Raw genomic sequence first — 72089 nt, forward strand, 5'->3', positions numbered from 1 at the left:
CTCCAAACGGTTCACTTGACATGACTATGCATCATCTCTTCCTTCCCAGTGATGCAAAAGAAACCTGATCGATTTCCCTTGCATAAGGTGTAACAATTCCACAGAAGGAACCGAGAACAGTCAAAGAAAAACAGCTCATTCTGTTCAATTTCTTTCTCCGCCTACAAAACCCAGCTAGATTTGAAGAATTAAAAAGACGTTATAGCTGGATAAAAGATAATCTGACCTCTTATATGCTAAAAAGGAACATATTGTTCTGATAAAACATTTAACATGGTGCAAGGAAACTCAGGCAGATGTTATTTTAAGTTACCCAAACTGATTTATTGACAATTTAAATGTGACATATTTACAGCACTGTCTCTAAAATAATTTAACAATTTTCATAGATTTATAAAAGTACTGATAAATAGGAGACCCTGACAATTACCAACCACAAATATTTCCCTATGCTACCGAACTACAACAGTAGTTCTTTTCTTTTTTTCTTTTTTCTTTTTCTTCCTCTTTTTGTAAGTCCCATAATGGAGCTGCTTTACCTCCACCCAATGTGTAAAATTGCCAATACCAAAATATAATAAAATGAACATGCAGTGTGAAAGCTGTACCAGAGCAAGTGATTTCAGATGTTAGACTACAGTAAAAATATTTCAATGCAGTGTCTTCCACACAGAATGTACTTGTGAAAAAATAAGCTTTTAAAGAGCTATTGTTTTATCTTTATAGAAGTTAAACCTACAATACTAGTACAGACATTTACAGAAACTTCCAATTCTGTGGTAGTTTTCACATATACCTAAAGAGTCAAACAAAACCAGTAATTTACAAACACCGCTGCCTTCAGACAGTGGTTAGTTAGCTTATGGATAAAAAAAAAAGAAGGTGCTGATATAATTTAAGGTTTTGAAATTAGATTATATTTCATTCTTATAGGACACAAATTATTCTACCCTTGGATCAACGAATTATTGTGGTAAAACCATCCATATCTCTCAAGCAGGAAGTCAGTTTGGAAGTTGGAGAGAAGATGGACTCGGGTGATATGTATCTTAGGTTCCAGTATCACGAAGCTGGACAATCTGAATCACAGTAAGCAGCAGCATGAGATATTTGCGGGGTTTTGATTAAAGCAAACGTTTTTCAAAACCGATGAAAAGTACACACTCAATCTAATCCAATGCTTGAAATGTAAAGGTTCTTCTCATTCGCATCACTGACACCCCATAACAGTGTACACAAATATTCATCTTCTTTAAAAACACATATTGCACAGCTAGTAGGTGCAATACCAGAACACTGGTATCCCCAGCACAAGTCTTCTATTTTAAAAAGCTGTTTCCAACTATGCCATTCAGGACAACTCTAAGCCAACGTTCAAAACCATCAAGAACGGTTTGTGTACATACCTAAGCCAAAAGTGTTTCCACAATGAGAGAAAGAACACAGGCACTTCAGATTATTAGTGCACAAAGAGTTACAGGCCACAATTGCAAGACCACGAACAGTTCAGTACCAATAAGGACAAAACTAGGTGAGGAGATCTTCCACGGATCAAATCTAGACACGAGAACTGTTCACAAAGCACTGATAAGAAAACCATTCTCAAAACAGTCAAACGATACATTTAGACACTGAAGGAAAATAATTGCTGCAAAGCCTAATGTAACACAGTATCAACCCTACTTGGTTCAAAAGATCTGAAGCCCAAATTCAAAAATCCAAATTTCTCTTCTCCCCCCTCCAAAACACCATTGCATGCAGTCCATTAAAATCCAAATGTGCAAAAAGTTACAGGAGTGCATCAAAAATAGGCTGACTATTCAAAATATTATTTTAGTGGAAATTTTACAGCACCATAATTAGAATTCCAAGGGAGTTCAGAATTCTTGTTCTGGTTAGCGAATCTGTTGACACTGTGGATCCTAAAGAACAGAAGAAATATTTTGTGCATTTCCTGGTATCGGAAAGTCAGAGAGAGAAACAATTCTCACTATGCCTAATACCTTCCTGTAGTTCAAAATGAAATTAAATAATCACGTTTGTTGGCAGTAAGTTCGCCACAATACAGCACTAGTTGCTATATTGTGGAGGAATTTAGAAAGTTTACCAAGTTTGCCAGATTAGGAATTAAAAGTTGCTGGTACCTTGATTACCTGCAGAACTACTTATTTGGTTTTGTTTTGGTTTTTTTTTTTTTTCATTTTAATTTGTGCAGTTTGGCCCCTCCCTAGTAAGTGATTTACTATCAGGCTTTGAGAAAACGCCTAAGGTCCATTTCTGACCCTCAGCTGAAAGGCAATATACAAACACATTATATATACACACGTGTGTACAGCGACACACACGTACATATATATCCATATAAAAATCAGTGTTCCGGTTTTTTGTTCTCATTTCCTGTAATTTTCTTTGGTTAAAAGTCCGAGCAAGGAAATTAGAGGACCGAACAAATGGATCATTCTCCAAACACTTCCACCACTACACATCACTAACTGGAAGGCTTGCATCATCCAGATCCACGAGGCCAGGATCCTGTTCCTGAGTGCCATTTTTACTTTGGGGTTCCGAGAGGCCCCGTTCAGTCACTTTGGAAGCTGATTCTCTTGGAGCGACAACCTGGATCTTGAAGCTCCCTGGCTTGGCCTTGGTAAAAGATTCGTGAAATCCTCGCTTCTCCAAGGCAGGGTATTTGGCGTGAGGGTTTGGGACCAGAGGGCTGCCGTGAGCGGCTGTGGAATGTGAGGTGGCTGGGGCTGGGAGGGCAGAACGGAGAGCATGGTTGGGTTCGGTAGAAGACTCGGGATGCTCCTGGAAAAGAAGAGCACGCGTCAGATGAAGTCAGCGACGTCACATTGGAAAGAGACACAGTTTCAGATTTCACTCTCGGGGGAAAAAAAAAAAAAACCAGACAGAAAACACACAAAGCGAAGCATCAGCCACAGCAGCAGGAGGCAGGTGCTTTCTCACGGCAGCGTATCATTAAATGTGAGCTTACAGCAGTATGTGACAGCAACAGCAGCTTCTTCATTTGAAGAAATTAAATGTCTCAAATCAAGCTCAGCAGCTCTTTAGACTTTATAATATAGCCCAGCAAATTGAGGCTTCTCATTTTACTAAGATGTTAAGGAACCTTTTGAAGGGACACACTTTAAAGGCCATTGAAAGTGACACCTTTCCAAGAGAAAAATGTATTCAAACGTTCATATAGATCAGGCACTCATATCCTAAATCCTGAAGTAATGCACATGTTACTGTTCCCTCTTCTCGGGGAACCACTCTCCCCAATTTGTTCCAGGGACCAAACGAAAAATAGTAACTATTTTATGCTATCAAGACTGTGTAATGATTTTTAAAGTTAATGGACCTAGAGAAGAAGCTGATCTTTAAGCTATCCTTTTTAATTGTCAAGCTATTTTCTTGTGTTTATTACCAACTGCCATTCTGTTGACCTTTACATAACCCTATTAGACTGACACTGTGAAAATAATCTTCCACCATTTACTTACTGATAGACACAACTTCCCAGACTACCTAGGAATGATTTAGATGTCTAAAGCACAGGCACAGAGTGCCATTTTAGACGTCCTAGCAAATCCTGCCTGACCTACAGCTGCATCTGCAGAACAAACCACTCCTCAGATTCTGCATCGTTACCTATGGGTTCTGTAAGGACGTCTCCAGTGCCTCGGGATATCTAAACCAGCACTGGATCCAGTGTTAAATGGTATGATCAAAATGACATGAGTACTTCCCCCTGCATGCACTAGGAAGGAGCTCAGCTGCTGCCACTTCTGCCCTCAGCAGTATTAGTACATGAACTAAAGGAGTCTGCGAACCCACAAATCACAGCGCATCTCAAGCACCTTTATTAGCCCAAAAAACCCACCACAGATGTGTGTCCAAGATGCAAATAGACATCCCAAATGAAATACTTTTTTTTTAATAGCAGTTTTCCAAGTTCCTTTTAGAATGCTCTGACATGAATTCATAAATTTAATCATCATGGATCCTGCCAAGTACTATGGTGTGGTTTTATAAATTAACTAATATCACTGTGTGAAGGAGCTGAGGAACTTTTTTTGGACTTCGGTTGTGTTCAATTTCAGTGAAGTATTTCACATTATTTACATCGCCTTATTTCATACCTGACTTGATATTCCGCTTCAAGAAAAACATTTGCTTTAGGAGAACATACGATTCAGTGATTTACACGCTGTTCTTAATAACAACTTTAGTTCAACAAATAGGACAAAAGTAAGGGGTATTAGGATAAGTTCTCTGTAATAAACTCTTTGCTAAATTGAACTGAAGGACACTCAGATCTTACTACCCACACAGACTTTTAATTTCACAGTTAAGAGGCTATGCTGCCGCATCACTCCCGAGGTGCACCGCTTTGAGCAGCGCACTGATGACACGTTATAACGCTTCTACGGTTGAACTAAGAATTTCATGCAGAGACTTAAGCCATGCAAATCAGGCTACAACGTTATCCCTCCAATCTCGAGTTACGACGTGCATTTTCTGTGTGCACGCATCTGTATTAGTTTGTGGGTAGCTGAAATTTAATTTTGCCTTTTGCGCAGTTTCAAAAAAAATGTAAAGTAAAATGGAAATATGAACTCTCATGCAAATTAGTTTGAATACTTTCCTATTACAGTTGACATCACATAACTTATGTTTAAATACATAGTGTGCTTTGAAGTATAAGTACATGTTTTTGCCATTTTTAATTTCCAATTATTTTAAAAGTAAGAAAAAACAGTGCAAACCTGTAAGTGAATGATATAATTTATGCGTTAGTTTTCAGTAATGGTAATGACAACAGGTAGCATTATTTTTAGTTTTTTTATAGTGCAAATTAGTCTCTAGTCCCAGCCCTCTGTTAAGAAGGCAAGTTTACATGAGAGCCCACATACGTGCTGCATTCACCAGTTCTTGATGTATACCTCTGTATACAAGGATTCGACAGCCTTCTGGCCTGCCGCATCTGGAACACAGTGCAAAGCTAAGATTAGAGTAACCTATACTTGGGGAAAGAAGAGAAGAGAGGGAAAAAGAAAGAAGTGATGCAGACAGTAATAGCTAGGTTGCTCAGTTAGCCCCACAAAAATAAAGAGCATATACAAAGAAAAGTTATCTGCATATTTTCATTCCCCCAAAAAGAAAGAAAATTTACGATAGGAAGTTTTATTTAAAAGCACGAAGCAGCTCCCAGCTCCAGAAAATAATTGAGAGCTCAGACTGAATCAACAGAAACACAGTATCAATGCAAATGTGTAGACAACAGCCAAATTTAAATGATTAGATGCCAGATTATGGGGGTAATGATATATTCAGCTTATTACAAAACATCCCGTAGCCAGAAAGTGAAAACCACAGCTTGCAACACCTGAACTGTAAGGTATTCCAGTTGTTAAATCCGGACATACTTGGAGACGCTGTGACACTGCAGTAACCTTCACTTTTCACAAGTTAATGTACTTTGTTCATCTTTCTTCGTACTGAACATCTTACACAGTTTAAACGCAAGCATGTATGAAATGTTGGCAACCACAAGGCTTCACAAACATTAAGATTTGTCACAGCGCCTCAGTTCGGTAATGCTAGATGGTGTTCACGCTATGTTTTCAAGAGCAAAAGCTAATTCATGCGAGCAGAGATCTCCTGGAGAAGTTAGGTTAAATTTGAATCTGTATCTGCATATACAATAACCTGTCAACCACAGAGAATGACGATTTAGTAGTGAGAACTGTTAAAACCAAATGAGGATATCGTCATTTGACTGCAAAATGGAGCAATTCGCAGAAACACCTCACAGGAATCAGAAAGTTTCAATTTTACTTCCAAACTAGTAGTAGCAGTAGCAACAAAGATCACACTGAACTCTGAATTCTTCTAGGTTAACACTTGCATTATCTATGTGCTCAGGGAAACACAACACACAAAGTTACACAGATGTAAGACTAAGATAAGAGCTCAATCAGAAAATACAAAATATTTTATGCCCGTCTGTATGAAGGTTCATGCAAAGATGCTACAGGACAGGATAGAGGACAGGCGAAAGTGAAAACCAACTAGAACTTCACGTGCACAAGCAAACATCAATTAATCACATTTTCTCTGAAGGTCAGAGTAACATACGGAAGCAGCCGATCTTCCAGGTCCCCGCTGTGCTACAATGGCCCCAGAAATCGCTTTTATCCAACTGTGCATGTCTTCCGGGCTGTCCGCCTGGACGAAACAACACCAATTGTATTTAACACCATCAGCTCTCAACTTCCCCAGTGTCCTGAGCATCTGCATTCAAGTGACAGCCTCACCCTGCTTTAGTAACCTGTTAAAGCCCGACGGACTCCTACTTAACCCAGACGTTTCTTTAAATCCTACCCTGAATTTACTATTATATGTATATAGTCATATAAAATAGTAAGAAGGAAATAAGTATTTTTATACTATCTGCATACTCTAGACTCAAATTTTTACATTCAGCAAAGAAAAAAAATAATCAAAGCACCCGCAGAAATTCCCACAGGAGATCTGCTGACCCCTCTTAGCAGCCATCAGCCAGTGACAAAACTTCTGTACTTTTCAGTCACTGTTGCACTTCACTGCTATGAGGTATTTCCTGAAGAGTTACAGTCAAGTCAGGAATCAGCTGTACCTTTCCTTAGAACAACAATCCAACAAAGATACAAACGGATGAACAGTGAATACCAAGGGTGTGTATATCGGATAAAGACAGATAAAAAGCTAAAGCTGTCTCCTCATTAGGTTGCAGCATCGTTAAACTAGCACATCCACCCAGCAAGGAACATTTGCAACATGTCAATTATGGTCAGCTACAGGACAGCTCATAGCTCAGCACCTGGGCCCCACTGCCTGTGTTAGACTGTACGGGCCCTTCTGATCCTACAAGAGAAACTCGAAATTATTTCCAGTACTGTAAGCACCACATGCCCACAGAGCTAGGAAAAGCAAGTATTTGTGATTTGTATCATATCCAGACATTTAGAAGGTGACATGGTAAGGCTGCAGGGAATAAAGTGCATATGGATACGTATTACCACATCGATACTGAAATGCAAATGCTGCTGTGCTTTAGTAGATATTTTAAGGTGGCAACTAACTTGAACCCAAGTACTCAATTACTATACATAAAAATCCAGTACTTCAAAATAAAAGATTTAAAATATTGAGTTGATCCTACAGAATTTGAAGACCCAAATACCAACAAAATCACATTAGGATTTATTGTTAATGCTTTCCTACACTACCAATAGAACAGTTGCTGTTATGTGGAATATTTCTTACATGCATCTTGCTGAAACAGGATGAAGACCACATTCCCTCTGAAACTCATGGCACAGTTAAACACAACTTAAAAAACAAAACAGCAGTGGTGCTTTGCTTTGACTATGGCAGTCTCCCTGTTTTGTCCAAGTTTAAAAAAGAAATTACCTGTACATAAAAGGTTCGAGAAGTTGTTACAATTTCAAAGAGATTGTCTCTCATCATTATATCACTGCAAATGAAACAAAAAATACCTCAATAGCAAGTACAACTGTATTTTAAAAAGACTGCAGGATGTGCAGAGAACCAGAGCATTTGTCATCTTGAGACCCTTTCATTTCTTTATCACTCTACTGTTGGTTTTTTGGTAAATATCAAGTAGAAAAAGAAAACCAGTATCTCTTACTCATTTTAGACCTAAGACTCCTTAGTTTATCAGTGTCATGTGTGTGCTACTATATGTATTTAATTGGAACATTCTAAACCATATCATGTTGAGTTAAAAATATTTATTGTTCTAGTCAAATTTCTGTAAAATTTCACATTTATATGGTTATGTCTTTGCAAAGGTTTAATCCTAAGCATCAGCCTGCTAAAAAACCCAAACCTACTACAAAGGCAATTAATTCCTTACTATATTGCCATTTGGTGGGAGGGAAACAGCAGGAGGAAGAGTGTTCTCATCTAAATTCAGACATTTAACATCAGGTAGTGTCCTCTAAAGGCTTAGAGGTTATATAAGCAGAATCGAGACTCCCAAAATTGCTGCCTCAAGTCAGCACCCATGCATCTCTGACTCACGACTGCATGATACTCCTTTGTTCCACCCTTGCGCAATGCATTTGTACTCTACTGAATGTTAGAAGTTTGAAACACAGAGTAACGAAGAACCTTCAAAACCAGTGTTATGCACAAAACTACTTGCTGTACTGCAAGCAAAGTGTCACACACGCGTACATCGACCTAAGTTATTGAAAAGTTCTCCATTGTTTCCAGCGAGCAGCCTCTCCATGACAAAGCAGCGCGCTACATCGCACGGAGCCACATCAGCACTTCTCTCCTCACCTTTGTTTGCATTCCTGAACTTTATGGACCTCCTTAAGTGGTATAACCCTGAGAGGTTCCTTTTCCTGAAAAAGGGAAAAAAGAAAAAGGCAAAAATCTTTCAGTCGAGTATATCTAACAACTGGAACACAGTGAAAAAGGCGGTGGTCAGAACAGTTGACAGCAGCAAACGACACTTTCAAGGCACTTATGCAAAAAGCCACGTCGACCAAAATTTAATTTACTTTTGTAATATTAAACCAACCATGGCACTTGCAATGAAGAGGAGGTGAAATCAAGAAGTATTAAAAACCCCCCAAAACATTCATTCCCCTTACCATAACGGAGACAACCACCCTGTCCCCTTCCCCTACACTAGATCAGAAAATCCAATCTGGCCTCAAGCAGCTTATTTCAATAAAACTGTGATTATATTAATTTGCTATGAAATGCTACAATACGAGATGCTTTGTTAATTGTACTGCGTGACATGGCTTTAAATAAGACTAACCGTCTCCTATACTCAATACAATTAAAAATAACACAAACAAGTGATTTGTCCCAAAACCTGTAAGACAGCAAGTATTCTTAAAGCATATGAAAATTCTGTTACCATGTGACAATTCTGTCAAAGTCTCACACAACAGGAAAAAAGTGAGAATACTCAAACAGAAATACTTTCACTTTTGCCATGACAACATCATGTCATACATACTATTATTTTCCCACGGTTGTTGCAGTAAAACAACCAACCAACAACTTATTTTACCTCTTAATGTGTTTTCTTTAAGCAATGGACACTTCAGCTGGCTTCAGCTTACAGACAACCCAAAAGCTGTCAGCTCTGGAATGACTAGTTTCTCTACAATGTCTATTACATACACTTAAGAGATTTATGTTCTTACAGCAAACAGCCAACCTCACCCAAATATAACCATCCTCAAATGTCAGTTTTCATTAGATCACTTGTCCCTGAAGCAGATCAAATGTAGAGAGTTTAAACTCAACATTTTCAATTATTTTGCACCTCTTTACCCTTCCCTACTCTTCCTAGGTACACTCATCCACTCCAACAAAGTTTTCAAAGTAATACATCAAGTGTGAACTGCAAGATCATGCCTGGAACACAGACACCCATTGTGAGGAAGACCTCAGCTCAGAAGTTATAATTTTCCGAGTCTGATATTGCCTGTATTCCACCTGAAGACTGACACAGGCTCTTCCTCAAACTGAAAGAGTCAATCATTAAGCAGGGAAGGGAAAGACACCAAACGACCACAACAAAAAATTCCCCAGAATCTATACATTTTTCAATTTAAAAAACCCCCCCACACAACATTTTTGACATTTTTGAGAGCAGAGAACTCGTATTTCCACAAATGCAAAACAACAGCACCTCAAGATATCCAGCAAGAGTAATCTGAAGTACTGGTGAGAGGCTGGCTGTCAGGAAAGAGCCATACTTGACTGAAGACTGCAGCTATTGGGAATTGAAGTCTAATAGAAAGAAGTTTTCCAGAACTAGAAGTCTGATGCTACGCTAGCTGAATACAACCTCCATGCCGTAACCTTCTTAACCACAACAGGATGACAAACAATCACTATTGAACTTTTTTTCCTATCTTTGTATCGCTCTCCTTAGGAACAGGAGATTATTAGGGAAACAGACGCCATACATCACTGAAAGAAGCCATTCACCACTTGAAATCTTCAGAACAGGGCACTTTATCTCCTACAAACACAAAAAAGGGTAAATAAAAGTCTCATGGACGTATGGTTACGTTGTTGCAGGTTTCTTCTTGGCTGTGCCCTGGAAAGTTTTGCTGTTTCCAGTACTGATTAACTGTCTCTCCAACATGTATGTTTCAGACAAGGCAGATCCTAATTGCTAAAAAACTATATGGAACATGATTTAGGTTTCCTAATAATGGAATTCTTTGATTAACCACTATAGTCCAATAAAAGGAAATTATGTTCTCTATCTATTCAGGATGTATTTCTCTGAAAAGAAGAGGGATGACTCTCTAAAAATGGAAACCCCCCTAATTTCAGTAAAAATTGTGAAGCAGGATCTGCCCTGTTGTCTGACAGCTGGTCAGTGCAGTACCTTCCCCAAACTGCAGCAAGGAGATATTAGTCTGAAGAACAGAGGACACTACAAGATTTTATATTGTCCAAAACAGTTAAACTGGAAAGGAGTATGATGAAACACTGAAACCGTAAGCATTTCTACCAGCCTTCTAGTATACTCACACTACAATTCTTCATTGAGTTAGAAGTTGCTTGTGAGTAATCTGCACTCAGATACTTTTTTTAATAAAAATAGTGGGGTTTATAGGCAATGAGTCAGAATTGTGTTATGCTGACAGCTTAACAAAGACAACGATGCAAGATCAAACTCCTACTGTTGTATACTCCCTCATTAAAAGTAAAGCAAAAGTTCTCTTCAGAAACAGCCTGAAATTTGGGTTCTTAGCGTTTTACATCTTACAGTTGGCCTGTAAGCTCAATTTTCCTTGATTTATAATACTCTACAACTCAGACTTCATTCCTTAGGAACAGATTTTTCTAGTGTTTAGTAAGTGTGAGATTCCTTTCTGGGGAAAACAGACTGTCTCCAGTACCAGCTACTTCATGTTTAAATGAAGCCTGAAGGCACTTAACATTTGGTCAGAACTGGTCAAAAGGTTCAAGAGCCATGAGTGGGGAAGAAAGATCATGAAACCAAAACAAACTCTGTGAGCATTGCATCTGGGCTGCCCTGGTCAAAGAAGTGTGTGGGAAAAGATCCCATCACTTGTGGGATAAACACCCCATAATCCTAACTTTAAATTAAGAATGGCAAGATTGCAGTTTTGCCTCTCCACACAGTGATCAGCTGTTTCAAGAACACAATTAATTATACAGTGACATAAGAGACTAATACAAAAATCGTGGTGATCGTAGAATATACCCTATTACTGTTCTTCAGTGCCCTCCAGACAGGTTCCCAAACGGAAGACTGAAATCAGAGTTAACAGCCACCCCATTAATTTTTTGTTCTTTCCAATCATGAAAAGTTATTACAGTACAGAGCTAAGAGCTGCAGGAGAAACATAGCACATTTTTCAAATACAAGCGTGTTTCTTTAGATTTTCTTGGAACTATCACTGGAAAATAACACACATTTAGAAACTTACCAGTTCAGACTTGAAATATCCTATTGTGTTTTCATCTAACTGGAAGTATCTTCTCTTCCAGTTCTTCATCTGTTAAAGGAAAAGAAATATATAAATATTTTATAAATAAAAATACAAATAAATTTACATGTTATGTATTTTTCATATATTTATCTATTTAAATATAGCTATAATTCTAGTTTATATTTACAATAGATATTATGTGATTCTCATTTATTTATAAGTAATAATCTATAACCTTTATAAATAAATACATGTCATTGTAAAAATTGTGTTGTGTGCCTTTTTTTTTATACACAGTGCATGTTATATACATATATGTATGTAGTGCTCCCAGAGAAATTCTGCAAGGATCTGCCCAATTAATTTCTCCCGCCACTCCCAACTGCAAATACTAAAAGTTCTGGTAGCTACTGTTTTCTATAAGAGTGTTTCAACAACAATCTCCCCTGAAACTGTAGCAACTCAGTAGCACAAACACCCTGCAAGAAATGCTAAAAGACAATACACTAAAGATTTCTAGTTTATTTTTAACTGAAAAAAAGGGAATGTTACAAAAAGAAACTTCATAATCCAAGATAAAAATGAGCCTGAGGATCATGAAGCACGCACATCTTGCTTCATCTGAACAACCTGTTCCTGCTTTTAGCAAGGCACCACGTGAATAGCTCCAGTTGTGTTAACAAGTTGTACAATTCCTCCTCCAAACTGAAAAACTAGCTTTTTCTAAAGATTTCAGTGATTTAAAAAGCATGCAGACATTGAACTTCGGCCTTAACTTAAATGCTTCTAATAAGCAAAATAAGGATCTCCACATAACGGTAGAACAGGAGAATTCCTAGTTGCATGCGCTAACCGTGACGTCAAGGTCTCTCTGCACACAACTTTTCCTCTCCAAAAACATCTCCAACATCATAACACTGAAGAAAGCAATGAAAAGACGTAATACAGACATAAATTACATGCTACTGGAGGACAAGTTTTATCTTTAGACGCCCCAATGTTGTCAGCAGTGCTAAAGTTACTGGTAATTATGTCTTTAAACCACCTACTTGTTCCCACCTTAGGACCTTTGCTCTTGAATAATGAAACACACTGATCTCAAACACTTACCACTGCTCCTTGTTTTACACAGTAGCCAGCTTTGATAATAGCATTATCTGGGGTATGCTTAGCAGTAAAATAAGGAAGGTGACTTTGTGACCGTTTCAAGTAATTCCTGTCAACCCCTTCACCGCACTCACTGATTTCTTCTTTCTAGAAAGACGCAGGAAAGTTCAGAATAGTCTCATTTTTTCTAAAGGTCAAAGAATAACTACACTAGTTATAGTAGGAATAATTGTATCGTCCCACGCTCACAAATCCCATTTCCAATTTGCTTGAAAGGATAAAATACTTCAACTGATTTCTAGAGACAAGTAATGGGACTCTTCCAAGGGCTCTGGTTCAGCACTTGCAAGCTCCAGTTAGAAACTAAACTAAGAAAGCGCTGAGTGTTCTCACACAATATTGACAGATACTCAGTGAAGGATGTTACAGACCTAAACCCAAGATATGTGCATGTATTTAGTGTGAACAAGTAACATGTCTTTAAGGGCAAAACACTAGAGGTGGCTACAGCAAAGAAACAGCTGTTTCTAGAACCATGAAGACACATCAGAATTCACCAGCTTTTTCAATGTAGTTCAGGTGTATACATGTCATTTACATTATATTAATCCAATCTGTAACTATTTTCAGCTCAGGGAACTTCCAGAAACAGATACACATCTGTATCTTTAACACTGCATAGATTCTTCTCCCATGAGCTTGTCCAATCTCTCAAACTCAGGAAAGTTTCTTGCATCCATGCCATCTTTTGACAAGGAGTACCTTATTTTTTATTACTCACTGGAAGAACTCCTTCCCTTTGTTTCACCTGGTTACACCAGTAGCTTTGTTTAAAAGCCCATAGCTCTCACACAGGAAAAGACAGTTTACACCATCCGCTCCCGCCAGTCCTGATTTTGTAGAGCTCTTACGTCCTCCTTCAGTTATTTCTTTTGCACTACTCGATTGTTCCTCATATGGAGATCATTCCACATGAACCAACCACCCTTGAAATCTTTCTCTGAACCTTTCCAGTTCTAGTTTTTAAGATGAGAACAAAACTGGACACAGTAATCAAGGTCTGGTCAGAGACAGGATGTATACAGCAACAAAGACATTTTCTGTTTTGCCTTTTTTTTTTTCTGGTAACTCCTAATAATCATGGGGTTTTTCCTCCACTGTTACTGAACACGAACATGATATTTCCATAGTGTGACAGTAACTCTTACTTCTCACTCAAGTGGAAACGATTATTTCACAATCTAGTACTTTCTATAAAAAACAGGATTGTTTTTCTCAGAACCCCGTACATCATGTTTATTTTCACTCGCTGTCTTCTTTGTCCACACATGCCATTTCATAAGGCCCTTCTGCAACAGTTTAATCTGCCACCATCCTTACTACCTCGAATAACACAGTGTATATATAATCAGATGACTTAATCACTTCCTTTTTTGCCCACTTTTCCTGGCAGTTAAAGACAGACTTGTGGCATTAACACCAACGATTCATTTCAGACACCCACAAAAAGGCGTTTTCAGCATATTAACTGATATCTGTGGGCAAAAAAAAAAAAAAATCAATACTCAATTCCTTAGCCTTGTACAATTCTCTATAATGTTGTATAAACCCAGTCAGTATCAATAAAAGGTGTGGATCAAAGTAGGAGTCCTCTGAGCAAGGTGAGAAGCCGACAGCTGCGCTGTGATACACGACCTATTCTCACCTGTCAAACAACAAAGCTTCCTTATTATTATCAAATACCACCACTCTGGTTTTCAGGGTATTACCTGGGTAGGTGTAATGATAGGAACACCGCCAACAATTTCTGTCCTGTAAGAGACTTGCTTCTTTCCACCTGGGCTTTCAGCTTGACGATTTGCATTATCCACGTGACACAGAGGATCAGACTGCTTTGGTACCTGGAAGAAGAATATGGTAATTAACCCAAGTTTTCTGAAGACCAAAAAAAAGCCCTAATCATTACTCAATAATTTTTGTCTTCAGCAGGATTTAACAAATGTTGTAAAAGGCTAGAAATGGCTTACATGAAAGTTTGTTGCAATGGCTATGCTTTAGGCCTCAGAAGAATTGGTGCCAATAAAGACATTTCACCAGGTTTCTTGAATTCTAAAAATCAATTCCCAGCTTTGCCCTAAGTGCTACACTTGACCTTCAAGAAGAACTCCTAATTTGTAGAACTGGTTCTTTATTTTTCACTTGCTTTCACTTCTAGCAATAAGTGCTTTAGACTGGAGACGCCCCAGTGCCTGCAGAGCTTGTGCAGTAAGGCCATAAACTATCAAACAGGACGCCTGACCATATGACATTTGCACTCACATTCCAATACCTGGCACAAAGACTGTGCGTACTGCCTCCATTAACCCTATATCTATGGCTAAATTCTGTCCAAAATGACCCTAACCACCTATTTCTAACTATCATTAACTGTTAGTTCCACATTTGAGAGAACTATCTAAACCAATCAAAACACCCCAGAAATTGAACTTCCCCAGTAAGTGTTTTGAACTGTTTACTCAAATTTCTGAGTTTGTGCAAGAAATAAACATTTGTAACCTAAGAAGTGCACTAACTGGCTACCTAAGACACTATAAAATCTCCTTTCACCCCTAATATTAATATAGTAAATTTGAAGAGACTTCCACAAGAAGAGATCAAGAGTCTCACACCATCAACCTACTGGATACTGACACAGGACATCCAAATTCCTTCAGAAAGAAGGGTCACAAATTCTCTTTACACAGTGCATTACCACGCAAGACTGGCACAAGCAGAACTTGAAACTGAACTGATCCAGACAGAAACAAAGCTACTTTATAGCCTGCTGCGATTCTAGTTCCTATGCCCAAGACTACTTGTTCTACAAAAAAAACCCAGCCTGCAAAGAAGTACAAACAGTGCCGAGAGCACAAGTGTCAGCCCAGGACAGCTTCCTCCCGGCCAGGTGACAGTGGCACTCAGCAGCTCGCTCAGCTGTGGCGTCCGGCTCGTCCTCTCACTTCCACCGTCCCCTCAGCCTCGCACAACGCCCAGCTTCGCACAGGCACAGGGCGATTCCGTTCACAGCCGCGTCTGGCGCTGAAGGATAAGGCGCTCTCCAGGGCACACGGATCACAGGCCTCAGCCTTGCCAGAGAAGGGGCTTGTAGCTACAGCTTTATGGGTAAGTGCTTCGGCCGCCACAAACTCCTACTGAAAAACGTTACAGACCAAACCCACCACCGCTTTCTCATACGAATGCGTTTTCAATCAGTACTCAAACAGGTACACAATGTGCTAGACTGCAAAGGCTCATAGTCATTTTGACATTATTAGCACTCAGAGTACTAAAAAACGCAATGAAATTGGAAGAGTACCATCCACAGCAAGTAATGCTCATATGAAAATTAATAATTGAATGATCTTAATTATTTTATTAAGTAATTGGCCATACTAAATACCCTCTGAACAGATTAACAGTTCAAAGGCTTGTTCCTTCAAAGACAAAAATATAATGATTTCACCAGCCATTTAGATACCGGAATTAAAGATATGACAAACAGCTTTCAGACTGAATTCTGATTTGGTGCAATTAATTCTTTATTCACTCTTTCTTGAAATGGAAACAATTCAAGCCTGGTTGTGGTGTGTCCTCCTTATGAAAAACCCAAGTGAGAAGGCTTCATTTTTCTATTTTTTTATTTATTATTCGTAGTAACATTTTTATAACTCCAAAGGAAGGGACACATCCAAACAATGCACACAGCTCACAGAAACATTCCTAGATAACCTAAAAATGACAATGTTACTGACAACACAAATATGCACATCTATGCTCAGAACCCCTTCTGTGTATGGGTATGCTCAGTTCGTGTCATCAGTTCCCTGAATCTGGAGGGAAAACAAAACCATAACTTCTGCTGCCTGAAAAGACTGAGGTAATACAGGGTTTTTCTATCATGCAATAACAAGCTGTCCTAGTACAAATCAGAAAAGTAACTTAACACTTACCAGGAGAACGCACTAATGTTTCTTTGAATGGATGTTACTTGAAATCAGGAGGGAGCCTTTGGAACATGGCACGTGTTTGCTCATTAGTTTAGTGATACTTTAAGAAATACAGACTTTTGACACCAGGCAAATGTACGTGTAGCTTTTCACTGCTTGCAAGTGTCTTCTGGATAGTTCAATTTTAAATGTGTATGGCTAATTTTAAATTATTAGAAATGACCACATGCCTTAATGAAAAAGATAATCATATTTTTGTCCAATTTCCAAAGCAAAGAGTCAAATGTACTCAAGTTTAGGGGGAGTTCTGTGCAGTTTCTCCATGTCTTGGAAAGCCAAGCCAAGAGTTGTTTGTAGAGATAAGACGACTAATATAGCATAAAAACGGGAGGCAAAGGTTACATTTAAGCACCTTGAGACAGTCACCATTTGAAAGCATTGCTAAATATCAACGCAGCCACTTACTGTGATTTTGGTAGCTTTGTTCAGAACATTTACCCATTCAACTAGGTCCTGCTGATCATTGGCTTGTAGAAAGTATTTTCTCATCCCTGCATTCATAACTGTTAAAAACCATTATGAAAAGTTAACAACACTGAAATTAAAGAGCAAACTTAACACCATCATAAAAAGATTTGATTTCAGATGGAAAATCCAGCTGAATTATTTAAGCTCTCACGATACATACATCCATTTGACAGGCTTGCTTTATTCTAAAACCCCCTTTTTTTCTTTTTAAGCTCTCCACTTAAACAGCATCATATAGAATTTGTTAAATTGTTTTTATTACCTAGAAAAAAGCCTTGAATTTTATCAGAAATTTCTACAGCTCCATTTCCCTTTTCTCAATTTCCCGAAGCAACCAAGTTTTATACTTGGGGACTTCTACAATTTCTTGTTTTAATCATCTGACCAGTATCTGTCATCCTTTGCAACACACTCGTTAATGTGACTATGATCACTGATTTTATTTTATTTTTCCAATTTGTGGAAAAAAAATCGATTTTGATTATTAAGTATATCATGCTCAGAACCAAAGAACTTTAAAATAGCCAGAACATAAAACGTTGTTTTACTTCAGTGACTTGGCAGAGAAAGCTTATTTTTAGTAAGTTTAGATATCTACCTGGCAACACCCAGCGTACCTTTATCCAAAAAGGACAAACCTATTTCTGTGTAACAGTAAAAAAAAAAAAATCACAGCTGGTTTTCTACAAATTTTACGAAATCAGAATTATCTTGAAATTAGTTTTAAGCTGAACAGTGGCTAAAACCTTCCGAGAACTTCGAAGCATTGAAGCTAAAGTCCGAACAGATTTCACTGCTCTACCCACAACATAACAGCACTTCAGGTCATCGCTAGCAACAAACACACGCCAGAAACAACTACTCTTTACTCTTCTATCATCTTTCTCCCCAAAGCGGATGGTTTAATGCAAACATTATGAGATGCAAATATAAATTCAAAATATAGAACTGTACAATGAGTTGACTAAAACAACTGGTATTTAAAAAGACGACAATAAATGTAAATTTTTCCTCTAAAAAGTACCAAAAATGCTTTAGTAAATCAGAAATATTAAAGACTTTCAGCCAGCATCTTGGATCACTAAGGCTTTTTGGAGCTGACCTACTGACAAGTGCAACTTCACAACCGGTGAAGACAAACACCTCTACAGATGCATGTGCAGAGGAATCTGTAGATGGCACTGAACTGACACACTAGGCACTCGTCTAGAGTCCCTGAAGCCCTGCACACAGGCGTGATCTACCAAGTGGCTCATGAGCTCCAACACAGAGACTGCACAATTCCGGTGGAGTTGCACGTGGCAGAGGACACCTTAACTGTCACAAAACCTTCAGGCATTTTCGGTCCCTTCAGCTGAGCCAACACTCTTACAGGAACGCAGCCATAAAGAACGGTTATCCATAAACAGAACAGAGGCCAATTCCAGTCTCTACACATACTTTTGTGAATGCCAATTACTTGTCAAAAATATCTGGAATTATGGTAAATTCTGGACAAATTACTTATAACAAAAATCTAAAAAAGACCACGAGGGGCTTTTATGATTATCTAAAGCTTTTCTTAACTTTAAACAAGTTTAAGTACCAATAAACCTAGAAGGTACCCCAAGCAAATTCTTTTTCTTCAGTGCAACAATAGAGGCCGAAACTTAACCTAAAAGCATTGACTCACCATATTTTTAGATCGGTAATATGGATTAAAATAGTTAAATTACTTGTCTTCATAGCTGACAGGCATGCCATGTTTCTGAAAACACCCATCATTTTTTATTAATGCCTCAAAAATTTCAAACATCTGAAAAACAGCTCTCACCTACTCCTCATTAAGCTGCAATATGAAAAGCCACAAAAACACCTTATAAAGAAGCCAACATTTCCTTCACAATAAAGAAGAAACACTCAATATAATTTGTTTTTAAAGAGTACCCTACCAGCTGTATCTAGTAACACAATTGCAGAACACTTATCTTTGTTCCAAATTTCTGAGGAATGTACTTGACACACATGCCACATACAAGAACTTACCAAAACAGAATTCTGCCTTTGGCCTTAGCTTAGTTGCATCGCTAACCTAGTAAGGAAATTAAGATTATAAATATCACTGTGCACACAAAATATACATCAGATACCACCATTTTTTTTTTTTCCTCTTTCAAGTGGCTAAATTTGAAGACCAGCAGCAAGCTTGTTAGGAATAAAGATATACAGATGCAACAAAAAATACTATACAAAATTCAGTTCAAGATGTGCAACCTATAATTAGGACAGATTAAACCATATGTTCCTATTCCTTAAGTTTAAGTATTCATTACCAGATAAATGTCGAAACCTGAAGACATAACACTTCTACTTGCATTTTGAAGTTCTATGACTCAACTGAACTAAAAATTCAAGGACATTTCATCCCGTCAAGGGCATCAGTTGTATTTTGGTTCGTTAACAAAAAGAATAATAGCCACTTTTCTTCAGGAGTCTACAACATCGCAGGGCTGGGGAAGGAAAGAAGCGGGTGCCCTGTTTTGAGAGGCGTTGACATTTTTACATTACAGAGCACTTCCATCACGGGTGGGGGAGAAAGCAAAGCAGTCTCCCACATCAACACCTTTTTTTTTGGCCACACATCCTATGCAACTAGAAGAACTACGGCAAGTTAGAGAGAGCATCCGCACAGGAGGCACACTTGAGCTGCCTTCAAAGGAACACACACACAGGTGCAAAGGCACAGGTGACCACCCCTGCTTCCACTAAAAGTGAGACACAAGATTTCAGATTTCTCAAGATGACAGCTGTCAGGTTTGGGACAAAGTAAGCACAGGAGGAGGAAACCAAGAAGGACATGAGCAGGTCTGCAGACATTTCTGTACTCGTGATATAACCGTATCTTTTACAAGAATAAAGAGCACAAAACCAAGGAAGGTGAGAAGATGCAGTATGACAACAAGAAAAGCAAAGGAAGGATGAGAAACGAGCAGAAAGACAAGAGAAGGTAAATTATTTTTCTCCACTTACTTGTTAATGCAGTATCTGCTACAAATTTAACCACAGAGTTTCTTGGTTCACAGTTTTCTTTCAGACATATTTGGAAGTGAGCGTATACAAAGTGTAATGGCCTACGTATTTTCTAGAAATTTTTCTGTTCTAGCTGCTAAAGATCATTATTACTTGCAAACTATCACACCCAAAGACTTATCTTCCACTAGGTAAGTGGCCTGTCTTTTCTCCAAGACTAATTGGAATTCAAATACTCCTAAAGAACTGAAACATACAGTTCAAAAATATTAATTCTATGCAGCACAAAGACCTGCCATTTGAAATCACAAAACAAATCTAAACAACACAGTAATTAATCTGTTCTTATTTCAACTTGACACTATTGAAGTGTTTGTAACACTTCTCCAAAACTCAGGAGTAGCACACAAGCAACAAGCTTCCCCTGTGCTACCTAAGAGGCATTTAAAACTGTCTAAAGTTGAGGCCTTCAGAAGAGGCTCTTGGTAGTTATCACCAAAAACTTAGCAATGTCTTAAACATGATCTTACCTTTGAAATATAGGTAAGTTTAATGACTCCAACGGGTGGAGATCCAGAGGGAAGATTCTGAAACAAATCACGTTACAAAGTGAAAATAGTTTATTCCCCTAACACAGTCAGTGTTCACACATAGAAAGCAATTCCATAAACAAACAGAAAATCCTACCTGTTTTTATAGACAATACACAATGTACGCTCGAAACAGGACCTAAACTACTTGTTTATTATACACACATCTGCTAATCAACTAAAACCAGAAAGACTCCTAGTAACAATACAAATAGTAATTGTTTCAGAGGCGTACACATTTTACTAGAGGAAAAAGGATTCTTGTGGGTCTGCATCCAGGAAATCCGGAAAGAATACTTTTTCCTTAACAGATGTTGGCGTCTTATGTATTTCGAGCAGGGCAGGCGGAAGGGACAAGAAGTGACATGCATTTATTATGTCAGATACTTCAAAGGCCATCTAACATACGTTCCAAAACAGACTGAAAAATCATAGTCTTATCATTTAATGTTAAAGTTATTGCAGGGAAAGACCATGATACTTCCTAATCTTGCAGTTAAGCCTACGTATATTTGCAATCCGAAAAGGAGCTGCCTGTGGTTTTTGCATCCTTGCTTAACATGCTGGTCTTAACGCTCACATTGCTACTCACAACCAGCTAGTAGCCTAGAAATAACAGCACTTAAAGATCTGAGCATCACAAAACATGGTTAACTTATTAACTGTTTCTGACGAAAGTCTTTCTAATTTTATTCCTCCAAATAGAGCATCGTTTTCCATACACTCTTCTCCATTACAATTTTTACTTTAAAACTATGTTTTATGTTTATGCCCTTTATGTTACAGCATCACTCTTCCCACTACAGGCCTCCCTGGAAACCACAAGAATGGTACTGCATCTGCTCGATGATCCTTTCCCCAGCTGAAGTGCTCTTCATTGCTCTGTGGTGCCCCATGAACTTCTGCGTCACAAAGAGGAGCCTAATGCTACCCCCAGAGTCAGGCAGACAGACAAATAATTTGTTTATACTCCATTCCTATGTCAAAGGTAAGAAGTAGGTTAAGTTCAGTGTTCCCAGCCTATAGTGAAATTTAAAAAAAGTCTTCCCATTCCGCCCAAATAAATTTAAGTTTTACTTTATCAGAATGGTTTTGATCCCAGCATACACCAGTTCCATAATCTTTATATTAGGACAATAATGTGTGATTAATGGTGGATGTAAAAACATCGTTTCTTTGAACAGATGAACTGATTTTCACAGATACAGCTAGAGCACTTCAATCAGCAAAAAAGGGCCCAGTGAAGTTCTGCACACACCATAGACTCATCCTGTATGAAGAGTTTCACCACTTCAAGGATTAAGAATGGTCACCACATAGTGGCTCTGTAAAATCTCTGTTGTTCTTCAAACTAAAGCAGTGGAAGTAAATCAAGAAGCTTCAGCTTGCCTCTTGCAAGGCACCTTTTCATTTGTACACAAATGCTAACACTAAAAAAAACCCCAAACAAGGAAAGCTTAAACTAAAAACCCTAGGAGGTGTGCATTGCAAACATCATTAGTCTCAAAACTTCCGAAGAATTGCAATTTGTACAGCATTTCATGGTTTTGCCCACGTGCCCTGGTTATATCATGGAGAAACTGAGAAAAAGAATTGCTTTGTATCAGTCATTGAGATCAAACATTTGGAGTCTCTCTTATTTCCAGAAATTTCTTTTCTCTCCTCAGGAAGAACTGCTAAATGCTTCAGTCCCAGGTCACATGCATCGAGCTGCACATTGTTTAATGTTATTTTCTTCCGTCGGTTCCTCTGAACAGTAGATTTTCTACTGCATTTTAACTCCAGTCTTCCTGGCAGAACGGTACATGAAGATTCTTCTGGCAAGCAGTTGTCAGCTGACCTAGATCCTACGCTTTCACTGTCTCTGTACCCAAATCCTGAGCAATGATCTGTTCTCTCCTATGCTAGAGAACACACTGATGCGTGTACGTTGTAAAAGCAGCTTTTATAGAAAAGATGCTCTCCATGACGGATACAAGCTTTCCTCATTCCTATCCCATTCATGCTGTACTGGAATTGCCAGCATCGTTACAAATTACCTCGACAGAATCAGTCATTGAGAAGCACAGCAATACGAAACAGCTAACTGACCCATGCAATGCAAGGAAAACCACGTACTTCCACACGGGGTTAAAGGTGAATTAAAAGACCTGAAACAATGAAACCAGTACGTGATTCGGCTCATCTGGTTATATTATAGAGCACTACCTGGTGCCTGCCAGAACCTGCAACGCACGTTCAAGACACTTGACAGGAAACAATAAATAGAGCACACCATGATTCAGAACGAAGAACTGATTTACATGTGGTATCAAATTCAGATTCCTGTCTCATCCTCAAGTCTGCCAATACTTAGATTCCATATATCGGTAATTCACTGACGTTTGAGTTATTTTTAATGGTTTACTACTAGCTGCAATTCATAATGTTTTAAGTAGAAATATCAATTCTATTTTTTCTTTAAAATATCGCACGTATTAGCAAAGAAGAGACACTGATTCACAGTGATCTCACATGCGTAACTCCCCCCCTCCCCCGCCAGCTTCCAGGTCCATAAACTAATATCAAACCTCATTTTTCTTAAGTAAATTTGTTAAAGATTTGAAAACATTTAAATTGATAGAAGCCAGATAACTATTGCCAGGAACATCTCACCTGTGGGTTATCCATGTACCACACCAGACTATCTTCTCGTGTGTCCAGAATGAAGTACCGCCGCAGAAATTTTCCACTATTCTCATTTTCTTCAATATCTAGGAAGCCACAAATGCGATTCTGACGATCCACATAAGGCATTTCTGACTCTGAACATCACACTGCAGAACAGAAAGCATAGAAGGTAAGCAAAGTTCCTCTTTACTAATTTTAAGACTGTGTCTGTGTCTACCCATGACATTTTGAGCCATTTCAACTAGTGGCTTAAAGAAGTTTCTACAGAAGACTAAGTGAAGCGTAGCTGCTTCCCCCCACTACCACGGCTGAACTTTTAGATAGGTCTTTCTTTCTTCTTTGGAGCGTACACATAGGGTACACTTCAGATGTCCAATACCCTAAGTGCAAAGATACGAGTGGTAAAGAGAAGATGAGCATCAAGACTAGTTTATACAAAATCACTGAAGAATAATCAAAGATTCTCTTTCACAACTTGTACAAAGTTGAGATAACGCTAGGTTTACACTTCCTTCTTTGACATTGCCTTTCATGGTCAAGAAACGATCTTTGTCAGCAGCCCTACTGTTCAACGTTATTTTTCATATTTTCCTTGGGCAAATTCAGCAAAAAGGCTTTTAGAAACATGGTGCACATTTTTCTTTCCTCCTACAAAAATAATTTAATGTCTAACAGTGTCCAAGAACAGACATCTTCTCACCCTTATACATCAAATAGCCAAAATGAAGTTGTGTGTGCAGCCACAGAGATGTGAACGCACTTGCTAGTCCAAACCTGAAATCCTCAATATCCACATGGTGCTAAGTTTGAAGGTGGTAGGCTTTTTTTTTATTTATTTTGGGGTGGGGGTGTCTGTGTGCCTTTTTTTGTTTCGCTTAAAAAAATTTAAAAAAATAACAATCTGTACTGCTGACCACCTATTGCCATTTTGCCTGCTTCACCTTTTATGGCTCTGTCTTACTGCAGCCTATTGCATCATTTTTTTTGGCTTCCTTTTATTTGACAGGACAGGCATTTCACCTTACGAGCGAGCCTTGTAAGACCAAAGATGAATTTGCATACTCATCTAAAAATGGCAATAAACTAACACTTAAATATGATAAAAATCAGGTCAATGCCAATCTTTCCCAGAGCAGGAAAGAAACAATGCTGTCTTTGTTACAAAACTCAGAAATAGTACATATCTAAAAATATTAACGTGAGACATAGAAGGTTTAAGCACTTCACACTTTTCATAACATCTTCCAGCTTTCGCTGTATAATATAGAAATTTCTTTTTAATATTTATTGTAACTGTTTAGCTTTACTATTTCCTTACTTAAAGCTATTTGATTTAAATATAGTTATGAACACCTACAATGAGGCAGACACCTGGTAAGGATCTATATCTAGCTATTGATACACCACAGCAAAACATGATACACCAGTAAGCACATTCTAAAGTGTACTTTGAGGAATCAGATATACAGATAAGCACACATTTATTTGAGGGGATCAGATATACAACATGTAGATATATGCTTGTATTTACAGCTGTCACTTTATATGACTAATTAGAATACCAGACAACTTTTTCTTCAACCACTTTGAGAAAATTTAAAAAAAAAAATACTATTGTCATGATTCCAATACCATACTAGAAGAATTTCTAGTAAACAGTATTAAGTCATTTAACTCAGTCTGTAAAAGAACCTTTTTTGTCCTCAACAGCAAACTAATCCTCTGGTGTGAACTCAAAGTCTGATGCATTTAAGTTTGGCATCAGGGATCAGGTCTAACAATCTCAATCCAGCAGTACTTGCAAAAAGTTGAAGGGATTGCAAGAGCATAGTGATGGCAGACTATCAAAAACCGTAGTGATTTGGGTTTTTTGATATAAGCTATTAAATTCTAATGTTTACTGTATTTGTGTACAACAAAGTTAATGCACTTTTGTTTGAGATTCAAGACATTTTCCCTATAGCTACAACGCCATCAAATGCGTATAAGCCTTCCATTAAGCACTACACTTTTTTGCTTCTCTTCCTACCTCCAAAAGGTAAAAGAGCCTCCATATTTAAGGTCTGCCACAACAGTTTAAGTCTTCAAATGCATACGTCTGTTCTTCAATAAAGTCACAAAATTTACTACGGTAATTAAATTTCTCTCAATTCCTCATAATTTAAATATCACATATCTAAGCCAAGTTCTGTAACCAAGTTGTAGTCATAAGGAACAGCAAAAACACTTGAGCACTCTGAAGACAATGTCATAATCGTAATGAACACACATCAGTAACTCACACGCTGGCTCTTGGGAGCACTTTACACTGAAACAACATCTCCCTATAAACACATCTGTAGCTAGGGGCAAGCTTCAGGGTAGCTGGTCTCTAAATTATACCTCTAAGCTGGCAGAACTTGGCATCACACATTGCTTTCATTTAAGTGAATATAAAAGTTGTCATTTACCAGTATTGTCCTAAGGTGTGCCAGGTGGTCCCTCAACAAAACACACAGCACTTCCAGGACACCATTTCGGCTTAATACCAACAGTTTATGAAGCCCAGAAAAGCCTTGTGCCTAAAAAAAGGCAAATATTGGCGGCTGGTTTCCTGTTTGAGCAGGCTTAAGCTGTGTTCGCTGCAGATGTGAAGAAAACGAAACAAGGAAAACTTGTTTTTGAAACAAGACACAAATTGATTAAGAATCCATGAATAAAACCAACTGAACTTTCAAAGCGCTTTTCGCCTATAGGAGAATCTATGTTTCAAAAAGCCTTTTAAGAAAAATGAAAGGAGGATACTCATAATGCTCCATTATGAGCATACAATTAGCTAAAGTTGAACTACTCCAATACTTCTTTTTTTTTTCCCCAGGGCAAAAGACAAAATTCAGCAGCTTTCTCTTATTTGTCAGTAAGCCAGTTTTCACAGAAAAAACATCCTGAATTCATACAGATTTTCTAACTACTACTAGCTAATTCCTAGCCTACAAAGTGATACTATTTGCAGTTCAATCGTCCTCTAACAAAAAACCAGGATAAACTCTCATGAATTAAAACACTTAAGTTGTATAACTGCTGTTTTCTTCAGATTAGTTCAAAGTTCCTTACAAGATTACTGACATCTACCAGACCGACACTCTAAAAGAAGGAGATTAAAAATACCCCTCTAACTTTATTATAAAACTGGAATCTAACAAAATCATGCAATTGTTTTCCAGTTTTAAAAGTCTGCTTCCACCATATTATGCCTTGGCAAGATTCCACTGTAAATTAATACCAATTCTATTCAGCGTTCATTAATGAACCACAATTTGTAGTGCACATTAAAAAAAAATAAATCAATTTGTGCCTTTCTTCCAGTTACTACAGCAATTGAACACACATGACAAAACCACCACCACAACACCCTTCCTGGCAACTCCAGACAGACGAAAAAAAGCAACAGTGATGAAATTACCACATTACTGCTAAAGATTCATTAAAAAATTGCAGAACTCCAACATTAATTCCTCAGTGTAGGAAAGCTGGCTGGAAGACCACCAGCCTAACAATTCACTAGAACTTCAACTTAACAGTGTCTTCAGAATACAGATCCTGTCTTAGATACGATTTATTTTACATTAAATTATTATTCCAGGTGATCAAAAATCTGCAAGCCTGTGTGCATTTTACAGCTCTTATTACAGCCACACTTAGTTATTCTCTGCAGCCGAATCTGCAGCACAGAACAGCGTAATAACTCCTCTTTTGGAATCAAGTATTATAAAAAGATTATGAGCTCTTAAGAGAGAAAAGCCGAAGGCATCAAACCTGTTAACAGAATACATAGAACTTCATTTGATTCTGCCTTCCCTCCCTGGAGGGTGGGGGGCCAGGGAGGGAGGAGACACGGGTCGAACACACAGTGCTACTTCAGAAAAAATATCCCTGTGGCTCATTTCCTCTTGGTGCTCGCCGTAATTCACCAGAAGCTAAAATACTTTTGAAAACCCATTTTGTGGTGTATATATTGACACTTACATGCAAAAATTCAGAAACCTATGAGCTCCTTGAAATTCCTTCTTGGAATTATTGTGTCCTAATCCAACAGGTGGTCTCGCTTATTTTTGAAGCCTTACATCCCTCCTTCCAGCGGCAGTGTACTAATTTAAGTAGGTACGTACCTCATCAGCCCAGTTTCTCTCAGGTTTCTCCTCTCACCACACTCTTCCTGTGAGGTACACCATATACCAACATTCCTCAACATTTATATCACAAACTGAAGGCTGCCTGGCCTCCTGGGCACCACTATAAATAAAAATGACAGATCACCTTCTCCCAGTCTGTAACTGTAAGCGCATGACTGCACAAGCAGAACCTGCAGAGGCGCACAAGCATCTCGGTTTTACCATTTATAACAGACTGCTTAAACTCTCCTACATTAATTTCTATTTTTAGTTGCACACCAGCACCTGCTCTTCAGTTCACCTCCTTTACAGTCTGGCTGCAGCCTCCACAAGTACGACGTCCGTACGAGACTATTAAAGCGGCATGCAAGGTAACAGTTCTATGGCCCAATCTCTCCTTTGACAGCTAATGCCTGATTTCCACAAGTAGGCACAAAGCATGGACCGCTGGCTTACTGGAGAAAGTGGAACTTTGTATGAATAAAGAGATCGTGCAATAGGCTTTGCACTATCCACAAGAAAGCATAAGAAATACAGCAAGATGAGCACGGCTCCTTAATACCTTTTAGTTTTATTTCACAGGTGCTTTCCTCCAGCTTTGTGTTAATTTTATTGTTGTTTTTATTTCTTTAATTTAGAGTGACACTTCTACTTCCTGCTCTATTAGTGTATGGACATTTTGAACTTTGGATTTAACTTACCACAGGGTTCATTCTCTATTAGCCAAGAAGATTAAGAAACACACATTACCTACTTACTCATCTCTATGAAATGATGAACAACATCCATAAAACTACACGATAAATACAAAATGATGCCGTGAGTCATGCCGATCCCTCCTCCCCACCCCCCTTTTTAGGCTCTATTGACACTAGCTCCATCACCACAAAGAGAAGGTAAAGCAGCATCCCCAGCAATCTCCAGTCCTTCCTGCAGTTCCAGGGACAGCTTAATTATTGAGTGCTCTTGGCTTTTGCCTAGGCAATTACTAGCAGCTTCCTGCTGTAAATCAGCTGCTCTCCAGTCGGTCATCTCTTTCACTGGCCATTTACTCCATTTGCTGACTCCCAAGGGTAAGGGATGAGTTCAGACTGTCCTGCTTACACCTTGCAGAACACAGCGATGAAAGCTCTCCTCCTTGCATACATCCAGGACATCAAAGAGGAGAGGAAAAAAAAAAAAAAACCCACAAAACAACCAACCCAACCCTGCGACAACCAGCACAGAACAGTCTCTGAAAACAAGTCACATAAATCTTCCAGGACAGTTGTTCAAACTTCTTTATTTTCAATCCTTGAAAACCTCCCAGCGGAGGCAGAACACCCTATAGATAACTTAAACTGAGAGATGACGTCTCTGCTCATCTTTCACAAAGCCTGCAAAGCTACGTTTTCCTAAAACTCAAAACACGACAGAAAAACGCTAATCCAGGAGCTGGAGAGATGACTTGGGTGCAACTCTGACAATAACCAAAGACAATTTAGGATTGACTGTTTTAAAATGACACTCTGAGCTTTTTTTTTTTTTCCAAAGATCCTTCGATGATTCATTTTTGCTCTGGAGGGCACAACAGACATTGTGCACTTCTGTTGAACAAAGACATGACTTTGATTTGCTAGAAGCAGCTGAAACTATCAGCAACATTTTAACTACATCTACAAAGGAGAACTGGACATCTCCAGGATATGCTGCCCCCTAAATTTAGATTTTTTTTTCTCTAAAGGGGTCAAGAAGGAAAAAAGCAGCCGCAAAAGGCCAGTATTCACCTGGAAGAGAATTCCTATGCACAAGAAGTTAATCTTCAAAATTAAAAAACATTAAATAAGTACCAGGTAATACTCTCCTATCCCTGATGAAACTATGAGGCATAGCAAACAACACATCCCTCCCCCAGTACCTATCCAACCTCCAACCTGGCCACAATATAGAAGAATCATCATTTGCACTGATGAATCATCTCACAAAACCAGCAGTCTTATCTTGCACTTAAGTCTTACTCAGTCATCATTCTGTTTTCAAAACACATCTGATCTGCTGTTTTCCAAGAAGACTTGTTAAGTCAGGGTAAGCCAACATTCCCTTCTTTTCAAGTGTACCTCAGCAAGTCAAATGACTATAATTTTATTCCACACTCAAATGCTACAGCATTAATCCTGGGTGCAACACCCACATATAACCAACGTGTATTAAAATACACATTTTACAACAGAAAAATCACAGCATACAGTGTGATACACCTTTTAGTACAGACTGAATCCAGTAAAACCTGCAACACACCACAACCCTTGGTACAATAATAAGCCACTGAGAAACAGTTGGCTCAAACTCAAGCGAAAAACATTCGAGACGAAGTTAACCAGAAAAGTTAATTCACTAGACCGAGCTTCACCACAGCACCTAGAGAGGCACCCAACGCCAGCATCAAATCTAGGTACGAGCTGTTAACATATATCAGCAGAAAGTTCAACATTAATGTTCCTACAACATTTTTAATTTCATTAACGCAATTAATGAACGCAGCCCACCGCCTCCCTCCCCGCAGCCCAGGCCTCCCACAGCCACGTCGGTCTGCCTCCCAACTCCAGGCACAGCGCTTGCCAGAAAGCCGCCATCATTCACCACCCACGACGACATCAACCCCCGCGCAAGCGCTTCATCTTTAGGCTAAACTGCAGGAACGCTGCCTTTGCCCAGGTAAGAGTTTCAGTACGTTTTAGGGGCAGATCAGGGTTCTAAGGAAGATGTTCTGAGGTTACCCAAGCCCATCCAAGTGCCAGTGGAACAGACTGGCACTTCCTAAAAAACTTTTGCAGGAATTTCTAAGTGATATTCCATGCTCTTAACTACTTTCCTCCATTTTAAGTCTTTGCAATAGCAGCCAAAGGCTTTGGGATATGATGAAATGAGGAAATGCACTGCACAGGATGCAAAATTCCTCTCTATCATTGATCCCTTAAGACAGCCAAACCAAAAAGCCTCACCTATTAATGTTTTTTTGCCTAGCTAAAACAAGTATTTTAATTGTCCCTCTAAATGCACTGAGCTAACACAAATAAAAGGAAGCATCCTGTGCGACGAGGCCATTATAAAAGACACTCTTTAAATTTATCTATTAATAACTTATGAGCAATGACTAGCCCAGAAACCAATAAAGTAAAATAACAAAGTTAAAATTGAAAGAATATGTTCAATAGCGCAAAGTTTTTACAACAGTCGGAAGTAGAGTTTTCATCACTTCATATTAAACCTAGGTAATGCGAAGTTACTCAAAATGAGATATAACCAGAGATGGAACAACAGAGGAAACCAAAATATAGTTACGCTAATTCACTTTGAAATCTCATACAATTTTCAAAACAAATTTTTAAAAGCTTATTAATTTCAGTTACAGACTAGTTAAAATACTTAATAACGCAGGTTCAGAGTTGATTATTATTTACAATTATTTTTAATGTAATTATGGGCCTTCTGAAAATTTCAAATAGGTGCCGTATGTAAAATTCCAAATATGACAAATTAGGTCGTTGAAAACGCTTACATGTGCATTGGTCTATAGACTGTTCCATTCATAACAACTAAACCAAATTAAAAATTAAGCAGGGAATAAGCACATTACTTATTAGGTTTACTCATTATTACTAGTTACTCATTAGTAAAAAAACTTTTTCATTTCAATTACTAGTAACTGTTTCATCTAGGCCAACCACTTCAAGGACTCCGATTCCACACACTGCCAGCTATTTCCAATTCAACCCAACCTTGTCTTCAGATATGAAAAGGCAAGAGTCTCAAAAGCATCCCAACGACTTTGAAGCACAAAGACTATCTCCATCAAACTACAAAGCCTGATGAAGCTTATTTGACTCGAGGAAGCTGAATACAAAAAGAAGGTGAGGCTGGTTAAAAAACAAAGTTCACCATTTTTGAGCCAGTGATGCTCATTTTCACTTTGAATCCTGGGTACAAACTCACCAGCACCAACACACAGAGACCTTCTTCCTGTGAAGAACACAAAAATCAAAGGCCAGCTGGTTCAGAAATTAACAAGTTGAAAATCTCTCTTCAGTTTTCAGAGTGCTCTTACGTTGTTACAGAAACAGCACTATGTACATAAGGCTGTTAAATTAATTCCAAAAGTACTACTTAAAAAATTATCTGCCTCAGTAGCACCAAAACGTTGTGCTGAAAACTGGGTAGAAGCCAGAGGGAAACTTAAGAGAGCACTGCAGCTGTAAAAAATTACCTTTTATATAGATCCAGAGGCAAGTTCCAAATTTAAATGCAAGACTATCCTACTCAGACTAATTCCATTAAACTGTACATATTTAAGACACTCTAAAGCCAGCTTTGAAGAGCTGAATACCTGCAAACTGCGATTTCACATTACATTTGTCTCCTAGTAGCACAGAATATCACAGGCCATCTGGACACACAGCCAAGACAACATCTAACAATTTTGTTAACAGTGAGCCCAGAACAAAGCAAGCAAGCATATTCTTTAACACCTGTAACCAAACTGTGGAGTCTAACAAGGACTGTAAATAACTGATTTTTCCAGTTCATTTAAAGTATCAAATAATGAAAAGAACACTATCATATGAATATTTAGTTTGACCTTTAAAAATGTAAAAGGATTTAGTGAAACCAAAGCATACCAAGCAAGTAACCAATTACCAAACCTGATTGTATAGATCTAATTTAGCAAATTCAATGCAGAACACAAAAACGCAATGGTTCATCTACATTAATACTTTGGGAAGGAAAAATCGTTGCCATTAAGAATTCATCTCACTTATTTTAATACTGTGGGACTTCATGATACAGAAGACCAAGTTCAGTTCACTGCACAAGCCACTATGTGGGCCACAACTCCTGCTACTGAGCAGACTAGACACCTCCTCCAGAATCCAGCTTACTTATCAATCATGTTAGTACAACAGAAGGATTCACAGCGATTAGGGCTAATCTCAGAGCTCTTCAGTAAGTGCAAGTTTAGCGAAAGTTCTTTAGGAAGAATAAGGCTTTGTCTGTCTCATGTAAGTGAACCAATACTCATGTACAGAACACATGCCAGCTCCTGGTTACCATGGTGGGAGGAGAAAATTAAGCTCCCAGCAAATGGAAACATTTTCAGGCCATTACTTCCCCCCCCCCCCCTTTTTAACACTTCTTAAATTAAGAAAACGAAATCCCACTCTGCTATATTTAACAAAAGTCTCACCTGACACAGAGAGAAACCCCATAAAACAAAAGCTTATCTGCAACGATAGGTTTGGTAGCACAGTGCCAGCACGCTAACGCTGCGCTTGAAGCACATACTTCGCTGTAATTTCTCACACAATTCACTTCCAGCAGCTTTCCTCCTCAGAAAGCAAGCCCTGAGCCCAAGGAATTGTCCTCACGTCAGGTACAGCCCACGTCTGGTTGCTGACCTCCTCCCTTACCTTTCCTCTTCTTTGTGACACAACACAAATACCAGTTTACTTCACAGCTGTTGCTCTGCACTGACACTGGTGTTTCTCAAAGCATAAATTACGATGCACACGGAGGATAACAACACTCCACCTCCAGAGGAATCCCAGTGCTACCAGGAAGTCGTCAGGCTCCGGGCACCCTGCAGGATTGCTGCCTGACCTAGACACAGCCAGACGGAAACACTCAGAAGAATTGCAAGTCCTGTGCATGTGCAACAACATGCCTGGAAATCCTGAACTTACCAGGAGGATGCAACAGTCCGGTTTTCAATTTGCTGTACTGCAGCCTTCCCCCAAGAAGGAAACAAATGGCCCTCCCTAAGAAATCCTGCTTCTCCACCCAAAAATCGGGGCACCAACACAAATTAGCAAGACAGTATAAATAAACTACAGCACCTACAGCGAACCTGATTTAATTTAAGGAAACAAAACCCATAAAGCCTGAAGTCCTGAATAAGCAGGAACATTCTGAAGCGAGAACATCCTCTAAGCACTGCTACCTAACTTTGCAGTTAGCTACTGCACATCCAGGCACCGAGCCTACTAGCTACACAAATAACCTGCCAGATGAATTATTAGTACAGCTTAAGTCTCCATTTGTTATTATAAGCCTCCCTAAAGAGTTAACTAATATATTTAACAACATCTTTTGAAGTACAGTTTCAAGAGGACTGTTCGCTCTTACAACAAACCTGACATGTAACTGTTTTAGCACTTAACAGAAGAACACTTAATTAAGTCACTAGTCTGAACAAGTTCAAACACATTTGCTTGGACAGGGGATGTAAATGTGGTGGGTACCAAAGCACCCATGGAGAGCATACACATCAAAACAATTACATATTGAACTAATGAATTTATCACCTAGCTGTCAGTGTAGAGAGTCTGTTCCTGGGAGTGTTGACTCTCAACAAAACACATTTGCAAAGCTTGATAATTGCTGTCTAGTCTACATTTTCAGTTTATAGCAATGACAATACCATCTCATATTTCCACCAGAAGGATTTTAAATCCAAAATTCTTTTAGCTCTAAAAAGTTAATAAAACCACTGCCCTTTAGAGGTGGCTGCAAATTCTTTTTCCCCTCGGAGGAGTGGGGAGGTAGAGAAGCTATCTTTTCTCAACCTCTTTCATGTGAAAAGTCAATAAATCAGACTGAACTTAAGAGATTCTGCCTATCATGCCAGCAGAATAAATGAGCAAAATTGATAGCTAAAACATATGGATGCAATGTTAGCTAGAATTAAAAGCATGTTCCAAAGAAGAGAACAGTTGACACAGGAACAGGGACAGCTTTGCTGTTGCTCCCTGTGTGGCAGAATCGTAATAGAAAAGATTTGCTTGGTTCATTCCTGCATTCTAAGAATTGCTTTTGGACTTTGTTAAACAGGTAAGGCAACTGCAGTGCTCGTTAAAGTTTTAAGGACTCTCTTTTTAACTGATCCAAGAGATTTCCAGTCAAAACTTTTTCCCCCTCATTTTTCTGATTTCACTCCTTCTGCCTGGAGCTTACCCCTAGCTTTTAACTGGGGCAGTCGCTCCAACCTTTCCCTCCCAGCACCACGGAGCTATATGCCCCACGCTACCACCGCACCTGAACACATCAAAACCTGACTGACGTACCCTTGTAACGCTTCCGCGACACAGAGAGCTGCAGCAGCTCCGCAGTTTCAGTATGAGAGCGGAGGGACAGAGAAGCAGCTTGTCCCAGGCCACACAGGAAGCTTTTGGCAACACAGTGAGCTGAACCTGTTTCCCAAGTCCCAGAGCAGCAACCTCACCATTGAACCACCTTTCTTCTACATAAAATACCTGAAACTATTCAGATTTTCAAGGCAAAGGCATATGTTCAAACCTGAAAACTCTTTAAACTGTTGAATGCCACAAACGTCTACCAGACCTGCAACTCCCTAACTCGTGCAGATAACATCTGTTAAAAGTGGCTCATACAGTTCTGCACCAGAAAGCTTAATAAGTTCCTTCTCCCAGATTAAAGAAACACCTACACATTCTAGATGCTTCTGCAAGTCCCTGGAGGAAGAAAATGCTGCTTAGTACCAAGACAATGAACCAAGCTTCCTTCCTCAACAGCAACAAAACCCTGCTGTTTTACCTCGCACTAACAGGAAAGTGTTATTTATAAAATTGAGCCATATCTTTGGACTGGATGATCTCAAAAATCTTTTCCAACCTGAATGATTCTATGATTCTACATATCTAAATGTTTCTCTGAGTTCAGCTACAGCATCAAGATGAACTTAGACTTATAAATTTTCAGAGTCCTAATTTGAGAGATCACTGTAAGAGTAAAAAAAAGATTTTGAAATATCTCCCATTCCAATTCATTTCAGCCACGCAGTGCACTGAAGCATAACTTCAAAACCTGAACTTGAACCACACTTGTTACTCAGACCTCTTTAGCAGGCCATTTTTTTTAAAGCAGCTACATTATTCCTATGTGTCAGATAAGCTCACTAGAACTTTGGTATTCATGTTTCTGATATAATTTTATAAAGCATTGAGAGCAACAGTTCTAGCCCTGTCTGGTTGCATTTAGGCTCAAAACCAAAAGAGTACATCTACCGACTGTCGCATTTCTTGTATCATTTGTTTCCTGGTGACACCTACAGCACTTCCTCCGCTTTGTAAAAAAGTTTTATGCTAAAGCCAGTTACCTAAATTCCCGTATTTTGGCACTGAAGTAAGCTGCTACCCTGTATTTTCATGCAATTACACAACTGCAGAAAGGTTTATCTGGCTCCAAACCCCAGTAAGTATTTTCTAAGAATGTTTCTATTGTTCATAATTATCAAGGGGAAAAAACCCAACACGCCACCATCTTGCAAGGAAGATAGATGCTCTCGTACCACAAGCCATTGTTTAGACAAATGCTGACCTACAGCTGGATACAAGGAAGAGTACACCGCAGCATGCGAGGAAGCTTCTCCTCTACAACATTCACTCACTTCCCAGTGCTGCTGGTTTGCCGCATTTTGAAGGAACTAAGTTTACTATGATAACTGTCAGCTTAAATAACAGGGAACATTTAGCAATAAAGACATCGATGGAATTCTAAATCTACTAAAACAGATTAAGGATTTTGTGGGCCTGGCAGTTTGGGCTGTGTCCAACACTACACTGGAGACTGCATGACAAGCAGAGATCTGTCACATTTCAGTAATGTCCTCAAGTTCTTTCTAATTTGTTACAGTCAATAAAAACTGACTTTTGCATTTTCTGTCTTCTACACAAGCTTTCTGACACACAGTCAGTCAGCCTTTTTATTCCTGCTAATACAGCTCCCTTGCCTTCTGAAATAAGCCACAGCTACCTGGAAAAACCAAGGCCTTTTCCTCACATAAGCGCCTTCCTTATTCCTCATGCATGTGTCTGTCTTCTGTCACTCAGTTATTACTCCTGAGGAAGAATACATACAGGGGGAGAGGAGGAAAAGCATTAGGATGCTCCCTGTTTGCTTCATACACTGGTTCTTCTTGGTCTCTTCTCCAATTTATAGGAAAGCATCTGCTCCTCTGAAACATTTAAACACTGCAATATACGTGTCAGTGACTGCTGTGCATCTTTACTTCCGCCCTTGAAATGCACAGCTATATAATGGAACATAAGGACGACTATGGTTAAAAACCACAGAAATAGCTTAAGAAAATAGATGTCATCTTCACAATTTACTAACTCAGATTTTCTACACTAATAAAATCGCAATGTTTAGTAACTGCAAAAAGAACAAGAGTCACACAGTTTTTCTTTTTATGCAAAGCTGTCTCAGTGATTTCTAGGATCCACAAAACCTCCCTGTATTATCTCTTGAATTACCACTTTCTGCACCATCACTGCTTATTCATCCCCGAATTAAAAGGCTCCCCTCCAAATATCAACCAGGCTAAGACTCTCTCTCTACCATGACAGATTTTAGCCCACTTTTAACACAGACTCACGTGACAAACAGGAAAACAGCACCTCTACACTTCTCTGCTTTACATACCTGGCAGTTTTATGTACTGTTACCTGTGCGGCACTCTCAGGTAAAACCACCAGAAGTAGGAGACAAGACTGCAGGGACCTAAAAGGCAAGCCCGCTGTTCCAAACCCGCTGTTAGGACGTACTAGAATGCAGCAAGTGGCCTGTAAATTTATCCACTGTGAGGCCTCATAAGAACAAATGATAAGACTTAAAGAAGTCTTCTGATACATAACCAGATGTATAGACCTTCTCCGAGACTACTGAACTTGCTTTAAAGTTGCACCTGTAACTCAGTTGTGAAATAAAGTGATACAAGACTTCATCATACTTTGTAACTACTTTCAAATCCAAAGTATTAAAAAAAAACCCCATCCTTAAAAGTGCAGTAAATTCATTAAGATAGAGTAACTCACCACAGAGCAACCAGCAAAGTTGCCACTCACAGCTCCATCTCAGTAAAGGCTGTGTTTGTGCTGTATCATAATGAACACAGCGCAAGTATAGAAAGGAAGTGCACGAATCAAGAGAAAAGAACAAAAAAAAACCCAAACCCTGCTGGATTCAACAGTGAGAAGCTATTCCTGGCACCTCATAGGCCCAAGCTGTATGATCAAATATGGCTCTGTCTTCCAATGTCATGCATGGGATTGGGTAGTGGGAAGAGAACTGAAAATATATCTTTACTAAAAGAGGCCATAACATCTGTAAAGTAAGCAATTTGTCAGAAGGCAACAAAAAAGCTGATGCCATTCAGCTTACTATATGCAGGGATGGGTAGTAGTCTCTTTAAAAGCACGACGGTTTTGTAAGAAGGTGAAACAGGGAGAGATCTAGCTCTTAAGAACCTAAAAAAAAAAAAAAGTAGTTCACCCTCTCAGCTTTACTCAGATAAGCAACACCTTTTGCTCATGCCTAATTCATAATGCTTAGCCTAACAAATTAAGAACTGTTTCCCCACTTGAAGATAAACTGTTCTTTTAGCTTGTTTATAAACTAACATAGAAAACTGATTAGTGAAGATTACTTTTTTTTAAAAAAAAAAGTCCTCAAAACAGGAGTGTGTTCCACAAAAAGAAATTGTTGTCCTTTTGATGTTACTTTGCAAACATTTTATGCAATAATATCATGCCTTTTATGAAGGTTACGCACTAGTCACACCTAAGGGAACTGCACAATACACACAGCATTTAAGTGTGTGTTCAGTTAGTAGCATGTTCAATGCCCACCTGGAATTTTACATGTGCTAAAATGCGCAAATATCACAATATCAGTTACAGTTTAACATTCATTTATAGTCAAGTTATCCATTTAAAGACGCTTTGCTTCAGTAAATAACCAGCCCAGGTTACAACTCAGCTGGAACACAACTCAGAGGTGCAGGCAACAGCTATCCACAACGGCCCTCTTCAGAACCATCGCCTTCGAAAGCTGAAACCAAACCCGCCGCTCAACGTTACTGCCCCAATGCCACTCAGCTCTCCTCGAAGCTGCAGCTTGAGATTTCCATTCCAAACGCGAGCAGAACCGAGAGAGGCCCGGCTGGACAGGCGGGGTGCTCCGGGAGCCCACACCCTCCCAGGCACCATCACTGCAGGGCTCTGCCCAGATAAGATCGCTCCTTCCCATCATGCTCAAAGTTGAGAAGAGAGGAGAAGAAAAAAAAAAAAAAATATATTACGGGTAATGAGCTCATCCTCTTACCTCTGGGGATGTGACAGCGCCTTGACTGCTTTACCAGGGCCACGGCCTCCTATACCCTGCCCCTGAGGTGAAACACGGGCAGAGCCCCCACGCCAAGGCGGCGATTCGAGGGAAAACGAAAAGGAAGGAAAAAAAAGGCGAGGGAGAAGGGAAGGGAAAGGCACCAAGCGGTCACGATCGAGGAGCGACACAAAGGCAGAGGCGTCGAGGGACCGGCACAGCGCCCTGGCCGCTCAAACGCCGGGCCAGCACGGAAGGAAGAGCATCCACCAGGCGCCTTCCCACCCCCCCCCGCCCGCCCGCCCGCCCGCCCCGCAGGGCCGGGCCGCCCGCCTCAGCCCCCCGGCCCCGCCTCAGCGCCCCCGCCCCGGGCTGAGGCACTTACTGGAGTCCAGGGCAGTCCGGGAGCCCCCGTGAGGAGAGCCGGGCCGCGCGGGGACTCGCCGCCTCCTGCCGCGCTCCCCTCCCGGCCCGGCCCGGCCCGGCCCGGCTCGGTTCGGCGGGGCCGGCGGCCCTTTCTCCTCCCGCCGAAGAAACTTCACCGACCGCGGCGACACCGCCGAGGTCCCCGCCCCCGCCGTGCGCATGCGCCTCGGCTCCGCCTCCCGGTCGGCCCCGCGCCGCGGAGCTTTCTGGGATATGTAGTGCGGTTGGGGGACAGCGGCGGAGGAGTGGGCGCGGTGCATGATGGGAGTTGTAGTCCGGGGCCGTCCGCGGCGGAGGGTGCTGAGGCGGGGCTGGGGGCGGCGGGGCGGCTGCGGGCAGGGCGAACAGCAGCTGTCAGCCGTTACACCGAGACGTGTGACGCTGCCTGACGTCATTTTCTGCAGCTTTGTCCTTTGAACACGCAGTGACTTTGATTTTAGCGTTAAATTCAGTGGGGAGGGACCCCAGAAAGGGGTGAACAGCCCGGGTGCGCGGGGGCTCTTCCCCTCCGCTGCTCACACAGGGCCCGTCGGTTCAGGTGCCACCGCGAAGCTTTTTGCCACCGGTCACTGCGGGCCTAGCGGCCAATCACAATTTCCGATAGTGATATTTAACTGGTTTTAATGGGAAGTTATTCTTCCGAGCGTGCACTAAATTTATAATGAAATGCTTGGTGTTTTCTGAAATAGTAATAAGGATTATTTTTTTTCTGGCTTGAAGCAGCGATACCTCTAAAAATAGAAGTCACTTCAACTCAGCCCTTGCCTGTAAATACATCTTTGTTTCGCGCTGGCATTTAACAACCATACTTCACAGCGAAACAAAAGCCGTAATCAGAGCACCACAATAAAAGCTGAAGTCAGCCTCAAACAATGCCGCACCATTCCCATGGCAACTTTTTCCTATCAAAGCCTGGCTAGGTCACACACTCTGCAGCTGCATGAGCCAGAAGCTTTTCAATCTGGACTCCATTCACAATTATTCCTACATTTTTTTGGATGGTTTTTCACTTAACAGTGTTTTGCTGGAGTTAATGCAAGACGATTAACAGCAGCCTGCACCGCGTTCCTCCCCCGCTTCGGTCCCGAGTTGACATTTCTCGTGCTGACAGAACTACGACGACTGTGGCTGCTCATTAAACGGCTGCAGGATGTGGCCTGCTGTCGCGCCGCGTGTGGAAGAGCCCTTTGCAAAAATGCCCTTTTTGTGATCAAAAAGCCGTGCGATCAAAAGCCGTTTCACAGCGCACAGGCAGAAGGTGTCAGAATGAAAACCACGACAGTCTACACTCTGCAAGTACTTTTTCCAGTCTCCCAAACAAGGTTTGAATAACCATGAGTTGTGATAATATGACTTGGGAAAGGGGAAAAAAGAGGATCATTACATTTAAAAGGGGGAATATGTTTCATTGGAGTCAGGTAGCAAACCTCATATTGTAGTTTACAGCAGTTTCCACCATGGAAGACGGCTCAGCCTTCTCTTTGAGGTGGCCTAATTCTTCCCACATTTGCAATTTGATGAGGAGACAATCTGGTATATAAAGAACTATCTTTGCTTAAGCTGAGATACAAACTTTTTAAAATAGCCAAATTCTGTAAGTTGCACTGTTCGCAAAAGTATATTCACAAAATATGCATGTGGGGAGCCAAAAGATGAAGAGCTCAGCTATGGACCAGCGTGAGAGGGAGGTGTCAGCTGCCACCGACACAGCTTTTCAGCTGTGAATTACACAAACAGTGCAGGTGAGCCCAACAGGGTATGTCTCCACGCTAAACCATTCAGGTATCAATCTTTGATGTCCAAGACAACCTTATGTGTAGAGAAAAATAAATATAGTCATCTCTAATGCCTCGATTTAGAGCAAAACTTACTTTCAGTAGGAGGCTGCTCATAGTTCTAGTGTTATGATATTTTACTGGTACCCAGGCTACGTAAAGCTCAGCTGAGCTCACTGCCTTTGGAGCAATTCCACGTTTTCAGTATTCCTTTCTGTGGAGTGTGCAAACCTAACAGTTGAAAGAAATTGTGGTGGCAAACAGGTAAACTTCAGATCTGAAGTGATTCGATCACGCTGATACTTCCCCGTTCTTCTGCAGTACAAAGTAGGTGTGCAAAGATGACGAAGGACAGAACCTTTTTTTTTACCTACTCTGCAATGTCTAAAAATTTTCAAGAATAAAGTCTGCACTGGCTTCTGCCCCACGCAATGCCACTGACTTCAATTTAGAAATTGGCTCGTAGCCCAGTATATTCCAACAGAATTATGAGACAGGCACTTATTTCCTCTCCAGTTGTCTCTATTCATAGTTCTCAGAAGCTGGCAGGTATTCCTACAACAGTCTTCATGCCTGGCAAAAAATATTGGCAGGCCCCTCCTGTAGCAATCCGCTACTCAGGAGCTGCTTGTGATTCTCATCACTGAAACGGGTAAGAGGGTTCGGACACCAATTCCTGCTGGGATTCCAGTTATTCAAAATACGGCCTATAATAAATGACATTTGGTGGGTGACCTTCAGCAATATGTGCACTTAAGAATACGTGTTTTTTCCACAAGGAGTGGAAACTCCCAGTAGAACATACATGTACAAACAGTAATACCCAAAGGAGTTATGTGTATCTATGTGTAGATGTAGATATACCCCGTATATATAAATACACATCTTGCAACGAAGCAGAAATATTCAACAATTCCAAAATATCCCAGTTCTTAACTTTTCTAGTTGTATAATTAGATAATTTTATCCAGCTGAGGAAGTTCAGCAGCTTTATACACACACAGAAATAAAGAACTATGAACAAAACCTCACTTCATTGCTCTAAAGAAATTAATTCTGCCTTAGACAAAACGGTTTTGTTAAAACTAACAGTTATGTTACAGTGGAAAACAGGAAAAAGCCTGGCCAGTGAATTACTAAGTGTAGAGCAAAATGCTCTCACTATATTATTTTTTAATGGGTTCAGTATTGCAAATTCCATCCACATGCAGTATGCCTCCTGTGCACTATTTTAAGAGGGGTGTTACTGAACTCAATGGAACTGCTTTTCTTAGAGGCTATGATCAGGCAAGGTCATTACTCTGCTGACACCTTCAGCGTTAGCAACCAAGGAAAGCTTTTCAGTCATTAAACCTTATCCCAGAGGATGAATGTCTGAGTTTTCAGTATTATTTTAGGTGATATTTATTTCCTAATTAAATTGTTTGCTGTAATGTAGAGATGGACAAAAATTCTCCAAGGCTCCTGTCAGCATGACCTGGGGAAGAATCGCCCTTCTTACCTCAGGGTTGCCAGTCGCTGAGATGTCAAACACGTGAGCAAGACTGATCATAAGAAACAAGGTTGTCTTCTCCACCTTGGGAGCACAGCGTTGTTCACCTCCAGTTATGGGCAGTTTGTGAAGCCTGAGAAGAGAACACTGATCCCCGAGCTATCACTAGCTCACTGGTAGCGAAAGAAAACCATCCTCTCCATCCCTGGGGGTAATTAGCTGAAGGGCTGAAGAAGGAGGTTTCCCTGCAGTCGTTGCCCTACAGCAAAACCGCGTGTGCAATGGGCACCTTGAGGGCAATGCAGACAAACCTCTTCCCTCCACGCCTCCCAAGGGGAGGAAACGAGCAGAAGCATTAAAATCCCTGCACATATAAGCAGAGAGTTTAATTCAAAAGCTGCTTTAAAGCACATTTACAACATGCATTTTAAAGCCCCTAAGTGAGAGCCAAAACTTCCATCTCTTCTGATGAAACTATGTTGACAGAGCTTGGAAATTTAATCTCACATGGAGGTTGAATTCATTCAGCTTCAGCTGCCAATCATTGAATCTTGTTATTAATTTGATACTGAGGTAGAAAAGCACCCTGATGTAACTGCTATGTGGGAGTACTGGTACACAGTGATGAAGTAATTTCTCAGCCTTTTGAGTCAAGTACTCCATTTCCCTGAAAGTCATATTTAAACACTTCGAGCTCATTAGCACCAGGAGTTTAATATTCTTATGTCGCCGTTGTTTTCCTCATTCCTATGTGCATAGCATTATACTAAAATACCTATGATGATTCTTCATTTTCTGTCAGTGTGTTTTTATTTTTCTTCCACCATTTTTACATTACAAAGTTTATTACTGAAAAAACAAAATCCCTTTCCCCCCTCTTATTCTGTTTTAGCCCAAAGCCATTCCACATAAAAAATGTGGGTTGTCTTTAAAATATAGTGTCTCTGCAACAAAAAAATTGACTTTTTTTTTGGGGTTCAGGCCTCTCTTATTCTAAAGCTTAAAAGATGAGCACTTGATCTTCTTCAGAAAAGGGCGTATTCTGCACCGAAATATATGCAAACCGCCTCGAGGGCTTTCAGCTTGCACGGTTGTTGCAGTCACTTGCTCAGCTCAGGATGGTGCTTTGCTGCTGTCCGTACCCTCCAGAAAGCCAGCACGCCGTGCTTTAATGGTCTTGGGATGAGGATAGAAGGTCAGGATGTGCGAGTTTGCCTTCTGGCAGTGTCACAGATGCGGTGCTGTGCCTTCAGCAGACACCCTTCACCAGATGCTGGTTAGCGATACACACCTTCTCTTGTGAAGGGCTGGAGGTCTACAGATGAAAGTGTACAACAACGTAAACATGATTTATTACTAGGAAAAGTGATACAGAATGTGAGATTAAGGCAATGAGATACACCATTTATTTAATTTTTCACTAGGCTGTGTTACAGAGATAATTTACATTTATATTAGATAGGATAGTTTGGAGCAAAACAGATGTTTGAAGCGGCTCTCATTTGTACTTTTACCTGGAGCCATAACATTATGCTTCGCCGTAACAGCTCAGAGTCTCGGAGTGACTGCCTAAGTCACAGCCCGCGATGGGTGGAAGTAAGAATATTTTAATTCAGTTGTAGCAAGATCCCAGAGTACGTCGCAATGCCCTGCCCTCGGCACACCCTTCTGACTTAGCTGTGGCTGGTATTTCCCATGCTGGGGAATGCCTTGGTGATGGCACCCTGGGTTTCTCCATCTGGCTGTGCCAGGTGGCACGTCAAGGTGGTGGCCGGGCAGCAAGAGTCCCACCGCTGGTGCCGCCAGCCCTCGAGCCCTCTTGTCGGTACCCTCTTATGGATGTGCTCCTCCAGGATGGAGCAGCCCCCACTGGGATGCCCACAAAAGTGGCAGGACCTTAGAGCAGGGTTTTTAAACAGGAAGAGCAGCTCTGCAGGTGGAGATCCAAGCAGCAGCATCTAAAAAAAAAAAAAAAGTACTGTTTAACCTTAGAGGAGTAACTACAGGGGCTCCCGGTACAAGGTAAAAGTGCCTCAGCCCTGTGACATACAGCACAAGCTCATTTATTTGATAATTTCAGACAGGGTCATCATTTTTCCCAGCTTACTTTTGCCCTGGCAGGCACCATGCTGGATCAGGTATCAGCTGGCACAGAGGCAGAGTTAAACCCGAGAGCTGGTGCAGGCTCCAGAGCCCACACCATGGCTCATTTGTCTGCAATTGTGTGCCCACACAGCCTAATCCTGACCCAGGCTGTGCTGGTGGGGGACGTGGAGCTCAGCCTAAGGAGCAGCTCTCCAGCGGGGATCAGAGCAGCTACCCTCTGACATCCTGGGGCTGGACTGGGCACGTGGGTCATCTCTGCATGCGCCCAAATGAATGTTAGTGCTGCTCAGGAAGCAGCAAGTGTCGAGAGTCAAATGCCTGTCATCCTTCTGAGACAAGCCTCATTTTTCCTACCTCATTGCTTCTGAGCAGCTCCAAGTATGTCCCAACATGATTTGCTTTTTAGACCTCCCTTCGGGTCATCCTGCAAACTCTGCTGCCTTCAGTAATGTCACTTTTTATTTACATTGGGGAAAAAGATTAAAATGGAACATTGGGATTAAAATAGCTAGAAATTTGGTCCTGAACTCAACCAAACTTCAGTGTTTGTAAATTCCAACTGCTCTAATTTTTAATATAGGAAACCAAAGTCTTCGCACATTATGCGGCGAGTGTCTACATTTAGCCTGTACCCAGGGCTAAACTGTAACACTGGCTCTATCACCTGACAACCACTCACCAGCCAGGGAGGAGAAGCAGGAAAAAGGAGGGTAGAAGTGAAACAGATTTAATGAAACACCACCAATACCAACAGAGATACACAGAGTTATACTCAGTCAAATGAACATCCAGTCATCATCCAACTGACCAGAGAGCAGTCCTCAGAAACCAGAGGAGGAGCAGGAGGAATCCCAGCAAGAACCCCACAGGAGCTCCTTTTCCTCAGCAAACCTTCCCCCTTTATAACGCCCATGACATTACGGGATGGGCTACCCCTGCAGCTCACTCAGGTCAGCTGCCCTGGCTGACTGGAACTGCTAACGGCCTGCCAGCAGGGCTGGGCTGGGATTCTGTCCCAGCCAAACTGGGACAAATGGGTTAGTGATATAAACTGATTGTGAATATTTCAACATCAAAAGCTGCCCAACTCGGGTCTTACCAATTTAAAATACTTGCGTCTTTATCACATTCTCTCTAGGATTTACCCTTTTCTTGAAGTCAGTGCAAGAATAAGGCTTATTTAGTATGTTCTTGTGGTAACAGATGCAGTTATAATATTGTCTATAAAATCCCCTGTTGCCAACAGTACGTATCCAGAAGCCACCCTGCACTGGTCCCTGCTGATGGGGGAGAGTTGTGGAGCCAGAGCCAGCTCCAGCCCTGCCGAGGTGGGGAATGGGGTTTTGCACCGAGATAGCAGCCCCCGTGCCCCAGGCACAGTGAGTACCCACCACAGGGCACAGAGGCCATCGTGGCCTGTTGTTCTTGGCCCCCAAGGATGCTTTAGGAGATAACAGTTTTTCTCTGGAGCCCTTTTTCTGGGCCTCATTGCCGTCAACGTGCACCCCCAGTGCTGAATATGGATGAAACTGAACTGCTGAAAATTATTTAACTGACAATGCACCCAGCACCGCTCCAGATATTGCTCTAGCTTGTCTGGCTTTTCAGCGTTGCCTTTCTCTCCACAGATTTTCCACTCTTGCTAAAACCAGCTCCACTGGTTGTGGCAATAGCTTCAAGGGGTTGTGTAAACAGCAGCATTGCCAGGTCATCTGCACCTCTGCTCAGCCAGTGGCAACGCTGGCGTCTCTGCTCCCTGCAATCTGTCATCCTAAAGTAGGCAGATGTTTTCAGCCGTTCTCATGCCGAACGCTACCTTTGCCGTCAAGCTACCGTGCTCGTCCAGCCATAATTTATCTAAGTTAGTCAGGTGGCTTTATATTTCCAAGGTAGAGACCCTATTTCCCTGGTAAGCGGGTTGGATTTTTGTTTCTCCTGATATCTGGAACAGCAGCATTTCCAGAAGGTGTGTTGGGCTGCTCTGTGACATTTTCAGATTTTTTTATTGTTATTCTGTAGACATCTGGGCTGTGAAATACATCAATCTTTTTATATGACTGTTTGCAACTCTGATATTAATAATAAAAAGATGATTGGTTCTGTCAATCTTAGTTTGTCTTGGGGAAAAGAAAACAGAAATAACTTATCATTCGGATTTTTTGGTAGGCTCATAATACCTCAGAAATATTTAAAAGCAACTATAATGGCATGGGCCTTGTGTCCGGCTGCAAATGACTTCACTACTACGAAAATAGCTCTGTAGATGTTAAATGATGTCTTATGAAGCACTAACACAAGGATGAATTAATATTAGAAAGGAGTAAGGTAGAGCTGATGCGGCGGAAAAAAGGTAAAATAAATATTTGATGGCAATTAAGATGCATATCTTTCTTTTTGCAGAGATTAATTGAGTTACAGTTTTGTTAAAAGCATCTTTCAGTTTTGTTAAAAGCAGTAAGAACCCAACAGAAGTATCTTAAGCTCCTGCTTTGAGTTAATTATTAACCAGCAAGAGTAATCACAATCATTATCATTAAATAAATTTGGTGCTCTCCGTTAAAAGCGAAGCAGCGTGGTTCGCAGTGACAGACCATGGCCAGACCTGACATTTCTAAGGGAAAAAACGATGGGCAAAATAGAGCAGCTGTTTTTTTGTGGCACATGCTGGGAGAGAGCAGAGGTGAACCCGTGCTGGGGGGGTAGCCCCGAGCCATGCTGGGGCACAAACCTGCCCCTTAGAGAACAGCCCCGCGGGGTTGCCTGTTGTAGTTGCAAGTAATGGCACGCTTATCTCCCAGCCTCTGAGTCCATAAATTGTTTTACAGTTTGAGGCTAGCGGATAAAAATGTGCCTCATTTGCTTAATGACAAACGGTTCCCTTGTTTGGAGATTGATATGCTGTCATTTATTCCTTCTGTGCCTCTTTCATTTGAGAAATCAGCAACCACCGCTGCTGGAGACTGGGGAAATTCAGCGTTGCTCCTTGTGGGCAAAGGCTGGGAGCACGGTGTGGAGCTGGCTCTTTGGTCTGCCTGAGTGGTGGTACTCACAGCGGTGGGCACCAGCCTGGACCCAGGGAAGCATCCTCCTCCTTTGAGGTTAGGGAGCCGTCTAAGCACCAACCGCCCCTGGCGCCTATGCCCTTAATTTCAGTTGTTTAAATGAAAAGACTCCTGTGAGCGCTATAAAACTGCAGCTTACTGAGAAATCAAGGACCAGCGGGCTGTGATAGGAAGCCAATTTAGTCCACAAAATGCAAGAGCCGCGATAAGGAAGAACAAAGGACAAAAGGAGAAAGGCAGAAATCATGGCTAACAATTACATGACTAACCCACTCACTCCTCTGCAATGATTAAACATTAAACTCACACAAGCTAAGTAAACAAAAAAAAATACCCTCTGAATTCCCCCAAGGCTTTGTCTTTGCAGCAAGGTCTGAACTTGAGGGACGAGCGCAGTCGCGTCCTCCTCTGAGCTCCCCTCCGCCCTGGAGGTGCTGTCTGTAATGGGGGTGCCTCTGGCTGGGCTGGCCTCAGCTTGGGGTGCTGAGCACGCGGTGCATATAGCTCTCCTACCACCCCTATAGATGCGGCAGGGTGTCAGAGGCTCTGTCCCTCTGCAGAGCAGGGGGCTCCACCTTACCTGCATGGGTTCCAAGCCCAAAGAGGCAAAATGGGACCTCTTTTTTTTTCCTACAAAGGAGTAATGTGGGTTTACCTCTCCTTAGCTGTTCTAACCCCACTAGCTTGTCCTCTTTTGGCTTTATTTTATTCATCAGGCGGATCCCAGGCATATGCAGCTTGCCTGTAGCTTGAAATTTGGCTTTTGCTACTTATCTCCGCCCCTGTTTGCCAGCCCGACTTTAATTATTCCGAGCAATTTGCAGAAGCAGAAAAGAGATTTAAAATCATCCCAGATTATTAATTTACTGCTACAGAGCAGCCTTGCAAAAACAAAGACCACAGAAGTGGTTCTCTCATAGGCGGACTCAATCACCACTGTATCAAAGAGAGGAATGGAGCAGCCGGCTTCCCACGCAGCTCCTGCTCCCATCCCCGCAGAAACCCAGCTTCCCTCGGGAATGCAGCGCGAGCATGCACAGGCACGCCGGAGCGAGCAGCGTGCAAACAAATCCTCCTTTCCAGGGTCCCACAATGCACTTGCTTGATGAAAAGCTCGACTTTCCACCTCCGCTTTGGTCTGCTGCCTGTGTTTGTGTTGCAGGCTGTAAATGGGGTCAGCAGAAGTTGCTGAGATCGTGATTCAGTTTTTTCCTGTGGACGGCAGTGAGTCACTGCAAGGAGGGTAGGGGATGGATTACCAGCAGAGAAGGCTCTGAAGTGGTGTTATCCCAGACGCACGTGTCTGGGGGCAGCTGGAGAAAGGGGATTTGAAGTCCCCAGTTGCTGGCAGCAAAGGCTTTCCCACTGGAGCGTCTCCGCTGCTGTCTGAGCAGCAGTGCAGCAGTCAGGTACCCAGGAAGCTCTGGGGCCATGGTGAGACTCCATGGAAGAGGTACGTTGTGATTCCAAGTCCTCACTTTTAGGTCTGTAGAGTAGGTAAACAGAGATGCCCTGGCTGCCCACTTGTTCACGAATATACCAGATTTGTTAAATTTCCACCAAAAAATCCGCACACACAAACGGTCAGATGTGCAAAAAAGGTTTCTGTTTGCAAAATTTGAAAATATCTCACTCCCGAAGCTCACCTCTAAACACCGTCACTTGGAAGGGAATGAGGCATCCGAAATCAAAATTAGAAGTGTGTTATCATAAATGTTTATTTCTTCAGCGCTGTGACCGAGCCCATGTGGCACGCACAAGCGATGCCTGGCTGATATAAATGGGGCTGTAGTGTAATGGGACTGTTCCTCAGCAGAACTAAAGTCTAGGCAATTGCAACTGGTCGAGCTATCATGTCTGATAAGTTAATTCAGCCACATGAAAGGCTAGCTTAAAATGTCTTTTTTTTTTTTTTTTTATGTTTGCTGTAGGCTATGGGCCTGTTTGCAGCTGGGAAATATGATTCAGTGAATAAGAAGTGGCATATTAATCTCAACTGCTTGAACAAATGTGTGTTCAAATAACAGTGGTGGATTAAGGATTTAGTTTTAAGGAGTAAAAATGTAGAGCTCTAAGGGAGTTAGAGAGCTGAACAGAAAAAAAGTAAATGGAAATGGTAAAATAGGGGAGGAAAGGAAGGGAACAGGGAGAATTACAAAAAAAAAAAAAAAAAAGAAAGGAAATTATGGAGCAGACATAAAACCAGAGGAGATTACCAGCAAGAAAACAAAAACAAATGGAGACTGCGCTGTCCCCTTTCAGATGGTGATGGTGAAATGGAAAAACCTCTCTGGAACCTAAAGTGGTCACTTCAGTTCAGCTCCCCTGGAGAGCCTCGTAAAACCAACACGACATACCCGAAGATACGGAAAACAGCGAGTACCGCTGCTGTGTAATCTGTTTCCTTTCATTTGGTGGAGGTCATGACTTTGATATTTTCCACCAGACTGGCCCGATTTGGGTGTCGGGCTGTTTGTTTGTTTGCAAATCGAGAAATGTCTCTGACATCTGTCTGCATTCTCCTAGCAGCTACCTCATGTTTCTTGCAACTTCCCACCCTTGCCTACGGACCTTTCTTGGAAGGTTAGTTTAATTTGTGGTCGTTAAAACATCCTTTAGCTGAACTCACTCAACACAACACCAAAATGACAAAATTTCAATGGACGAAGGCTGTCTTGGCCTTTACATAATGTTTTGCTAATGTTAACAAACAGGTTGAGTGGTAGGAACCGGTGGGGACGCTGAAGAGCCACAAAGAAATTACTCCATCGGACATTTCTGGAAACATCTAGATTTCTAGAAATGCCGATGAAATCATAGTGAGATCGGGGTGCAGCTGTGCAGGGAAGAGGCAACCCTTTTTTCACCTCCATCGTCAGGCCAAAATTAGTCTAGTTGGAGAAGTGATGTTGTCACTTGGCTTTGCAGCAGCTAGAGCAGAAGCCTGTGAAATGGCCACAAGCCGAGGCTGGGGCTGGGTATTATAACGAGTCCCTTGAGCCCTTGGAGCAGCTCCTGGCTCATCCTCATGTGCAGCAGGGTCAACCTGCAACTCACCTACTGGGGCATCCCTTGGGGTTACCTGGTACCACTGCAGAAAACAGAATTAATTTGGGAAATACATGGAAACCACAAGGTCAAAGCCTCGAGTGGAAATTTTGCAAAGAAACAAGCTGTTCTCTGCACAGCCAAGTAATAACCTTACGGATTTGCGTCTGACCCTTGTCCCCAGGCTGCGAGGCTCCCAGCTCCTTCCCATGTCCTTCTGGCTGTCCCCTGGGGTGGACCAGGGCTGTGGGCAGCTGCCCAGCGGGCAGGACCGTGGCCAAGGGCCACGTGTCCTCTCCGCCAGCACCCCAACACATGTCTCTCCTCCCTAGCCCCTGCCACTTTTTATCATATGGGCAGGGATTTCATTACCTTCGCGATTTCTTAGGCTCTTGCAAAGTCTTTGGCCAACTGTTTTCCTGACCTCAGAGTTACTATGAAACATGTATTTTAACTACTGAGAATCTTGAGAGTAAATGTATGTACAGGAATGAAAGCCTGACCAGAATGATAAATGAATCAGGCTTAATCAGAAATAAACAGTGACTTATTCATAGCTGTTTCAAAAAAGGCAAGATTTTTGCAGATGTTGTTAGGTCAAGTTATATAAAAAGACAGTTTATAATGAGCAGAATGTGTGTGCTAAAGTCAAGGGAAGTCTTCATAGACACATGTTTTTCCCATAGCTACGTGACTTTATTCCCCAGTGGTGTGGCTTCATTTTGATACATGCTCCTTTTCATCTCTGGCCGTTGCACCATCCCCTTGGTGGTGGGATTGCTGGAGAGTGCAGTGAGAACTTGGCGAGATGCCGGAAACTCCAGTTTAGGCTGAAATCCCTTAAGACATCCCAATCCGTATTCACGGGAGGGATGCCCAGTGCTGAGCAGAAGCTGCCCCGGGAACCTGCGTGGTGGCTGGCATGGGGGCGATTGCTGCACCGCCGGATTTTAGGCAAGGTCAAACATTATCCTGATGTGTCCGTCAGTGCCCCACGGATGCCTCCTCCCTATATGTGGGAAACTCTTGCTCAGAAGGCAGCTCCATCTCCCATGGGCAAGGCTTGTCTGGAAATGCAATTTTGAGCGCCTCGTGAGTGGAGTCCAGCAGGAGTAAAGAGCTCATGTAGAGCTGGAGCCCATTTTTCTCCGATCTCAAGCAATGTGAGAGTCAGGAAAAGGCGGCAATTCAACCCGTAGTGGAGCTGGGGTAGAGCCAAGATGAGCTTTCAAAGCGCTCATGAGTTGACACGGATTTTCATTTGAAAATCCTCATTATAGAATATCTACACTGAAGCCCAGAAAACCAGAACCTCTTCACTGGCTTGGACCCCAACACATGCTCCATTAAACCACATGTCATTTATTTGAAATAAATAATCGACATCCTCTACGGCACTATAATATACCTCAGGTAGTGTCTCTGCTGTTATTAAAGTAGAAGAGGGGAAAGAGATTGATAGGTGATGTTTCACGCACTGAAAGGCAGAATTTAGTGTTACCCACGTACAGGATGGCACTGCTGCATCAGTTCTGGCATGAGCCTGCCTCTCCATATATCACCGTGTTGCACAGTATTTCAGCTGTAACACAGAAATTTTGGAACGGAGTCGTCCTGGAAAGAACAATTTATGCCCAAGGTGTGGATCTAATGGCATTAAACAAGATCCCTTGCTCTGAAACAGGCTGTATTTCATCCCTGCTGGAAGCAGCAAGGTTGCATGGGTGGCTGCAGAACTCAGACCTGCAGGGACTAGAGGCTGCTAAGAGTCGTGCGCTAAAAGCCGAAGTGTAGAAGTGGGGTAGGAAGAAGGGACACAGGCTGGAGGGTCAGTGAGGGCACAGAGTAGCGTATAAACTGACAAGGATTTACAAAAACAGTTGCACAGTGGTCTAGCTTAGGCTCATTCATGGTTTTTGTAAAGTTAGAGCCCACTTGGAAAATATTATTGAATCCAAGAGAAATTAGAAAACGTGTGGAACTGCAGGAAAGCTGAGACACGAACACCCTCAATCTTTCTCTTCCTGTAATCTAGGGCCAGGTTTTGTCATGTGAGCCCACGCCTTAATACAGAGGAAATTGCCCATTTTCAGCAAGAACCTATGGGTAATGGAAACAGGCTGTTGATTGAATTTACCCTTCAAATGAGCACGACATGAAGTGAGGCTGCAGTTGCCTGTTTTTACTCTGTGACAAACGTGATTAGTAGGCTAAACTGATTGTTCCCGCTTCACCAACCCCATCAGGTGCTAAAATCTATTCTTCAAGTGAGGAAGCACTAGGACTGACTGACTCAAGGAGGTGGAAGAAGACAAGCATATGTCACGTGTCTTGGAACGCGTGGTAGCCACCCAAACGCAAACCAGGATCCGTATTGGAAGAATTGATCTAATTTATTAGTAATATACAATCCTCGGATGACTTCTGGCTAAGCATTTGCTTTGGCAAAATAGCTGCAATCTCAAAGCTTTGAACTTTTAGCAAAAAGACTGTTTCTTTTTAAATGAGGAAGGGGTAGCTCTAGGCACTTTGCTTGCTTGCCGTGAAGCAGACAGGGTGTAATTTATACCTGAAACCTAAGTTTTGCAGGCAAGGTGAAAAGAAACTCGTTTAACTTCTGAGTAACTATGCGAAAGTCCTGACATACATGCACACAGAGGAACCACAGACGATGTCTCTTAAACAACTTTTTGCAAAGAGCTACGCAAGCGATTCACAGGTCTTCACAGGACCTTGGTATTTTGCTGGGGAGCATAATATTTTCTAATACAGTTAATTTTAATAAGCCCTTTCTTGTCTGGTGGTTAGACCACAGGTCTACAAGTCATAACACAGGCGTACCATTCCTGCTCGTCGTTAGCCTTGTGTCTCACCTCAAGCAAGACACTGACATTGTTGTTACATTTCTCTGAACTTGCAGGTCTAAAACTATAAAATATTTGCCCACCTCTATTGCTCAACTGAAGGAACATTTGCAGGGCATTCTGGGTTGTCAGAGGAGAGACATTATTTATTGGCGTAATTTCTGATTTCGGCTACGCCCACGCAACCTACTTGTTCATGTGGAACAGCGTCATTTCTCTGACTTCCTTTCTGTGCAAAGGCTTAGTGTTATCTGCGTTAGGAAGTATGATTAAGGAAAGAAGTATGCTTCTTTCAAAATTCTTTTAGATATATCTACTTAGCCTGTGCTTTTCCTTCCACAGAAGTCATTTTACTTTTTTCTAAGCTGAAGATCTTGATCCAGTGCATTACACTCTTGAGATAACCCATTAGCCTTTTCCATGAAGGCTTGAGTCCACGTGCCACCACCATTTTCTTTTAAGTGCTGAACATCTCCTTTTGTCACCACTCAAAATTAAGAGAATCGAACGCTCCAGAATTGAGCCTTGGGTGGAACATTTCTCATGGTGGCTGTAAATGCTGGGGCATCCTTTGTAGGAAGCAGTGGTGCTGATGTACAAAATATTTTAGTTACTGAATCCAGGCTTATCAACCCTCTAGCTAACTGTGACCCTTGAAACACTCTGCAGCTTCTAGAAAGAGCCAAGTTAGTTAATGGTCATATGTAGATGTGAGGATCAATGGGCAAAGGCTGTAGAAGTAAGTCTAGCGAAAAACCATGTCAGCAGTCTGTTGAATCAGCTCTTTAAACAAACGGCTGGATGTCGATGTGGGGTTTTGAAGTCTTACGTGCTGTCAGGCACTTGTATTTGCCTACTAATGGCACAGGCACTATATTTGTCATCAACTGAACAGCAATAATCAGAGACAGCATTTTTGTCATGGACTCCATAGGTGTTGCAACAAGCCTGATGTTTCTCTGGTACTTCGTGTCTGCCACCACATTTTAACATTCATGGACTACGCCTATTTTTTAAAATTTTTTTGTATGTCATATCAGAGTCCGAGCTCTTTTATGTGCAGTAAGCACGCACTTGCCGCAAATACCACATCAGTGTTTAGACATAGTGAGAATAACTGCGGTAGAGTTCATCCTTTCCCAAACGCCTCTTGCAAAAGGATTGTGTCACTCCAGATTTTGGCTGAGCTGATCAGTACCCATCTGTGTGTCTGACTCTCTGAAGAGGAAATGAATAAAATTCAGGCAAAAATCTGGGAAAACCAACCGCTAAATATTGTTTGTGTCAACTGGTAATCGCAATTGAGGTTGGGAGACCGTAGCCCCTGGTTATGTGCATTTTTTTTCAGGTATAAACAGAGATAAAGTTCTCCAAGATGTTTTCAGCAGGAGTGAGAATACTGAGTCCCGTGCCAAGGTTTGCACAACACATGTGATTTCCCGACCGTTTTTGCTATTAGTTCAACTTCATGGGATGCTGTAGAGTTTTCACCCAGGATCATGGGGTTCTGCAAAATTGCTACAGGCAGGTTACGGAAGAATGTGATTCTGTGAAAAGTAAAGGGATTCCCTGGTAGGGAGGGCCGTCCCTGACAGCAGCGCTGGGAAACACATCGGAGAGGACCGAGCAAACACTTTCTCTGCTGTCCTGAATAAGAGATGCGTGTTCCAAACCCAGACACCTCGCCAGTGCTTCCAACGCAAATTATTACGTGTTTGGGTAAGATGGAAGATCAATTTTGGTTCAAAACACCAAACCTCCTCCATGCTGCTTTAGTGTTCAGTTCTGAAGGCACCTTGTGAACTACTCCTGAACCAGACCAGCCTGTAGGCACAACGTTGGTCTTGGTGAAGGTTGAGGCTGAGCCTGGTAAGTACCAGCAGCTCTGGAAACCCCCAAGTAGCAGCAGGCTGGCAGCACAAGCTCTGTGCTGCAAAAAAACCTATTCACCACCATCACCAATATTATTAATTGGCCCACAGTTTGCTCAGACAGGAAATTGTTACTGACCACTTTAATTTTACTAAACAAATGAAACCACCCCATTACTCATTCAAATCTAATAAACCGCAGAACACAGAGGAGGAAGTGAGCACTTTAAAATGGCTTGGAGAAAAGTTCTCACTTTGTTTTGCTGTTTAATTAAAGCCAGGCTCTTTACAGGAAAGGGAATAATTAAATGACAACAACATGTGTGCTATGATAATGTCCTCCGTCAGCATCTCAACATGCAACTTGCTGCTGAAGGCAGAGGGACTTTATGTGCTGCCCTTTACATTCCCAGAGCATTACCTGCTCCTCAGGAAGAAAAGAATTAGAAAATACCTTGCGTACCAGGACAGGTCTCTTCTGTCATGGCCTATTGGGTGATACAGGGCTCCGTTAGAAAGGGGACAATAAAATAAGTTTTCTGACTCTTAATGTCTGCAGATGTTCAGAAAGCAACTTCCTGAAGATGGGCCCTGCAAAACTCCTGGCAACCAGCTGTTTTATCAATGCCTTGGCATGTCCTGATCATCAAGTGTCTAAAATATCAACAAAATATCCTTGCAGTTTTAATATTTGCAGCTCTAGCACAAGTTCAATACGTGATATGATTTGTATGCTTATGTAAATATTGTCTTTGCAGTCAGAAGGCAGAAAAAGCATGAATGTACTTGTACCACAGAGAGCGATTGCTGTAATTGTTTGCCTTTCTTCTCAACATCAAATTGCTACTTCAAATGAAGGTAATTTCACAAACAGGCAGAAATGCCATTTTCACTATGGGAATACTTACTCCAGCGTAAAAGCTGTATGATGGAGCTTCATGTTTAACTGCTTCTACCTGAAAGAAGAGTTCACAAATGGGAATTATTCCTTTGCGGTGTTTTGGCTCCCAAAAGATGATTAAAGAAGACAAACACTGGTACCAGATAATCTCAATAAAGGGCAAATATCGCAAAGAAACTAACACACAACGAGTTTTTTGTAGTGCTGCCAAGGCCACGGAGGCTTTTTCAAGTATATACGAGTTCATTCCCGTCTGTACAACATGTGCTCTTTGGGACTGTTGGCGTTTGGCTCCTTCACGCACAGGGGGACGAACAGTGTTTGCTTTAAGGTCTCTGCCAATGTGGAGCTGGTGGCTCACCTGGTTTGCTGTAGACAATCTACTGCAGCCTTAATCCAATGCACACAGGAGGAAAACCAACAGGAAGATGGATTAATTGCATTGTGTATTAAAGAACACCATATACTCAGTGAAATCCCCTTTCAGTCACCACCAGAATGAACTAGTGTCTGAGAAGAGAAATCATTTCCATTACCGTGCATCAGTCCCCTGCACGGACTGTGTTATCCACTGGTGTGGAGCCGGCCTCTCTTCCCTTCCCCATCACAGATGCGCTGCAAAATGGGATGCGATCTGCTCTCTGTCCCATTCTTCAAAATACTCTCCCTACCAGTTTAGTTAGTCTTACTTAATTTGTTTTGCTATCTGGAAGGAGTTACAGATTTGCCATCCTAGAACACAGCTGTAATTTTTACGGGAAAAAAAAGTATGTGATTCATAATTTTCCAGAAATACGCACATTACACATGTAGCATATTGGCACCTTCTGAAAAACACGCTAAATCTTGAAACTTGTACCATATTGTTTCTGTTCCTGTGCTTTACATACCTGTTCAAATGCCACACCAAATCTCACAGCTCACAGGAAAAATCTTTGTGGTCTCTCGTGCCATCGGCATTATCCGGCTGGAAGGAAAGTGGTTGCACCTTATGAAGAAAATTATTCAAAACGGTGCCATTTTGTAAAGCCCTTTTCCAGTGGCACAGAGGTCTGTGGAAGATCCAAGGAAATGGAGTATCGGGAGCTGTAGGACAGACCTTTCTCCTAAGCCAGAACACGCAAAAGAAATTAATAATGTATTTTGATCCAGTGTTCAATTCCAGTAATTGCTTTCTGCTTGGTGTTTGGTTTGGGTTTTTTTCTTTCCTTTTTAAATGCGGTATCCTCAGCTTGCCTCATCAGGAGCCATGGGGTGAAATGCTGTGAGGAAACCAGGCTGTCATGACAAGGGTCCTGCGGGAGTTAGGCAAGAAATACAATGGAAAGGTGTCATGGCCAAGACGACCCTCATCTCCGTCTTGCTTCTTGTCATTTTGAGAGGTGAACTTGCACATGTCATACAGAGTGGAAAACAGTCATAGATACGTGAAAAAATATTAATAATTAAATACAGTGAGTGTTTCATAAAATGTCAGTGAACGCACTCAGTCTCAGAAGGAATAGCTGGATGTTTTGAATAATGCACTCTTCAGAAACATCCAGAAAGTCAAAAAATTATTTATGAAGTTCATGTAAGGATAACAGTAGTCTATCCACTATGCTAGAAATGTCTTTCTTTCTGTGCTCTACTTTTTAGCATCATTTACAGGGTACGTTATATCCCAAGGCATGCCACCAAAGCTATTTTGTACGTGCAACAGGGAAGTAAAAGCTTTGCCATTCAGAGGTTGTTTCTGACATCCCTTCTTCTGGCCCAAATCTGACCAGGACTTCAAGGCACCTTGTAAGGATGCCATACAAAAAGCAGTAATCTGAGTTTCAAGGAATAACCTCCAACATTTTCTATTTCTGTTCTGCAAACGATTCTTCCATCTCAGTGTGTGGTGATGCTTGGCTAGGACCCCACCAGCTGAGGCACTGGGAAGAAGTCAATCTCCTGCAAGCCCTCCAGCTGCAAGAGTGCTTCCACAGCTGCCTCTCCAGCTCGATGCCACCCGAACGCCCTGTGTTCCAACGCATGGTGATATTAAGACAGTGGTATTTCCTGCTCTGAAACTGTACATTCCTGTTGCTTCCCCTGAAAGAATAACTTTGGCGTAAATAAATAGCAGCCTTCAAAGGGAGATTCCGCTGCGGTGCTGGTTAACCTGGCTTGCTGCAGCTCTGGAAGTCCCCGAGCGTTCAGTGCCACTGCAGCAGCTTCTCACCAGTTTTTCCCTACAGATTCCCCACCCCGGCTGTGTTTCCAGCAAAGGGGGACACGGGGGAAGCCCCAGCCAGGGGACTGCCCCTGCGCTGCAGGGACTGGGCTGCAGGAGGCTTTAGGAGTACAAGTTCCCTGTGAGGCCTCCCCAGCGATGCAGGTAGCAGGCTTACCGCCCAAAAAACCTCATCATACAAGTGCTGAGAGGCCTTTTCCTCTCCCATCACCTCCACAGCAGTTACAAGAAGTGATGGTATAGCCATGTTAAACAAAAAAAAACCCCACCAAGCCCCCAGCTTTCAGAGCATTTTTAGAATCCTTTCAAGTGTACCTCAGCCTTCATGTTTGCTTAAACAACTGTTTAAACAGTTTGTGTTTGCTTAAGCAACTAGATTTATATCCTGGATCAGTAAACAAACCTGTAACTGTATGCTTTCCTACCATGATTGTTGCAAAATAAAACAAGCACGAAAAAATTACATGTGTACAAAGAAAACTGCTGTTTTTAATGAAAAAAGATGAGAAATTATAGATCTGGTTTGGTGTATGCAAACAGGCACAGAGCCAGTCATGGCTGCTTAGCTCCAGGATTTAGGCTTAGAAACGCCTCTCTAAGCAAAATGATGTCCAAGCAAAAATGTTAGTGTAGATGATAAAATATGAATCCAGAAAGTCTGTGGGTTAGATTTTGCTGAGCTTTGGCTGGAGTTGCTGGATAGAGGAGCTCTGTCTCCTCTGGCTTAGACATTACATAGCAGAGCTCATAATTTTTCATCTGTTCTGGGATGTAATTTTGCAATAAATACCAGTTCTAACAACCAGGTGCAAAGGAATTTTTTTAAATAAACTTTTACATTATCCACCTGTGTCCAGAGTAGGTAAGAGTTTGGAAGGAATGTGCCCCCCCTGCCCAGGAGAGAGGTACTGATAGGAGCTGGGCTGCACACAGACCTGGCGCTTCAAATCTTTCCATCTGAAAATAGGAGCTGGTAAGGTTTAAATCACAAACTCACAATAAAACGTACTTGAAATGAGTCCATGTAAACGAAGGAATTGAAAAACAGCTATGTATCTCTGTCCTATTTCCCTTTCCAGGAAGGAACATCTCTTGGGTAATCTAAAAACAAAACAAAGTAGCAGAAAACTTTACTTAACCTCAAGCTAATTTCCTATCCGGACTAAATTTAGCTGTTTAGATTTTGTTTGGTGTATGTGCCTCCCAACGTACTGACTTTCAGAGGGATGTTTGCCATTTGCCTACAGCAACCGTTGTAGCGCTCCAGTTAAAACTGGCTGGTTTAATTTCACATCTTAGCATTAATTTTTAACATGAAATGTCACTTCATGTTTGGAGACGGCGGTGCTGGAGTGGCAGCAGAAGCCTGGTAGAGCTGATCGCTGAATTTTGCTCACTGGAAAAGCCCAACCACCCACATAGCGAACAGCTGCTGGGAACTGGCTTCCAGTGACTTCTGCCTCTCAAAGAGCAGGCGAGGGAGAGAGCAAGAGGATAAAAACATTATCATAAAAGCTTCTCCACGCTTATTTTGAAACAGACAGTCATTAATTCAAGGAAGATCAAGTCAGGGACCAGCCCAAAACACTTAGATTATTTTTCCATGAGTCAAGAGTTATACTCAAAACAAAAATTAGCCTACAAATACCAAGGCCACGCTGGTGCACTAAGCATTTCCCAGCACAGGTCACTGCTGCCAACCTCCTGCTACAGAAAAAAAATGATCTGACAAATGGTTTGGAAAGTTTTTAAAACTTTATTCATTCCATCTGTCTCTGTCTTTCTAAAACCTTTAATTTTAAGTCCAGAAATTACGTGTATTGCTGTCAGCTCAAGGTGTATAAAATCTGGAAGGAGCGTAAAACAGTAGCAAGTACGTTTAGAAACTCTCTAAAATTGAAAGCAACGAGTTCTTCTGGATGTAAGGATTTGGGGAAGTTGGAGACCACACCGAAATGCTTCTTCTCAACTGAGAATCACATCGTCTTTGTGGTGTGAGTCTTTCCAGGGTAAGGAGATACCAGGTTACCAAACTATCACCAAAACTATGACTAAGTAGTTCTGCTCATCTCAGTCCAGCGATACTGGAGGAAGAAGAGGAAGGGAAAAAAAGAAACCATTTTTAAGCAAGTAAATTTAAAAAAAAAAAAAATCACAGCTTGTACAAGTAAAAACCAGCGCCTTTATTAAAGTACTGCTTGAAGTTAGTGTTAGAACAGACACTGTCTTTGATCCCATGTGAGTAAAGTGATTGAAAGGGAATGACAAAGGCATCAACAGACTGGCCAGAAAAGGTTATTTCAGGCTACGTTCCTGCGTCTCATCCCCCAGCAAGACCCACCAGGCCCCCTGTCACAGCCCCCTGCCTGGGCTCATCCTGCTGCACGGGTGCTTCTGCTGCTGCTCGGCTTTCCAGCCCGGCATCCGAGGTCCGTATTTTGTTACAAACCAGAGTCTGAATGCTTGAAATGAAATAAAAAGCTTTGTGTGCTTATAAATCCAGTGGCACAGGCTGCAGCCGTCGATTTCTGTTGTGCTGGAAGGGGCAGTGCCTGGCACAGGCACACGTGCTGTGATACTGGGCATCCCACTCTTGCCAGACCAGTCTTTTTTTCTTCTTCAAATTAAAATATAAAATTAAATTGCTTAAACCACCCTTGTCAAATTGGACCTTTATATTCTTCATGAACTGAAAGGTGCGTTTTGCTCTTCACACTAATGAATTGTAGCAGCCTGGGATGTAAATGAAATGAAAGCTGTACTACATGTAATTCTGGCAACTCAGCCTTCTGTAATCATTAACACTCTTTCCTAAGCCCATAGTTGATTCACTTTGATTTTTTTTGTTGGTGTGAGAACGTGGGGCCCTGTCTGATTTACAAACTCATATAGACTCTCTTAGATGAATGAGACTGTGCCAGACGCAAGCCAGGACTAAAGATGATTTAAGAGTGTTTCCACTCTTCCAGCAGAAGCTTCTCTATCTCTGGCATTAACAAATAAACACAATTACAGGCAGGGCAAGAAGCAGCAGCTGGTTACTAGTAGGAATCGAAGTGGTAAATAACTAAAACAATTAGCTCTACGAAGGAAAAAAGTAAGAATTTTTTTTACTGTAATAGCTGTATTTTTCATCTGGTGATACCCAAATCCGGTTGAGATCTGTGAAAGCTGATTCAGGACTGGTTTTTAGAGTTAAGTGCAGGTGGTGTCAAAAAAAAAAAAAAAAAGCTATGAATAATACATAACTAAACTTTTGTTGAGTAATTATTAATAGGAAACACACGATACAAGATAAAGAAGTCTCTCATCTGGCAGAACGTGGCAGAGATCACAGTAATGCTGAAGTTATCAATACATGGATCTTCGATGGCACCCAGCAAAAAAAGGAAATGTATTTTCCCTGCTGTTTCCCCAAATAGTTGTGAGTGGAGGAAATCAACATCCGCAGAAGGCTGGAGAAAAAAGTCTCTGTTTCTGATGCAATTTCCCATATGTTTTCAATCAGAATTTTCCATATGCTGCCTTTCCATATGCTAATGCATTTTAAAGTGAGGTAAATGCTCTGATTGCAAAGAGTGCGTGTATATATATATCTTTATGGGTCGGCTGAATGCTGCCACTGCCGCAGCTTCTGAAGGAAATGAAAGAGGAAAATTAATCATTTGCTTCTCAGAGTAGCTGTGCATTCGTGGGTCCTAGAAACACAGGTACTATTTTGAAAAAGGGATCATTACAAATCAGAAACAAGCTGTAACTCCATCATATCTCCTCCCTCATGTTGTGAAAGGTCACGGTTGGCTGGGCCCCATTGTAGCTCAGCTCAGAAAGTGGTAAAGGAACTCAGAAGTTGTTTTTCCCATCAAAAAAAAAAAAAAAAAAGAACAAAAAAAGAACAATTGTACACCACTTCCATTTTCTGAAGAGGAAATGGTGATTTGTCTCAGCTATGGTATTGCCTGGGAATTCAGCAGCCTTTGGTCATAAAGGAGTTAAACAGCAAGCTCATCTTAACTCTGGAAGAAAACATGCTGTTTGAATTGCTTCTTTCCAGGGTAAATAAGCACCAATGCTTCATAGCACCCTTTCTCTGTGAGGGGCACTGTGTCTCTGGCTTGGCTGGTTTTCATTGAATCCCACCTCAGGTCTCACACAAATGATGTGCCACCCCTGAAAGATGCAGCCACGCTGGAAAATCTCAGCCTAAGAAAAACAAGTAAGAAATGCACTAAAATGCTCTGAAATTCAGTCTCCTCAGCAGACATGAATTCCAAGGCACAAATTAATTACGTTACATGAGCTCACTCATCCAGTGAGTCGTGGTGGAAACCCAGACAAGTATCCAGCAAATGGATTTTTCGTTATGACCTTTTAAAATATTGCAACAGCAAAAGCGTCGCTGAAAAAGCCCCAGATCCTCTTTCTATTTTGTTCTGAATCAGCCCCTCCAAACCCTACTGCTAAGTTTCAGTCCAGGTCTCATGTCCAAACACAAATCCGTTCTGTCTCCTCAGCATGAAATTCTATATAACAGCTGTGCTTTTGATGAGTCTTTCCCATATTTACTCTTTTCAACCCAGAGCGTGCACTCTGGTACCTCTGACCATGGGTAATGGCATATCTGCTAAAGACCAGCCTGTCCCCCTGGATAGCATCACCTCTCCTCGTGTGGTTATCACAACTAGAATAAGGGAAGTCACACTCAAAAGCACGTTAAAACACGAAAATGAGTTAAGAATACCCCAAAAGGGCACTTGTTCAGCCTTAGATCAGCCTCACATAAATCAGCCTGATGAACATCAATTCCAATGATACTGCCTCTTCCCTGTGTGACACCTGCGTGTTTCCCTGCAGAGGACGGACCTTGTCTGGGCATGAATCAGGCTTGTTTAGGAAAAGAGGCTGGGTTGCCCATAACACCTGCTGCATTAATGAATTCCCCACATAGTCACCAGTAATCCACGGGTCATTTTTTGATTCAGAGCTCCAGAGCTGTCCATAACTCGTAACTGGGATCAGTTAAGTTGCATGTAAAATAAACAAAATGCTGCATATGTCTAAATCCTCTGAAAGAACCCAAAGTCCGAGGCAGCAGCTGACAGAGAAGGTGGACACTTTTGATGTTCATTTCCCTCTCTACTTGTTCCCCAAGGGGGTATTTCGTCGGAACTGAATCTTCACACCTCAAATTGCTGTGAAAGTACATGATTAATAAACACCTGCAATGTTCACTGGGCGAGATCGAGATGAGAACCGTCATAAACCTGATGGTGACATTAAGTATCATGATTTCAAAAAAGCATTTAAACAGCATATTGCAAGATGCAGTAGGCAACAAGAAGACAACAGAACATGCAGACACCTCATTTTTGAATTCTTTTCTGCTCTGCAACAGGGATATGATGACAAAAATGATCCTTCAATTATTTATTAGAGGGCTTTAATATAAAGCTTATGCCAGAGGGCCCTGGATTAGGATCACCTAGGAAGTTGTAATCGTGTCATTTCACTGTTTTTGTGGACCTGACTTTGCCAGTCCCATAGCATTCTTCCCTGTAATGTGCATCCTGTGCTTACAGAGCATTTGCTTGTAGCCAACTGTTGCCTTTACAAAGAAAACTGTGTGAAAAGTCTGTATTTTTCACTGCATTAACAATGAACAAAACCCCAGCTCGCAGCAGCAATATATATACTGTTCTACACATTGTTTGTGTTCTGAAAAGGAAGAGGAACGGGGCCGGGCTCCTTCAGAAATGAGACAGAAATGCCATTGAGATCTCGTTTCCTGTGCAGGAGCTTGCGAGAGCTTCAGTCGCTGCAGTCCTGCGTTGGGTTTGAGTAGTGTCATGGTTTGTAAGATCTACTACATCTTCCTGCAATCACTCATTCGAGATGCAAAAGACTAAAAATGGGCCTGCTTTTAATCGGCAAAAGATCCCTAACAGCTCGAGCAGATCGAGCTGAGGACAGTCCCTTTGAACGGGGAGCCGAGATGCCCTCACTTCTACTCCTGATTGAGAGTGGGAGGGAAGCCTCAGGACATCTCTGCAGCTAGAACAGCCTCAACGTGTCTGGTAATTAAGAAAGCATCCCTGACGTGTCCAATGATGGTCAACAGGCCCCTGTTCTCCTCCCCACAAGCAGCACAGCGTATGCCCAGTTGGACGTCAAACACTTCTGAAGTAATTGTTTGAAGTAGTTGCAGCCAAGCAGAAGTAGGAAAATGTTAGATGCTGTTTGTGTGCTGGTTGTACACGCCGCCATTCAGACTCATTAATCAGACTCCAAAAATGGTGGGGTGACTTCAAATGTTGTTTGTTAATTAGGGGCTCTGCTCGTTTAACTCTGGCTTTCTGCAATTTGAGATATTTTAGGGTAGTACGTGCCCATTTAGCTGCTTCCAGGGTTCGGGGCTTTTAAACCCATTCTTCCTCTCAACTAAAAATCATGGGATTTGTGAAAAATGTTGCAAGTGGCAACACTGAGCATATGTTTCGTTGCTTTTATGGGAGAAGAGGCCATTGATAGCTTCTACTTTCCTCTGTCTGCTTGCAAGGAGCGTAGAAAGGCAATCTCATTGCCATGCAATCTTGTCACTACACGGTTGCAAGAATGTTAGTCAAATCAGAAATACCAGCTGCACTGTAAAAACCCATCTTCAAATCCAGAAGCCGTCTTGGGAGAACAAAACAGATAATGTTTCCTTCAACCAAGAGAAATCATTCTGAACAATAGTTTAGTTTATATATTTTTTTAAATACATTGTGGCCTTTTCTGGGAAATTAATTTCCTCATCTCCTCTTCCTCCTGCTTCCCTCCCACCTGAAGAGATGGCCACCACAAAAGAGCCTTCTTGATGCCAGATGTGTTCCATTTCCTGCAGTAAAAATTAAAATCATTGCCTTCTTCATAAATATCTGCCAAGGAGGGAGATGCACTACTTAAGAACTTTCTGCAACCGCTTTAGTTCAAAATGAATAAATCAGTAGGATTTGATGAGCTAGCCAGCATTTTCTAATTTGTTTCTCCTGGCAAAAGTGCCTCAGTGAGCTACATCCAAACAAATTTAGTGGCAGCATCTGCTTTATAATGATGTAAATGTCTAAATATAATTTTAGAAAGTGACTTGCAAAGGGTTCAAGCGAGGCTTTCAGAACGTGGTCCGGCTTTTATTTTCACTCCTTTAAGTGCTGATTCATGGTGTTTACGTCGTTGCTGTTGATTTATGGGTCCACGGTGGGGTCCTAAGCCGAGCAGAGCTGTGACCCGTACGTACACGTGGCAAGACCCCCACGTGTTCAGAGAAGCACATCGGGACTGTTTGTGCTGGAGATGGAGGAGGGTCAACCCCTTGAAGAAACAAATGATTTGACATACTGAGAGGCAAGCCAGGAGGGAGAGAGAGTGTGTTTGAATACCCCACCTGAAAGCGTTGAAGAAAAATGGGCAAACCTTGGTGTTTCGCGAACGTTCAGCTGCTGTCTGGTTCAAGAAATCCTGCCTCTGGGCAGTCTGTGATTGCCTCTGATCCCAGGCCCAACCTTTCCAGGTACATTCCAGGTACTACAGCAGCAGCGGTTAGGTTTCACCTCCTTGGCTTCCAGGAGGATTTTGGTGGCTTGAGCTGGACTGCCTTTGGGGTCTGCCTGTTGGGCTGGAGCTCAGGCAAATAGCACTGCTGGAATTGTCTGGCAACTGGAAATGGTTATAATCCACCCGGAGTTAATACTAAAATACCCTTAAAAATCCTGCTTACGAGAAGGCCTCTGCGTGTTCCTCCAATTTTTAACCTTTTTGCTGGGGCCCTTCCAGCTGTCCCCGCTCGAAATGGCTTCTGGGGCTCTGCCTCTGGCTGGTGCATTGGATTTTGGTTGCCAGGTTTTGGTCTGATTCGCTCTTTTATCATCTGGAATTCTGTTTTATTCCAAATTTGGGTTTGGGCTTAGATGAGCTCTGTTTTTATATATCTGTATGATTTTTATGTCCAGGCTATGTAGGTGTTTAAAAAGTGCCTTATCATGTTGTATCATATATGCATGAAAGAATATAAATGCATAAACAACACCTTGTTTCTGAGCCATATGAGAAAATATACTCTTGAAGGGTATTTTAAATAACTAAGACACCATTCTGGAATAAAATTAGTCCTGATAAAATGTAAAATAAATGTCAAAAGATATAAGGGATTATTACTGTATATGATGTGAAGAAACCGTTAAAGAGCACGTTTTGTGTCTCGAGTGACATATAGTTTTGGCCTTGTGTTTTAGGGATTTTATTGTTTGATTTTCTTTTCTTTTAAACCTAGTGGTAAAAACACATCTCAGGTCAAAATACTAAATAATGAATCACCCACAAATTCAGCTCATTTCCTATCTCTCACTGAAAAAAAAGTTGATTCCAAGCATGGGAGCAGAACTGCGAGCCAAACAGTAATTTCTTTATGGTGCGCATGACTCATAGGAAAGAATGCCTCACGGGGATAGCAGGAGAAAAAACTAACTAAAAAAAACCCACCATAAGTAAATTCGCTTTAACGAAACAGGCAATCAAGTAAAGGGCAAAAGGTCAGAAAAGGCCCTCAGCCGTTTTTGTGTTGTTCCTGTGGTCTTCACAGTGTCCTCCAGGCCTGAAATGCCGTAGCTTTTCCCTAGGAGCTCCCCAGGCAGTTGCCAAGGCAGGGTGGGTATCAGGGGGGGCAGCACCCTGGAGGGGTAAGGTGTGGGACAGCTCAAGGGCCAGCCTAAGCCCATCCACTGGATAAAGAAGTCAAACTCAGAAGGATGAATTCATTTCACGCCATCTTACAAGACACTGGGAATAGAGGTTTTTCTTTTGAGCGCATGCCCATAGGTGAAATCCTATGAGCTGACCCACCACGTACCGGTGACCTGTGGTGGGAGGTACGGTGCAGAGTCAGCAGACACCCTCTATTCTTTTGGGTTTTTAATGCCCAATACCTTTTTAGTAACTTTACTTACGTGTCTCTTGCATTATTCTTTCCTTATTCACAAACGTGAACAGAAGCAGTTTATCCTCCTCCACAAGTTGCTTTGTGATCTCTTGATGGGCCTTTAATTACTGTGAATATTGCTTGCTCTCTCTGGGAAGTGTCTCCTCCCTCAGGCAGATTTATTCAGCGGGGTAAATCAATATCCATCAAGCGTATTTCATGAACGCTGATTGTGAAATGAAACAGAATTTCAACTCAGCTTTCAGCAGCAATAATATCTCATCTGATTTCCTTTTTTTTTTTTTTTTTTCCCAGAGTGCTAATGGATGATTAATTTCAACGAGCATTGCTATGTGCATTTACATAATTATTTATGAGCAATTAAAACATCTCGCCTCCTGTTCCAGAGTGAATGTCACGTGGCCAGGGATACAAAACGAGACAATGATGCAATGTTGAAATGTAGGATAGCTTATTCCTGTAGGGTAACTATGTGCTGCTTTAACGTCATATATTTAAAGCCATGCTCAGGACCAGTTATTTTCGGTCTGTGAAGACTAAGAAAATTATTTGTGTTATCTCAGGACAGATCATTACTGTCTCCCACGCGTTTTAGGAGCTTTCAAAAAAATGCGATTTGGGCTCCAGCAAGACCTAATTTGGGGCCTGAGGGTAATTTACTGCTCAGCACCTTTCCTTCATAGGGATGCTACAGCAAACGGACTATGTATTTATGTACTGTGATTGCTATGAGAAATAAAACTGATAACTGAGCAGCCTCCTGCATTAGAGCTTAAGGAGGAGTAAAATACTTGAGTCTTGAGTCCAGAAGCCTATTTCATCCAATGTCCTTATCAAAATGATAAATACAACAGATTTCTACTGTGCCTTCGTAACTACTAGAGACATAATGGCCTTCCTCGATTATTAAATTGTGTTTTCCTTCAGCATAAGGAATAATTTCTATTTTCTATAGTGGCAATATTAATAGGGAGAAGAAAAGTGGCAGACGATTTATGCATTAGAAAGCAAAGGAAAACAGTTGGAGTAATGAGACCTACATCATGATTTCAGATCATCCAGGGAGCACCGACAGCCTGCAGGAAGAGTGCAGGCTATGGGTGATGCATTTTTGGCATCAGAGGGATACAGGCACCTGCAGAAGAGAGGTTCTGAAGCTCAGGCTGCAGGAGATGCAACGCTAGGAGCCCTGTAGTCCATACCCAGCACTAGCTCGAGTGGAGGAACCCAGGGAACTCATCCGAGCCCGAGCCAGCAGATTTTCTGAGCGAGCAGTTTCAAGGCAGAAGACAGAAAGTATCCCTGGCTGGCCGTAAGGAAACCAAACCTTGCCAGAGAAAACGTATGTGTCAAGGAGACCGCTCGAAAGGTGAATGCGTGTGGAGGAATCCGGTGGCCACAGGTGTTTGTGATGACAGCCGGTGTAAAGGAAAAAGTACCGATTTTCCAGTGGAAAAGGTGTCGTCAGGATGAGTTGCATCAGAAGTTGGAAAAGCACGCTTTGTAGTGGAGAAGCCTAACAGGAACAGCCATGTGTTTCTGTTTTTTGCTTAACACCTGACATTAAAATTGGAAAATTTGCTTTGGGAAGGAAAAGGCAATTAGTATAAGTGGTAACTAACACCTTAAAGGTCTGAAAGAAGTGGCAAGCTCTGCAAAGGAAGGATCGGGCGGTGCACAGCAAGTTATAGGTAACAATACAGACCTTGGGTCCTTCTGAATTAAACATCTATATTGTATTTACCTGCAATTACAGTAACCCATGCTTGATGCCTCCAGTGGAGCATGGGACTGCAGGAGACCCACACCCCTAATTTCAGCGAAGAAACACGGTGGCTGGTAAATGACAAATGTGGACGAGTGAAGGAGGTAACTGCGTTGGCATCAGTCTTCACTTGGGCAGCGCTGAGAGGTCAATGTGGATGCCACATCACATTTTTGATGGAGTTTTACAGCCTACTCTTTCATTTCAAGTTAACTAACATTAATGAGAATATTCTGTCAGTTAGGGGGTGGCTCTTGTTCACCAGAGCATTGGCTATGTTTGTCTGTCAAGACTATTCTCATTTTACTGACTTTCAGATCCTCATTAGATATTAAATCCAGGAACCTGGAGGGAAAAAGCCCTTCATCACATTTATCTTATGTCAGTGTTTGTGATGAGTGGGTTATGGCACTGTCTAATCAATTCTAACTTTTGTTAAATTTGACTTTTTTTCTTATTAGAACAGAATTAACCAGATGGGATTTTGTTAGAGAGAAACTACACTGAGTATCAACAAATTGCAGTGCAGCTGAATGTGGAAAAGCTTAAAAACAAAAGCCGGGGAGGTTAGACTGTCAATATTTTGAACCTTCTTACGAATCTACAGACCGTTTCATTTAAAAGGGCAAACAAATCTTCCAGAAAATTTGCTTTCATGTTTTCGTGCCCATCGTCATTTCTGTGCTGTTTGTTTGTTTTAAAATGCTCCACTCCACTGGTGGCCACGGTATGCTGTGTTGCAACACAGTGTTTCCAGACATGGAAGAATGTTTATAAATCTGTGGGGAAAGATTTAGCTATCTTTTGAAAATAAGCTATTTCTGTATCTGGGTGTAAAAGACTGATGTTCAGTTCAGAGACTCAACCCATCAGCGTTCCCTCTGCTCTGGGTCACTGCGGTCATATTTACAGGGTAGATCTGGAATTATGTTTTTTATGGTTGCCCCTGTAACTGGAAGACATGACTATGAACTTTAGAGCCTTCATAACAAGTAAACTTGTAACGATGCCAATATCACATAAAATAATTGCAGGAGTATGGAACAGATCTGGATAAAATAGCTAAACAGAAAGAAGTTTTTTAGGTTGGTTTTTTTTTTTTTTTTAGGTAAGGTATTACCATCAGTGCAGTGGAAGAGTTCTTACTTTGAGCACAATCCGTTACACTTGTCTTCCATATTGATCTTGGGTTTGGCCATTCAACAGCGTATTTGCCTGATTCTACTTTATTGCACTGGCATGAAGAGAAACTCGTGCTGTGTTGGTGAAAAACTAGAGCATAACTGGTCCAGACACCAGCCTGGTGTCTGTGCAGGAAGCAGAAATTCCGAAAAGGAACAGGACAAAGCTCGCAAGCCCGTACTCACCCCACGGGGAAAGGCTGGCGGACGTTCACAGCACTGCTCCAGCACTCCCCGACTGCGTCCCCAGAGAAATGCCATCCCCTCCGTCCTAGGGGCAGGGAGCTGAAGCGGGGATGAATGTCTAGCAGATCTACTATTTGCACACAGGGAGATCTGGCAAGGGATGTGTAATAAAAACAAACCTGCGGGCACTTGGTTTGGGGAATGGGTTTTCTTCTGATTTCACTTGCGTGAGAGCGCTTGCAGTCAGCCCAGGACAGAAAGAAATCGGTCAATTTGCAATGTAGCACGTTATTATCATCCTCCTAAAAAAAAGCATGGACACCTACAAAGGTATTTTAGGATTTTTGTGTAGAAATGCAACTCCTACGGGGAACTAGCTCCGTCGTTCAGCCCAGGTTTGTACTGGAGACCGCACGTTTGTACAGCGCCAGGTACGTTGAGGCTTGGCTGTGCCTAGCTCGTCCCGGGCTCACGATGGCCACCGTCATCGCGAGGGCGAGGTGTGTGTTCAGCAGATGGTCGCTTTTGCAGGATGCTGTAGAAATGGGCAGTGCAGGGTGCTTTATGCATGTATAATGTTGTCCTGCTTTGGGCTAAACCAAAACTAATTCTGGTTTAGTGCTTTAACTTTTTAGTTAAGTCCCCTCTAACTAACAGCACTTTCTGAAACAGCAGCCTGTTTTTCCAGACAGTGACTGCTCCAGCAGTGCCAAGGCCTGATGTTTATAGTCCGTACCAAGGAATGGGATGCAGAGAGGCCCTTGCTTAGGCTTGTTCTTGTAGTGACCAAGGTCACTGCTAAATCTTGTGCTCCGTGTTGGGGTGCTGGGAGTGAAAAGGGTGGCAAGCACGGAAAAGGTCGCACCCGCAGGGAGGAGCGAACCAGACAGGTGACCCAAACCTGACCCACAGAGTGTTCCATCCCATAGACATCATGGTCAGTGTAAAGCTGAGGGATCACGAGGGTCTCTCTATCTTCTTCGATGGCCGACATCTGAGGAGGACTCTGTCTGTCCTTCTGTCATCGATCCCGATCTGTGCATCCCTGAATCCAGTGCCTGAGCCCAGCTCCTCCATCCTGTCCCTGCCTGCTGCCCAGTCCAGCCTGGGACTGCCCCAGTACCAGCCCTGCAGCGTGGTGGGGATGTATCGTCTTCAGGGTGGTGGCAGTTTGGTTCGGTATTGATTTTGTATCTGTTTGTACATATTGTATATTTTATTATTTCCTTATTCTTATTATTATCTTTTCTTTTATTGTTATTATTTCATTTCTTTTCCAGACCATAAAGTCTCTCTCCCTTGTTCTCTCCCCTTTTCCCTTCTGGGAAGGGAGAGGGGTTAACAGGGAGCGTCTGTCACTCGTCAGTGGCCGGCCCAGACTCAACCCGGGACAAACGTCCCACCCAGAGCAGGGGAGACCCGCGAGCCCCTCGACCCGGGGGATGGAGCACCCGAGGCGCCAGATATTGGGGCAGCCGCCCTGGTCTGTCAGGGGGGCGG

The 72089-nt window shown here is 41.7% G+C and overlaps 1 protein-coding gene across 4 annotated transcripts; it reads right to left on the bottom strand.

The window, feature by feature from the left end:
* Positions 1-318: 318 nt before the first annotated feature.
* On the bottom strand, positions 319-39122 carry PLEKHA1 (pleckstrin homology domain containing A1). Of its 4 annotated transcripts, none has more exons than XM_086466350.1 (13): positions 39103-39122; positions 23395-23555; positions 20680-20736; positions 19166-19211; positions 17078-17175; positions 14396-14527; positions 12630-12773; positions 11517-11585; positions 8359-8423; positions 7462-7525; positions 6117-6234; positions 4950-4990; positions 319-2808 (listed from the first exon to the last, which is right to left on the bottom strand). In XM_086466350.1, the coding sequence occupies exons 2-13, from the start codon at positions 23533-23535 to the stop codon at positions 2479-2481; spliced, it is 1305 nt and encodes a 434-aa protein (XP_086322476.1). In that variant the 5' UTR covers positions 23536-23555; positions 39103-39122; the 3' UTR covers positions 319-2478. The 4 variants fall into 4 exon arrangements, with proteins under 4 accessions (XP_086322476.1, XP_086322477.1, XP_086322479.1 ...); XM_086466352.1 differs by having other exon boundaries at positions 2545-2808; positions 6145-6234; XM_086466351.1 differs by lacking the exon at positions 4950-4990 and having other exon boundaries at positions 6145-6234.
* Positions 39123-72089: the final 32967 nt, after the last annotated feature.

The sequence above is a fragment of the Leptosomus discolor genome, chromosome 6 (assembly GCF_034619465.1).
Source record: "Leptosomus discolor isolate bLepDis1 chromosome 6, bLepDis1.hap2, whole genome shotgun sequence".
NCBI classification, from domain to species: domain Eukaryota; kingdom Metazoa; phylum Chordata; class Aves; order Leptosomiformes; family Leptosomidae; genus Leptosomus; species Leptosomus discolor.

Excerpts from the sequence above, each read along its gene's own strand:
- PLEKHA1 (XM_086466350.1), bottom strand. The coding sequence starts at position 23,535 with ATGCCTTATGTGGATCGTCAGAATCGCATTTGTGGCTTCCTAGATATT. Across the intron at positions 20,737-23,394 it reads GGTACATGGATAACCCACAG|AATCTTCCCTCTGGATCTCC; the intron begins GTGAGATGTTCC and ends GATTTGTTTCAG. Across the intron at positions 2,809-4,949 it reads TCGAATCCTTGTATACAGAG|GAGCATCCCGAGTCTTCTAC; the intron begins GTATACATCAAG and ends CTTCTTTTCCAG.